General features: G+C 47.8%; 1 protein-coding gene across 1 annotated transcript; it reads left to right on the top strand.

Moving 5' to 3' along the window:
• Nucleotides 1-14,664: 14,664 nt before the first annotated feature.
• On the top strand, nucleotides 14,665-61,806 carry SFRP1 (secreted frizzled related protein 1). The gene is made up of 3 exons (XM_017885331.1): nucleotides 14,665-15,566; nucleotides 20,614-20,691; nucleotides 58,300-61,806. Exons 1-3 carry the CDS (start codon nucleotides 15,023-15,025, stop codon nucleotides 58,617-58,619), a joined length of 942 nt encoding a protein of 313 aa, XP_017740820.1. The 5' UTR covers nucleotides 14,665-15,022; the 3' UTR covers nucleotides 58,620-61,806.
• Nucleotides 61,807-70,843: the final 9,037 nt, after the last annotated feature.

Here is a 70,843-nt window from a genome sequence, read left to right as displayed (position 1 = left end):
ATAGATCTACTAAGAAGAAGCACACTGTCCTGACTGGCTGTGGCATTCCCTCAGTCCAAACTCTTCCTACCTCCACTCTCCCCAGCCATGGGCTCTGTTATCTTCCCTACTATCCTTTATGTTCTCTTTCCTTCCCACTTTTGTGCTTTGTGGGGTTGGGATTCTACCTTTGATGGCCTCTCTTCCTCACTTGACCCAGCACAGAACCTGCAGAGAGCAATTGATTGATAGACACCTGTTGATTCATTGGCTTCTGGAATTGGGAGAACACAGCTCAGACAGTGCCTGCCACTGGCCAAGGCTGTATCGGCAGCAGAGAGAGGATGCAATTAAACTCCAATCTGAAATCCCCATTAATTGTGAGGAGTTGATTTCCTTGGGGTGGGGACAGAAATAAAACTGAAAAGAATCTGGATGAGTTAAAATGTGCAGGATGCAGAGCATTTCATCTTCCAGAAATAATATTTTATTCTCCTGTCAAGAGGCCAATGATAATGGCAATAAAAGAAAACATAAGTGATGGTGGTAAGGATTATGCAGCAATTTAGGAAGCAGCCGGTTATATATATTTATGGACCTAAATGGCTGGAAAACCCTTCATACCCGAGGACTTAATGCAGAACTTGGAAAGCACCCCGAGGCTGAGTGGATCGCTATGGGAAGCTGTTGTTTATGGACTGTCCTACCATGTATTAAGCAATTCGGTGGCCTAGACTGCTGTTAAAAAATAAAGAACAAACGGGTTCGATGGGCAAATTGTGCTTTTCTGGGTGGGGGAGCCATGGCTGTCTTGTAATGCTGTGTTAGAAGAATTTGATAAAAGGCGATGTTTTATAGGGACAGATATTAAATATGATCGAGTGAGAAACTGCTGGAAGATTACAGAAGCCTCCAGATATATAGCTGCTGGTGCCACCACGTGTGGGGAAGAAAGTAGAGTCTGTTCTGCTGCTGTCGTCAGCCTCTGAGGGGCCAGGGGGCAGCGCTTCCTCACTGCCTGCACTTTTACTTTGTGACCTGCCCCCACCCTCCTGGCGCCTGTGTCCTTAAGAGAGTTGCTTTGTCCACTCTTTCTGCCTGAGCACTTGATTTCATTAGAGTGTCTCAATGCTCTGTCCTTGGGGCATCTGAGGAACCTCTCTGTGACTCGGTCTCCTCTTCTGAAAAGTGGGGGCTCATAGGACCCTTCCAGTGGGAGGCTAAACAGAGGGCTACAGAGCAGTGCAGGTGCATGGGTGAGACAGAGCACAAATCGGGACAACTGAAAAAAGGGTGCTCCGCAGCCATAGGAATTGGAACAGGAGGAAGATATGCAAACTTCCAGGCTCATGGAGGAGTTTCTGAAGATGGGGTTTCTCAGTCTTAAACAGGCATCGGGTTCACCTAGGAGTCTCATAAAATGCAAACACTGATTGTTATGCCTGGGGTGGGTGGGGGGAGGGCTGAGTGTCTGCATTTCTGTCAAGGTCCTAGAAGATGCTGATGCTCCTGGTCTGGGGACCACACTTTGAGTAGCAAGTCTTAGGAGACAGTAAAAATTAGAACCTGCAGTCTTTGAGCTTCCTGTGAGAATTACATACCTGTGCCAGTGAGGTTTGGTTTTAGCTGCATGAAAGAGAAAATCCAAATGACTCTGGATTTAAGCGAGTGAGGGAGACAGATTGTAGGTCTTCCCAGTAAGAATCCCAGGGTGGGTGGTGCAGGGCTGGTGCAGGGATTCCCTGAGACCCAGGCTCTTTCCTTCTGCTCCACCATCCTGTCTGCTGGCATTCATCCTCATGGTTGCCAGACAGCTGCTGTACCTCAGGCATCACAGCTAAATTCCAGGCGGGAAGCAGAGGGAAGAGGCGAATAAGGTCTTATGATGCGCTCCAGGGTGCCCCACTTACCAACTTCTACCTCCTTCTCACTGGCCAGAGCTGGCTTGAGATTTGCATTTCTAACAAGTTCCCAGAAGATACTGGTGCTGCTGGTCTGTGGACCATACTTGGAGAAGCAAAGTTGTAGGAGACAGTAAAAATTAGAATCATCTGTCATGGAGGTTCTAATTTTTAGTAGCCCCCATCGGACCTACTCAATCATAATTTGCATTTTAACAAGATTCCTAGGTGAATCCGATGCCTATTTAAGACTGAGGAAACCCATCTTGAGCAACTCTTCCACATACCAGAAAGTTTGACACCTTCCTCCTGTTCCAGTTCCTATGGCTGTGGACACCCTTTCTCCAGGAGGCCCCAATTTGTCTCACCCATGCACCCACATTGCTCTGCATCCCTCTGTTTAGCTTCCCACTGGAAGGGTCCTATGAACCCCCACTTTTTCTATGTATTTTATTTATTTAATTTTTGTTTTAGAGGGAATCTTGCTCTGTTGCCCAGGCTGGAGAGCAATGGTGTGATCTCGGCTCATTGCAACCTATGCGTCCCAGGTTCAAGTGATTCTCCTGCTTCAGCCTTCTGAGTTGGGATTACAGGCGCACCTGGATAATTTTTGTATTTTTAGTAGAGACGGGGTTTTGCCATGTTTCCCAGGCTGGTCTCGAACTCCTGACCTTGGGTGATCCACCTGCCTCAGCCTCCCAAAGTGTTGGGATTACAGGCTTGAGCCACCAAGCCCGGCAGAACTCCTACTTTTTAGAAGAGGAGACAGAGTCACAGAGTGGTTCCTCAGATGCCGTAAGTACAGAGTATTGAGACAATCAAATGAAAAAGATGAATCTTGAAACAGTGGTTTGCTCAGCAATCACATGTCTACTGCACACCTACCATGTGGCAGGCACTGGAGATACAAATACAAAAAGATACAGATTCTGTGTTCAAGAAGCTTCTAGAACTCCTGACATGCAAACAAGCAAAAGAGTGTTTGAAGAGTGGTGCTCTGACAGCCATGATGTACAGGGAGACTGGCGAGAGACCAGGCAGATGAAGCCCGTTAGCTGAACCTGGGATGTGCGCTGGGAAGACGGCCCAGCTTGTAGGGGCAGCATGAGCTCTGCACAGAGGTTGGAGGCTAAGAATTCCCCCACGCTGGGGCCCCACTGGCATGCACCTGTCAGGCTGCAAAGGACGTTGTTTTGTCTGCATGCAATCTGATTGGTAGGTACCATGCCATATTGGGTTTTCTATATACACACATATATTTTATATTAAATATATATAATATAAAATATATATAATATATAATATATATTGTATATAATATATATTATAAAACATATATAATATAAAATACATATCTATTTTATATTAAACAATCTTTATTTGGAAAATAGCACCTTACAGTCCTAATGCTAGCTATCAAACATCAATGACAGCAATTTCAGCGGGAACTAATGAACAGTAGCTAAACTAACAGGGGATCCATCAAAAGTGCTTTAAAGGGAGGAGCACCAGCTGATGTTGTGCCAAGTCTCTGGGCATTCAGGACCTGGCTACAGGAAAACAGAATCAAACTGGCAGGTGCTCTGGTCCCAAACCCTGGCATTGTGACTCGCCTCTCTCCTGGGATCCCTGAACGTCCACAATCCCCCTGGCACTTCCAGGCCCCTGTGGGCTGTGGGTGGAGCCCTAGGGGCCAAAGGGCCACTCAGGAAAGGCTGAAATGGCCTTGGAGGCAGTTGGCTTCTGCCTGTTGTGATCATTTTCTTTCTGGAGTACCTGAAGCCCTCTCTCAGTAGGCTCAGTGGCCATCCAGCCTTCCTGGGCCATTTTCTCATGGAAAAGGATCTCCCTCTCTCTGAAAACTGGAAGTATCTTTTTTCAATTCCTGGGCCAGGTCTCAGGCCACATTCTTGTAGTGGTCACGGGTCTGACATGCGTGGCTCATGTTTTTGTGCACGGTCTCTGGTGGAGGTCCAGGCAGAGAGCTTGGTAGATGAATGGACAGTCAGATGTTGCTGACTGCAAAGCCTCTCCAGATTTCTCTCCCCAGGGACTGGCCTTCAGCAAAGCCAGATCTAGTGCAAAGCCAGCAGGATTTGGAGTCTAAAGATCTTCCTGTGCTTCCTGACCTGCAACTGGTCCCCACCACAGTGCTTTGGTGGCTGGACTGCTAGCCAGGGTCCCACTACTCTGAGTTTCTGTATCTTCTTCTGTCAAATGAAAGTAATGGACTTCTCAGCCAGCTCAGAGGCTTTTGGTGAGGCCCATATGGAATAATGCACATAGAGAGCAATTCGGAAAAGACTGCAGCAAGGCATCTTACTAGGCAACAGGGGATTCTGCCTTTGCCCAGGTGAGTAATGCCCCTTAAATGGCAGATGGCAGATGGCGTTATTCAGGCTGAGAGAAACTGTGGGGAGGAGGCTTCCCTGGATGGAGATTTGGAGGCGAGGCTTCCCCAGCTGAGGTCACCTGATCTTGGGAGCAGGGAAGGCTTTCCTGCGAGGAAGAAGTGAGATGATGGGTGCCCCCCCGTTCCTCTCACCAGCACCTCATTTATATCCAGCTTGTTCCTGGCTCAACCCCCCGAGGAAGGCAATGCACCGTCTGGCTCCACTGCCATGAAGGGTTAGGTAAATAAGCACATGGCTCCTTGGGGAATGTGTCCCGGCATGGGCCACTGCCCTCCCCACAGCCATCCCGGCAGATTTATGGGCTTCAGGTCACCGAAGCATGTGCCACTTCACTTTCACTTCCCTGGGATTTCCAGAGGGGTAGGGGTTTCCTAAAGACCTGTGTCTGGTGCTCTGTGATGTCCCAGCCAAGCCTTGAGCCCCTTCGTCAGGATCCGACCCCAGGTGTCACACTGCGGAGCCCCCTTCTACCTTCTCTTGGTCCCCAGTCCCCACCCCCACTTGGCATACAAGGCTTCCAGAAACTCCAGCCTCCCAGAAGCCAGCCCCTGTTCTTATACAGCATAGCGTGGGGATTTGTGGGAATGGGCCACTGCATCGACCAACCCAGTCGCCTCCCACCCTCCATGGAGCGACCTGCTCGGTGCAGGCCCTGGGCAGAGAGGAGTGAATCGGATGTGGCATTTGTCCACAGGGTCAGCTCTGGGATGGGAAGAGATCCAATAGAGAAGTCCCACACTCTGTTTGCTGTCCTTGTATAAGGAACCGATGATCAATTTCCTTAGGATTCAAATCTAGAAAAGATTTTCCTTTTCCAAAGACAAAGAGAACTATGGGAGCTATTCATGCTGGCGTATGGCCTTTGTTCTCAGAAAACATGGCACAAAATCAATGTGCAAGGGTAGCACCCCTAAGAACCTGAGTATTTCACACGTCTGTCTCCCCTTTGTTTGTTGGGGTGGGGGTAATTACTGAGCATTCTGTATATGCATGGCATTGTACTAGATGGCTGGAGATGTGGAATGGGTGAGACAAAATAAGACAAGGTCCTGGCCTCTAAGAGCTCACTGCACTGTACAAGGTACCCAGAAGGGACCAGTTATAAATGTAGACGGGAGTGTCTGCAGGCACAGAGTGGGGTGAATATGACTAGGAATGGAGGAGGTCAGGCCTGGCTTCCTGGAGGAGGCAACACTACTAGGATAAGCGGGCGGATTTGCCAGATAAAATATAGGATGCCCAGTAAACGGAATTTCAGTTCAACAATGAATAATTTATTGTATATGTATGCCTCATGTAATATTTGAGACAGACTTAATAAGTTTTTTCTTGTTGATCTGGAATTCAAATTTTACTGGATGTTCTATTTTTTAATATTTACATTTAATTTTTATTTTTAAAGACAGGGTACCATTCTGTCACCCAAACTGGAGTCCATTGGTGTGATCATAGCTCACTGCAGCCTCGAACTCCTGGGCTCAAGCGATCCTCCTGCCTCAGCCTCCTAAGTAGTTGGGACTACAGGCATGCACCACTGTGCCTGTAGCTAATTCTTAATCAGCTAATTCTTAAAATTCTTAAAATTGTGCCTAATCAGCTAATTCTTAAAAATTATTATTATTTGTAGAAACAAGGTCTTGCTATGTTGCCCAGGCTGGTCTCAAACTCCTGGCCTCAAGCGATCCTCCTGCCTTACTTTCCCAAAGTTCTGGGATTACAGGTAGGAGCCACGATGCCTGGGCATGGGTGTCCTGTATTTCTATTTGTAAATCTGGGAACCCTATGAGTAGTAGTTTGTACAAAAGTAGTGAAGGGCATTACAGATAGAGAAAACAGCATGTGCACACAGCATGAGCCCAGGATGAGAGGCAAGCGAGAAGCCATTGGGTGAGAAAGTACAAGTACTTCTGGAGACTAGAAACTAGGCTGGTGCGGGGTGCTGGGGAGGTGACGCTGGAGAGGTCATGGGGGTCAGGGCTGGGTCCTGATATTATCCTGGAGCTTGGGCTTTTTCCTATGGACAAAGAGTGTGTGAAAATTTTAATCAGAGAAATAGTCCATTTGATATTTTTATTTCTATTTAAAAAGTCATCTTAAAATACGCCTTTTATTTTTAGTTCTCTTCTTTCTAGGAGGTGGTATGCAAATCTTCATTTATTTATATACATAGGCATATGTATATAAATTATAGGCATAAATATATTTATAATATAAATTATAAATTAATTAATGTAGTAATAAATGAACAAAAATTGTCAAGCCCAGTTTGACAGAGCCTCACCTGGAGAGTGGGCAGTTGTCACCATCTGAACACAGGGGCAGGGACGGTGACCTTGGCCTCCCAGCTTGGGGCCGGCTGAGGGTGTCTTCCTGGCTGCTTATGATAGGAACTCATCCTACGATGGCCTAGTAAGAAATTATAGGGAGCAGAGTTTCCCTTCAAGGAAGGAAGAACATTCTAGTGGACTGTTTGAACTTGGTGACTATATCCCAAACAAGTAAAAGGGATGCTCCATTAGCTTCTGTCAAGAATGGTGCAGAGGACTAGGTGTGGTGGCTCACACCTGTAATCCCAGCACTCTGGGAGGCCGAGGCAGGAGGATTGCTTGGGGCTAGGAGTTCAAACCAGCCTGAATAACAGCAAAATCCCATCGCTCCAAAAAAAAAAAAAATAATAAATAAAAATAAAAATAAAAAAATAGCTGNATATATAATATATATTGTATATAATATATATTATAAAACATATATAATATAAAATACATATCTATTTTATATTAAACAATCTTTATTTGGAAAATAGCACCTTACAGTCCTAATGCTAGCTATCAAACATCAATGACAGCAATTTCAGCGGGAACTAATGAACAGTAGCTAAACTAACAGGGGATCCATCAAAAGTGCTTTAAAGGGAGGAGCACCAGCTGATGTTGTGCCAAGTCTCTGGGCATTCAGGACCTGGCTACAGGAAAACAGAATCAAACTGGCAGGTGCTCTGGTCCCAAACCCTGGCATTGTGACTCGCCTCTCTCCTGGGATCCCTGAACGTCCACAATCCCCTGGCACTTCCAGGCCCCTGTGGGCTGTGGGTGGAGCCCTAGGGGCCAAAGGGCCACTCAGGAAAGGCTGAAATGGCCTTGGAGGCAGTTGGCTTCTGCCTGTTGTGATCATTTTCTTTCTGGAGTACCTGAAGCCCTCTCTCAGTAGGCTCAGTGGCCATCCAGCCTTCCTGGGCCATTTTCTCATGGAAAAGGATCTCCCTCTCTCTGAAAACTGGAAGTATCTTTTTTCAATTCCTGGGCCAGGTCTCAGGCCACATTCTTGTAGTGGTCACGGGTCTGACATGCGTGGCTCATGTTTTGTGCACGGTCTCTGGTGGAGGTCCAGGCAGAGAGCTTGGTAGATGAATGGACAGTCAGATGTTGCTGACTGCAAAGCCTCTCCAGATTTCTCTCCCCAGGGACTGGCCTTCAGCAAAGCCAGATCTAGTGCAAAGCCAGCAGGATTTGGAGTCTAAAGATCTTCCTGTGCTTCCTGACCTGCAACTGGTCCCCACCACAGTGCTTTGGTGGCTGGACTGCTAGCCAGGGTCCCACTACTCTGAGTTTCTGTATCTTCTTCTGTCAAATGAAAGTAATGGACTTCTCAGCCAGCTCAGAGGCTTTTGGTGAGGCCCATATGGAATAATGCACATAGAGAGCAATTCGGAAAAGACTGCAGCAAGGCATCTTACTAGGCAACAGGGGATTCTGCCTTTGCCCAGGTGAGTAATGCCCCTTAAATGGCAGATGGCAGATGGCGTTATTCAGGCTGAGAGAAACTGTGGGGAGGAGGCTTCCCTGGATGGAGATTTGGAGGCGAGGCTTCCCCAGCTGAGGTCACCTGATCTTGGGAGCAGGGAAGGCTTTCCTGCGAGGAAGAAGTGAGATGATGGGTGCCCCCCCGTTCCTCTCACCAGCACCTCATTTATATCCAGCTTGTTCCTGGCTCAACCCCCCGAGGAAGGCAATGCACCGTCTGGCTCCACTGCCATGAAGGGTTAGGTAAATAAGCACATGGCTCCTTGGGGAATGTGTCCCGGCATGGGCCACTGCCCTCCCCACAGCCATCCCGGCAGATTTATGGGCTTCAGGTCACCGAAGCATGTGCCACTTCACTTTCACTTCCCTGGGATTTCCAGAGGGGTAGGGGTTTCCTAAAGACCTGTGTCTGGTGCTCTGTGATGTCCCAGCCAAGCCTTGAGCCCCTTCGTCAGGATCCGACCCCAGGTGTCACACTGCGGAGCCCCTTCTACCTTCTCTTGGTCCCCAGTCCCCACCCCACTTGGCATACAAGGCTTCCAGAAACTCCAGCCTCCCAGAAGCCAGCCCCTGTTCTTATACAGCATAGCGTGGGGATTTGTGGGAATGGGCCACTGCATCGACCAACCCAGTCGCCTCCCACCCTCCATGGAGCGACCTGCTCGGTGCAGGCCCTGGGCAGAGAGGAGTGAATCGGATGTGGCATTTGTCCACAGGGTCAGCTCTGGGATGGGAAGAGATCCAATAGAGAAGTCCCACACTCTGTTTGCTGTCCTTGTATAAGGAACCGATGATCAATTTCCTTAGGATTCAAATCTAGAAAAGATTTTCCTTTTCCAAAGACAAAGAGAACTATGGGAGCTATTCATGCTGGCGTATGGCCTTTGTTCTCAGAAAACATGGCACAAAATCAATGTGCAAGGGTAGCACCCCTAAGAACCTGAGTATTTCACACGTCTGTCTCCCCTTTGTTTGTTGGGGTGGGGTAATTACTGAGCATTCTGTATATGCATGGCATTGTACTAGATGGCTGGAGATGTGGAATGGGTGAGACAAAATAAGACAAGGTCCTGGCCTCTAAGAGCTCACTGCACTGTACAAGGTACCCAGAAGGGACCAGTTATAAATGTAGACGGGAGTGTCTGCAGGCACAGAGTGGGGTGAATATGACTAGGAATGGAGGAGGTCAGGCCTGGCTTCCTGGAGGAGGCAACACTACTAGGATAAGCGGGCGGATTTGCCAGATAAAATATAGGATGCCCAGTAAACGGAATTTCAGTTCAACAATGAATAATTTATTGTATATGTATGCCTCATGTAATATTTGAGACAGACTTAATAAGTTTTTTCTTGTTGATCTGGAATTCAAATTTTACTGGATGTTCTATTTTTTAATATTTACATTTAATTTTATTTTAAAGACAGGGTACCATTCTGTCACCCAAACTGGAGTCCATTGGTGTGATCATAGCTCACTGCAGCCTCGAACTCCTGGGCTCAAGCGATCCTCCTGCCTCAGCCTCCTAAGTAGTTGGGACTACAGGCATGCACCACTGTGCCTGTAGCTAATTCTTAATCAGCTAATTCTTAAAATTCTTAAAATTGTGCCTAATCAGCTAATTCTTAAAATTATTATTATTTGTAGAAACAAGGTCTTGCTATGTTGCCCAGGCTGGTCTCAAACTCCTGGCCTCAAGCGATCCTCCTGCCTTACTTTCCCAAAGTTCTGGGATTACAGGTAGGAGCCACGATGCCTGGGCATGGGTGTCCTGTATTTCTATTTGTAAATCTGGGAACCCTATGAGTAGTAGTTTGTACAAAAGTAGTGAAGGGCATTACAGATAGAGAAAACAGCATGTGCACACAGCATGAGCCCAGGATGAGAGGCAAGCGAGAAGCCATTGGGTGAGAAAGTACAAGTACTTCTGGAGACTAGAAACTAGGCTGGTGCGGGGTGCTGGGGAGGTGACGCTGGAGAGGTCATGGGGTCAGGGCTGGGTCCTGATATTATCCTGGAGCTTGGGCTTTTCCTATGGACAAAGAGTGTGTGAAAATTTTAATCAGAGAAATAGTCCATTTGATATTTTATTTCTATTTAAAAGTCATCTTAAAATACGCCTTTTATTTTAGTTCTCTTCTTTCTAGGAGGTGGTATGCAAATCTTCATTTATTTATATACATAGGCATATGTATATAAATTATAGGCATAAATATATTTATAATATAAATTATAAATTAATTAATGTAGTAATAAATGAACAAAATTGTCAAGCCCAGTTTGACAGAGCCTCACCTGGAGAGTGGGCAGTTGTCACCATCTGAACACAGGGGCAGGGACGGTGACCTTGGCCTCCCAGCTTGGGGCCGGCTGAGGGTGTCTTCCTGGCTGCTTATGATAGGAACTCATCCTACGATGGCCTAGTAAGAAATTATAGGGAGCAGAGTTTCCCTTCAAGGAAGGAAGAACATTCTAGTGGACTGTTTGAACTTGGTGACTATATCCCAAACAAGTAAAAGGGATGCTCCATTAGCTTCTGTCAAGAATGGTGCAGAGGACTAGGTGTGGTGGCTCACACCTGTAATCCCAGCACTCTGGGAGGCCGAGGCAGGAGGATTGCTTGGGGCTAGGAGTTCAAACCAGCCTGAATAACAGCAAAATCCCATCGCTCCAAAAAAAAAAAAATAATAAATAAAAATAAAAATAAAAAAATAGCTGGGTGTGGTGGCCTGCGTCTGTAGTCCCAGCTACTTGGGAGGCTGAGGTGGGAGGATTGCCTGAGCCCAGGAGGTCAAGGCTGCAGTGAGCCAAGGTCCTGCCACTGCACTCCAGCCTGGGGAACAGAGTGAGACCCCGTATCGGAAAAAAAAAAAGATGAAGAGGGAGGGGTGCTTACTCTAAGAAGAGATGGGGCTGGAATTTGCCTTCAACTCTGAATTTTTAAGATGCTTCCCAGACATTCCCAGAGTTCAGGTAGCAGGTCAGGCCAGTTCTTGAAAGAGTTAGAAAGGTTCAGGATTACACATCTACAGAGGCAGAATGCAGAAGCAGCTTGTCCAAGTCAGAGCATGACCAGGTTTCATGGCATCTGACATCAAATACCATTTTGGCCCTTTCAGACTTGCCTGAAAGTCTGAGGATGTGCCTCGAGTGACCCTACATGCTGAGAATTCACACTTGTGAGCTAGCAGGGCAGCTGGGCAGGCATTAATAGCTCCATTTCACAGATGAGAAAACTAAGGCCAGAAAGAGGAAGTGCGATTCCCGTGAGTCAACCCAGCCAGTTAGGAGCAGAGCTGAGGCTGTAGCCTGTGTCCCCTGACTGTGGGCCAGCATGCTTTCCTTGGCATTGCCCCTGACCCACGGACACCCAACTTCAAGCGGAGCTCCCTCCCCAGTGCTGCTGGCTGAGGGAGAGTGAGGTGAGTGTATCTTTGGAGAGGATGGCAGAAATCACTGATGATATGATAGTGGAACACAATGGGAGCTATGGCTGGGAAGGCTCCCTTCCCAGTTTTTCCAGGAGAAGCCAGGAAAAAGCTCTGTGTGTGGGAAGAGGCCACCTGGGAGGCACCTGGGGGGACCCTCTGTGACCCTCTGTGGAGGCTGAAGAACTGAGAATGCCTCCTCAGGCTGGTATTTTGAAGCAACAGAGGACGTACTTCCAGGCTTCATGCATGGGCATCTAGCAGTGTGGGAAAATCAGAACTTTTGGGAAATGAGAAACGTAAGTTAAAGCTGCATTTTGCCTCTATTTATTTAAGCCATTCAAGAAGAAGGGAGGATATGTCTCCTGGACCACAGTTCTCATACTCAGGAACCCTCATATCTGGGAGCTCTGTTATGTCAGTTGCATGTTTAAGGGACCTTTGTTCCAGAATCTTCTCCTGTACACACAGGAGTGCATGCACACACAAACACATACACACTTGCCATTAGGAAACGGGGGACTGAATTTTGAAGTGCAAACATTTGACAATAAGTAAAAGGGCAAAAGTACTGTGTGTACCTCTGCAATACAAAGTCTTCAGGTTGTTCTGCCTGGCGCTGTTATGCAGCATGGGAATTGCCTGGAAGGGTGGGGGGCGGGCGGTCCCTCTCCCACATCCCAGGAATAGATTAAAGTCTCTCGGTGGGACTGAGGTCTAGGGTCTTTCCTCTCCAGCTGGGTCTGGGAGGAGTCAGGAATGCACTGGATATAGGATTCTGGGGTCTTCTCCCATCACTGCCTTTTCCACAGAGAGACAATTGTGTTCCTAGCAGGGGTCAGTAAAGCAGTAGGACCACTAGGGGTGGGTGGGGGATGTGGCAACTGGAGGTGATCAAAGTCTACTCGGAGTGAACAGACACAGGCGAGGTCTTCCCCTGAATGGATTTGTGAGATTTACTCTTGACTTGGGACTTCCAGGGCAGTCACCTGGATGAATTTCCAGCATTTAACGGTGGACAGACACAAGCTCTCCCGCCATTCGGGAAAACTGAAATGTGAGTGAGCGGTTGGCTAAGCCTGGGTTCAGAGGTGAGAGGATGTTATCTGCAAACACCCATCTTTTCAGTGAGCAAACAGACACATTTGGCTTGAGGCAGAGGACCTGGCTCTAGGAGACAAAAAGACCCCCTACCAAACAGCATTTTTCTCTAAATGCCCCTTGAATTGAGACACAGTTGCCGGGTCTCCTACGGTCTATTCTCTGTGAGGAATGTCTTCCTCAGCTCCACAGGCTGGCCTCACCAATTGTCTTGGGATTAACCCTTGGCCATCCAAATCTTGCTTTCTCTTCTCTGTGTCTTCCTCCCAGCCCCCATGTCACCTCTTGGGTGTCAAGGCATCTTCCATTGGCCATGAAATGACAGAGAAGTCAACCCTCTGCAGAAGCCTCCTGTGTGCATGGTGGAATCACTGGTCTGTATGGGCACGATTGCTTTAAGAAAACAGCCCTGCTTCTTCACAAACTCTAGTCATTTCACTTGGAATCTGTCCATCAAGAAATTAGATTGCAGAGTCCAAAGCAAGCTCCCTAGAGCTTCACAAACAAGCTGGCCGGCAAGGCAGCGCCTCCTAAGGTGTCTCTGTGGAGCGCTAAGATGTGTGGCCCCTTTGCCACATGGGGTGTGCGCTCAGATTCGGTTATGAACATATCGGCCTCTCTCCACCCGTACTTAGGGACAGAAGGTGTGGAGACTCCAGGAACTTCATGAACTGTTTGCTGTGGTCTTCTGTCCCGGGATAGTCCGGGTCTCACTCCCAGCTCTCCGGAGCTTAACCCTCCCTCTCAGGGGAATGTTTGAAATCTACGAAGAATTCTCAGGAATTCGAGGTAGAGGGTGGCAGAGAGACTTCCGTTCCTGGGGGCCGAGCTGTTTGTGCTGATGCTGTCCTCTTGGCGTCTGCCCTAGTGGGGACCCTTGGTTCTGACTTGACGTTCCTGGACTGGGTCTGACCTTAGCATATGTGTCTGAGTGATGGACTTGGTATTCACACCAGCCACGCCGATAAGGGCACATGTGTTTTTAATGTTTTGTCTTTCCACACCACAAACACACAGATGTGCTGTCGCCTGGGGTAGGACTTGAGTAGAGTTTTTCTATTTAAATCAATCAATCTATCTATCTATCTATCTATCTATCTATCTATCTATCTATCTATCTATCTAAAAAAGTGTCCTCCCAAAGCTAATACCGTTGCTAGCAGGACTTCCCGCCACACCGGGCAAAGTCCACTCACTGCCCCAGTGTTGAGGGCCACCATGGGCGGCCCCACCTGGAGAGGTGGTGCTCACAGCAAACAACTCCAACTGCGCCCTCGCCTCGCCTTTCAGCGAGTCCAGCCAGGCCCGCTGGAGATTTACAAGCAGACCTCCCTCGCTTCAGCGTTCCTGACCCCCAGTTAGTTGGGAAACGACCTGTCTGCACCGCAGCTAGAGAACCGAGGAGAGGAGCCTCTAGTCTAAAGGGCTGTTGGTTGAAATTAGGAAACAGCGTAAAAAAGAAAAAAAAAAAAAAAAAGTCTGGGAGGCCGAGGGCAGGCGGATCACCTGAGGTCAGGAGTTTCGAGACCAGCCTGGCTAACATGGTGAAACCCCGTCTCTACTAAAAATACAAAAAATGAGCCGGCATGGTGGCGCGCGGCTGTAATCCCAGCTGCTCGGGAGGCTGAGGCAGGAGAATCGCTTGAACCTGGGAGGTTGCAATGAGCCGAGATCGTGCCACTGCACTCCAACTTGGGCAACAACAGCGAAACTCCGTCTCAAAAAAAAAAAAAAAAAAAAGCCTTCATAATGTCATGGGTTTGCAAGTATGATCCAGGCTCCTTGCTTCTCTGCAAGCCAGTGCGAGTTAATTACAGGGTCTGCCCTGGTCTCTCTCCACCCCACGCTGCGATCCATTCCCCTCTTTTTTCCCCTTGTCTCTTTCTTCCTCCCCCTTTTATTTATGTATTTTTGGTTTTGTTTTTTAAGGGATGTTGAGCTGTGCCTGGTTCTAGTAAACCGAACCCGCTCGCGAGGGAGGCGATTGGCTCCCGCGCCGGTGACGGACGTGGTAACCAGTGCGGCTCGCCCCGCCGGGAGCTGATTGGCTGCGCGGGGCGGCTCCGAGGGCTCGGCCGTAGGAGCCCCGCGCACTCCAGCCCTGCAGCCTCGCTAGTCGGTGCCGCACGCCCTCCGCCCCGCGCCTTCCTGCTTGCTGTGCCTCCTGGAGCCTGGGCGCACCCAGCCGCAGGGCCGCCTCCCCGCCCGCGCCGCCTCCGACCGCAGGCCGAGGGCCGCCACCGGCCGGGGGGACCGGGCAGCAGCTTGCGGCCGCACAGCTGGACAGCGCTGGGGACTGCGCCTTTTGTCCCAGGAGGTCCCTGGAAGTTTGCGGCGGGACGCGCGCGGGGAGGCGGCGGAGGCAGCCCCGACGTCGCGGGGGACAGGGAGCAGAGCCGGCATGGGCAGTGGGCGCAGCGCGGGGGGCTGCCGGGGGCCAGCCCTGGGAGTGCTGCTGGCGCTGGGCGCCGCGCTCCTGGCCGTGGGCTTGGCCAGCGAGTACGACTACGTGAGCTTCCAGTCGGACATCGGCCCGTACCAGAGCGGGCGCTTCTACACCAAGCCGCCGCAGTGCGTGGACATCCCCGCGGATCTGCGGCTGTGCCACAACGTAGGCTACAAGAAGATGGTGCTGCCCAACCTGCTGGAGCACGAGACCATGGCGGAGGTGAAGCAGCAGGCCAGCAGCTGGGTACCCCTGCTCAACAAGAACTGCCACGCCGGCACTCAGGTCTTCCTCTGCTCGCTGTTCGCGCCCGTCTGCCTGGATCGGCCCATCTACCCGTGCCGCTGGCTCTGCGAGGCCGTGCGCGACTCGTGCGAGCCGGTCATGCAGTTCTTCGGCTTCTACTGGCCCGAGATGCTCAAGTGTGACAAGTTCCCGGAGGGGGACGTCTGCATCGCCATGACGCCGCCCAATGCCACCGAAGCCTCCAAGCCCCAAGGTAAGGCTGCCCTCTCCCACGTACGCGAGCCGCCCCCGCCTCCCCCCCACTCCCCCGGCCGGGGCTGCAGGAGAACCCGCGCCATCCTACGCCTGCCCGCCGCTGGGTCCAGGCGCTGGGGACTGACGGCCCGAGGTTGCTCGCATGCTGTGCACGTGATTCCTAAGCGCGTCTGGTCTGTCCGAGGTATCGCTCAGCGCCCCTCGCGACCCAGGTGCACGGCGGGGCTGGCCCGGGAGCGGCGGATCTGCGCCTCGGCCTCGCAGGGACTAGCTGTGGTCTCCGGAGCCACTCTTCCTGAGATCCAGCTTCGCCTTTTCCATACCTGAAACAAAGCCTTGCGCTTTAAATAACAGGGAAGCTTCCCTCTCCTCTGGGAGAACTCCGAGACCCTATCGAAGTTTTTAACCTCCTAGACGGGAGGAAAAAACCAAAACCCAAAGTGCAGAAAGTTCAGGAAGGCCGAGAGAATGTTTGGCGCAGCTTTTGTTTATTTTCATAGGTTAGACAAAGATTTAAAAAATAAAACCAAGCCCTTTCCTTCACTGGTCATTCAGTCAAGTAGCTTCGGGATTGCTGCAGAACTGGCTGAGAAAGTTTAGGAACCATGGAGACTTCTGTTTCTCCACCCCTTCCAGGTACCAACTCTGCCCTCGCAGGGCTAGGGGTGGAAAGTCTTTTCTCCCTCCCTCTCGCGTACCCCCTGCTTCTCTCATTTACACAAATCCTCAGCTCATTAGAAAGATAAAAATGTAATTAGCTCATTGTTCATCTCCTCCCGGGGAGAGGAGCTCTGCAAATTGGAGACTTGCCTAACAGCCTGAGGGACCGGCCCAAGGTTCCTCTCAGAACCCACTTATTCTTGAGGGGGAAGAAAACAATTCTGGGAAGTCAAAATGAAATAAATATAAATATAAAATACACACATCACAGACCTGACTTCGATAGCAGTAAATTCAACCCAGAATTCGTTGGAAGCGAAGTTTAGGCTCTGAGGTGTGGAGAGGGTCAGGGATGGGGGAGCTGTACCCCAGCTGCGCTTAGCAACACACAGGCTTCCTGAGGGCTTTTTGAGGAGGGCCTTTAGGGTGGGGGAGAACGGTTGCCTACACTTAGCTCACCTGAAGTGTCTTTAACCTCTGTTATTGATGCTAAAAGAGGGGCGTACAGTCACCTGGCTCCTCAGAGTGAGGATTTGGGCAGGTTGGGGAAAGGGACACCCCAAATTTTGGATGCTTTTGCTTATTCTAAGGAGGGAGGAGATGGGTCCACAGTGACTGACGTTGGATGGCTGGGTGGAAACGGCACTGATTGTCCGCAGTGGCCAGGTCTGGGCACCGCTGCTCTCAGGGTCAACTGGTGGGAGTGGAGTGAGGGTAGCGGATACATCTGCACTTTGCGAGCGAAAACTGAGCAGTTACCTGGAGCAAACAAAGGGCCTTGTGTTCTGTTGGCGTGCACCCATCCCCTGAAGCCTGCGGGAATTTCCTTCTCCCCTTCCTCAGCCAGTGGGGATTAGCCCAGCCCTGCCCCGAGAGGCTGTGCCCAGCCCTGAGCTGGAGTCCATTCCCAATGGCCACCGATGGTCTCTTTCTGGGACTGGCTGCAGACGTGAGTAGACACCTTAGGGGGATCGGCTGCGGAAAAGGTGCTGCAGTCCACAGGGAACATGGGGGGATTGGACGGGTTGCCTGCAGAAGAGAGGAAAGAATCCTCACCCCAGCCCCCAAAAGGCTGTGATGGGATGGGGAAACCCCATAATCGCTGTCTTCCGGACACCTTTTGCCCCTTGGCTGCAGTTCCACCAGTCGGCGCCCTTCTCAGCCTGGCTGGGAACCGTCCTCACTCTCCTCCCAGCAGCGCTCAGGTAGTCACCCTCTCAAGACAGGTCTTTGAGGAACAAAGAGAAAAGCGGAGAGAGGGCCGGTCGGAAGTGGAGCTTGAGACTGGTTTTCCCCTCAGTGGTTTTGGTGGGGGGCTCTGCCCTGAGAGGGCACACCATCCTCCCCAGGACTGCAATCCCTGGTGTAAGGGAGCCCCACGTGATTTCCTCCCAGGTCCCTGTGGAGGGGAGGGTGGGGCGTGTGTGTGTGTAGGTGTGTAGAGGGCAGGTCAAGACAAACCTGACTACTGATCCTCATAACCTTATGGCTTGTGGCTGTGGGGTAATAACTGGTACTTTCCAATGAGAATACGTACGCATGCACTACTCTTTTATTCATTTATTCTTTATGCTTTTATTCTTTAAAATTAAAATGCATTTTCAAAGCAGTGTTGTATCTTTGCATACTGGTTTCTTTTCACACACTTGAGCATATTCAGTTTTGGGGTATTGGCCAGCTCTCCGTGGTCATGTGTTACTAAGGAGAAACCTGATAATGAGAAATGACTTGACATTTTTCCCCCCACAAAGGCCGATACCCAAGCCATAGCAGCTTCTGTTATGGAAGAGGCATTTGTTCTTTTTCTAGGGAAGTTATTTCTAAATTTGGCACTTCCATGAGAACTGTGAACTCCCAGGCTAATGCATTGTTGTCTCCCTCTCTGCCTGGTGTTGCTGGTTGAAGTTGTATGAGCCAGCGCACTGGGTTTGATTTTGTTGTTGTTTGGGCATGTGGTGCATTTAATCAGCCTGGCAGAGGCCACAGAGCCCTCAGTTCCCCAGAAAGCCTTCCTTAGGGCTCCTTTTTGGTCCCCCCAGGAACTGGCCAGGGAAGATTGTGGGGGTTGTATGTGAGAGAGGGAAAGAGAGGAGAGAGAGAGAGAGAGAGAGAGAGAGAGAGAGAGAGAGAGAGAGAGTGCACTTGTGTGTGTGGATTGATATATTACAAAAATCACTTAATCCTGATTCAGTTGTTGGGCTGTCTCCTCCACACCCCCTTAAATATTAATAAACACAAAATATTTTGGTTTTTTTTTTTTGTTCATTTGCTCTAAACATTATTTGAAACACACCTGAAAACAGCTGTTTAGTTCCATCTTTCAGAAAGATGACTGGGTGGATTTCTCCTGCAGATGCAGCCTGTACGGCCCTAAGACGTACCAATGAGGTGCAGATTAATACCACATCACACATTTCTCTTTCTCTCTCTGGATCAGTCTGCTCCAGAGTCAGCCGTTAGAAAAGATGAGATAGGGGAAAGCTGTGATAAAAACACACAGAGCCCACCCCAATGAGCTCCTGCCATTCTGAGAGGCACTGAAGTCAAAACATATTTGACTGGACTGAGGAAAATGTCCCTGAGAAGTGCAGAGCCATCCTTGGCCAGTTGGGTCAGGCAAACTTCAAGTGTCCAGAGGAGATGCAGTGAGTGTGTGGAGTGGGCAGAAATGTGCCCTTTATATTCGGATCACTGTGACTTCGCTATTTGGTCAAGATAGTATTCACAGAACCTTGCAATGTGTGTTTGTGTAAATCCCACTTTTCTTTTTTCAAAATAACCTAAACAAGGAAAACCCAAAAGCACAGTTCACTCTCCTTGTGCAAGTAACCTGGTCTTTTCCATGTTGTCACACTTCCTCTTCCCCAAGTGGAAGCAAAAACCATAATGCAAAATTCTTGTCTCCTTTGTGAGAATTACCACCTCTAGAACCCAATCTCAAGTTCTGGGTGCAAAGCAAATTTCCAGCATCTGGGCTAAGGACAGTCATGCCATCATCTGCTTGGAGCGTGGTTCTTAACTGCACTGAGAATCTGGAAGGTGTTTGCTCCTGGGTGCAGAGTAAAGGTGGGAGAAGAATGTGGCAATAAAAACTAAGGATGGGGTCTCTGCTGGGCCCTGCAGGGACCCTGCTTGGAAGTGGGGAGTGGTCTATGGGCCACCTGTGTCCTGAGGGCAGCCTTGAGCTGGGGGTGCTCTGCAGGTCCACTCTTCTCTTCCACTTGTGGAGCCTTTGCCTATTTCGATGTCTGAGCCATAGCGGGAGCTGATGGGAAGGGAGATGCTGCCACGGAAGCCACGGTGGAGGAGGATGAAGAACAGTGGGCTCCAAGCACACCAAGCCCCACCTGCTCTCCCTGAGCGCAGTGTCAGGTGTGACTTTCCTGTGCTCTTCAGCTCCAGCCTGGCTTGGCCTCCTGTGCTGTGCCTGGGGGTGGGGTGCCCCTAGAATGTGCTCATGATATTTCCTAGACAGTCAGTAAGCTCCAGGCTGCTTGATAGGTGAGGATGATGACAATGATGATAAACCACTTCAGCTCTTGGAGGAAAGCGCTGTCCCGCTCTCCCTCTGTCCTGGGAAGCAGGGGTCCTTTACCTCTTCCGACTTCAGAAGTATATTGGCTTGGAGAAGGCCTCTGCCCTGGCCTCAGATATCTCCTCCCAGGCAGTGGAGCTGCCTCCCAGCGTTATGCACGTCTGCCCCCACACACCTCCTCTTCAAAACACTTCACAGTTGCCCAGGAAAGAGCCTCCGAAGGGCCCCTTCCTATCCAGCCCTGTCCTCCCATTTGGCAGTGCCTGCTAGTGCCCCACCCCGCCTGCCTGCCCTGGCCTCCTGCTGCGGTGGCCCTTTTGGAGAGGAGGTGTTCAGGGGCTGAGGGCTGGAGTTTGTGAGTCTGGCTGAGTTTCTTTCTCTCTTGGCTCCCGGAGATCTGGTCAGAGGGATCAGCAGGCTAGCTGGGAGTGTGGAAATGGGAAGGGGGCAGGAATCAGAGGGTGGTATTGAAAGGAGAAGGGAGACGATGGGAAACAAACACCGGGAAGAGATCTCTGTGAGTTCGTAAGCCAGCTTTTCCCGGCACTCACAGCGTCCCACAAGTCATCATTCACGTGACCTGCCCCCACCCAGCCTCAGGTCATGCTGGCTTAAATAACTGTGTCACATTTAGCAGCTCTGGGCCAAAATGTTTCAAGAAACCTGTGCCTGCTCTGGTTGTAGACCCTGGGCTCAAGGCTTCTTCTTTTCAATTCTCAGGTCCCCTTCATAAGTTCCAGAAGACCTTTAGTCACTTTCAGCCTGGACCCAGGGCGGATCTCTTCCCCAGGGGCTGCTCCCTTCCTGCTCTGTAACTTACAGTTCCATTTCTCCCTACTTCCTTTCCCAGGCACAACGGTATGTCCTCCCTGTGACAATGAGTTGAAATCCGAAGCCATCATTGAACATCTCTGCGCCAGCGAGTTTGGTAAGAAAGCGTTTCTAGCTGCCTCTGGAAGGTTTGGAACCTCCTGGTCTGTGTCCCTGCCGGATGGAGGCCCTGCTGGTGTATCTCGTTGCAGCTTTCTACATTCTCTACCTCATTCCTCTCCAAATAGCTGCTTTTCTCAGGCAGATGGGAGACTAGACAGGGTCCAGAACCAGCCAATTTTTATGAAGGCCATACTTTGCCCTCCTTTGTGGGGGATCGCTGGACAGATTTTTGGGGATCTTCTCTGGGCATGCAGGGAGTCTGAATTGGGGACAGGTCGAGAGGAGCAGGGAAGGAAGCTCCTTCTCGGAAGCTGCAGGAGGTACAAGTTGCCACCTGTTCCTGCATCTGGTTGAGCCCGGCTTTTTCCGGACTGGCTCTTTTTTTTTTTTTTTTTTTTTTTTTTTTTTTAACATCTACCCCTAGGTGTCAGCATGACTCTGTCCAGGATTTAAATGGCTGCCCTCCGGGTGCCTTCCCAGGGAGGGGAGATTTCAATGCTTAGGGGATTCAGAGGAGGGTCCTTACCAGGTTCTGCAAGGCAAAGAAAGTGGACATTCCCATAGTAGTGTGGTTTTTCTCTCTTCTTCCCATCACTCTCCATCAAAAGAGAATTCTGAACCAGCACTCTAAGCTCCAGGAGGAGGAGGAGCTGGTGGGGATCAGGGGGAGGTGGGAGAGATGCCAGGGGCCTTGGGGCCTTTCAGGGATGGTCTGTTATAGTCTGACCTGCAGAAGACCTGAATTCACCACACCCTGAGAGTCTCTCCTCTGAGCCAAGTAAATGTATACGGCATTCCTTTGGAGGGCCAGCTCCCTCTCTTGCATGTCTATCTGACATGGATGCAGAAAAGTGGCTCTGGCCAAGCCACACTTTCAGAAGGATCAGTGTGATGCTGAACAATGTGTTTCTCATAATTCCTGCCTTGTGTCCCTGAGATCGGCTTTCTTGCAGAATTCTTATCTGGAAAAGTGTAAAGATAGGTGATGGGAGTCCATTCGGAGGCATCCCAGGCCATGTTTTCATTAATCAAACATGATAAAGTACATGGAAGGGTCTTGTTCCTGCAAAGAGCCCTGTCAAAGTAAGCTGCACACACGTGGGAGGACACACGCAAGTCGGAGGGAATCATGCCTCATGACAGTCATTCTCAGGGTATTGCAATTGTGGATGAAGATGGAAGCTGGATGTAGATGGCCACCAGAGCTGAACTGGAGACCGTGTATCTTATTTCCAGGCATGGGGAAGATTGATGTGTTCTCTATGATGCAGCAGTGTGAGTTACTTGTCTGTTTCTGCATTAACTCAAATTTGTCAGTGAGGATTCCCTGTATACCTAGTGCTTTTTGAGTTCTATAGATACAGATTGAGGGTGAAACTCTTCCTCTAAGTAAATGTAATACATGAGTATTATTTTTTTAAAAAGACAGAAATTGGAGGATTCAGACCCTTTGCCACATAGGCTGAAGAGGCAAGCCTTGGGAAAGAATTTGAATCTGGCAAGGTTGACCTTAAGGTGTAGGGCAGGGGTCTAGGGGGCACTCAGGTAACTCACTTGGAACAGACATCTTCTTCCCATGGCAGCAGGCACCTGCCAAATCAGCCAGCATCCTGTACACAGAAGAGGATGGAGGATCTCATGTCGATAACTAATCAGGGTTTGTGGAATCTGAGTGATTAGCTGTTTGGGATTGGGTTCCTTTAGCCCTGACAATATTTTCTTCTTGGGTTCACAGAACTTTTGGGTTCCTCCTAGACCTAGATCTTATCCAGTCCTCTTATTTGATAAAGAAGGAATTTGACTTTCCCAACTGGAGTCCTTTTACACTCTGCCACCTGGCCTCCTCACTTAAGAGTCGATGCACAGCCTCTGAGCTTTGCCACGGAGGCGCTGACCTCCTTAGTGTGCATATGGTGTATGGCAGGCTTCTTTGAGCTGGTTGCAGGAGAAACCTTTTTGGTTTTTTGTCTGTAATGTTCTCATAAAACAATATATAGGAATTTTTTTTCTTTCTCTCTCTGCAGGGGCTGAGCTTAGCTCTGCCCTTCTTAGCACCTCAGAGAATGCACCCTTGTCGAGAAACGTGTTTCCTAGCTCAGCTCACTTCAAGTAAGTGAGGCAGTCAGCCACACTGATGGGATTCAGTTAGGAAACAAAGAAATTGAACAATGCAAGCTGACACACAGCAGAGAAGAAAGAGAATGCTTGACTCTCTCCTCCAGGGATCAAACTTTGCATTAAGTGGCCCTGACATCCCCAGTGGGAAGACATCAGGTTGCTGGAAGGCTCTCTGTGAGCTCCGGGAATAAGGGGGTGCATTTCCCTGGGTAAGCAGCACCCTTGTCCCCCTGCCACTGCATCTGTGGTCCCTGGCAGCCTCTGTGGAGCTGGGCATGTCTGATCCATGACCTTCTCCCCATGCAGTGCGCTGTAACCCCTTGGCAGATCTGCTTAGTCACTCGTGTCTCCAGCCCTGCACTGTGCCCCCTCAGTTCAGGGCACATTTTTTCCCCAATAGGAAAAAACATGAGCAGAAAAGCCTGGGTGCTGATGCTCAGGAGTGCAGCTGATCAGCCTGGATCAAGCACCAGATGTGGGAGCCAAGACTTAGACTGGGCAAAGTCACCGCATTGAACATGGCGACCAGCCTGCCTGCTGGCTTCCGTCAGCTCGCAGGGCTCTGTTTTTTGTTCTCTCTCTGCTTTTCCTGCTCTGTGACAACAGGGTGCCACTCTTGCCTCTTAAATAGCCCAATATAGTATTTGCGAGCCGCCACACTAATCATCTTGCTGTTAACAGCTCAGCACTCACAGCCATCTTCCCTTTGGGTTGGTTTATTACAGGGATATGAGGATCTGATTTATTTATAATTGCGGTGAGGTTAATTCCTGCCTCTGGCCACTTTCTCTGGCTTCTTCTGCAGTATCTGTAAACACCCGTAAGCTTTTGTGGGGGAAATTTGCATGGTGATAGACTTCTGCTAGGAGAGTTCAGAGCTTCCACTTGTACTGCTTTCTTCAGTGTTTTGAGCTTGAGAGTTCAGGTGGCAATTTCTTCAGCCCAGTATTTTCTCCTTATGGAAAAGGATTTCTTTGCCCCTAGAAACTTTCCTTGCCGTCTGGAAGGATTCTTTTTTCCATTTATATATTTCCTCATAAAGAGAAAAGCTGTACTATGCAACATTAAGGTTAGTCAAATAGGAAGGAAAAGAACATCAGCTTTCACAGTTAGCATTAGCGAGTATTTCCTAGTAGAAATATTTTCAGAGTTTCCCGCACCTACATACCTCCACTAATCTGTTCTCACTCTGCCTCCAACTTCTTTCAAGGTGTCTTGGCTGTGCTGCTGTTTGGGGGACAGTGTTTTAGTCTGACGGGCAGTTTGAGCTCTTGCAGAAAGTAGGCTCAGCCTTTCCAAAGCAAATCTTGGGTTTCCTCCCAAAGATGAAGCAAACTGGCTGCTAGCACAGTCACTGCAGCACCTGCAGGCTGCCTGAGAGCAGGCTCTGTGTCTGATGCCATATTTTACCTGGTGGGAGATGCCTGTTAATTGTGAGACACACTATTCAGTTTGTACTACTGACAGAAAAAACAGAAAAACAAAAAAATATACTTCTTGCAGAAATGCGCAGAAAACCTGTGTCTTGGAATGAACAAAGTAAGGCCTATTTGCAAGGCCTATTTGCACTCAAATAGTCCCCGGCACAGTGTCTTATACATGGTGGACATAAAATGAAAGTTTGTCAGCTGAGTGTATGAATGACAGGGGATACTGGATGTGGAATGGAATTTTTTTTTTTTTTTTTTTTTTTTGAGACTGAGTCTTGCTCTACCCTGGCTGGAGTGCAATGGCGTGATCTCAGCTCACTGTAATCTCTGCCCCCCCGGGCTCAAGCAATTCTCCTGCCTCAGTCTCCCAAGTAGCTGGGACTACAGGCGCCCACCATCACACCTGGCTAATTTTTGTGTTTTCAGTAGAGATGGGGTTTCACCATGTTGGCCAGGCTGGTCTTGAACTCCTGACCCCAAGTGATCCCCCGACCTTGGCCTCCCAAAATGCTGGCATTACAGGCATGATGGTTTTTTTTTTTTTTTAAAGGAGAAGGCTCTTTTCAAGGTGGGTATCGGCAACTTGTGTATTAAGTTCAGGGAAAACTACATGCCCTGTTTTGGGTGACTGAGCATATAAGCATCCAGAATCTCATTCAGTCAAATAAAATTAGACATGGAAGGAATTGTTACCCCAGGAGTGGAATTCGTAAGTGGAAAACAACTGAGTTTTATTGTTACTGAAAATACATATCCTATCCACAGATCTGTACGAAATGGAGCAGTTAGGATGTTTTATGTGCGTCAAAACCTGAGATTGGTCGATTGCTCAGTGCACTAGAGGGGTGACTCCCAGCTGAGAGCCTGTGTCTCTTTTTGAGCAGCCTTCTTGTGCATGGGAGGTGGGGGGTGGGGTGGGCGGGCAGTGAAGAGATGGAGGCCGAGCCAGTGTTTGTCTTTTTGCATCTGGCTTATTTTACTATGCATCATGTTCTCATCTTTGGATATGATTACAAACTCTCATAAGAAGGGGAGTGGAGAGAAGGATTCGCCCTCAAGTTCATCTTTATTTTCTGAAGCTTTTCTGGAGGTGGGTAGGGAAGGGACAAGGAACGAGTGGGACAAGGGGGCTGTTCACAGCTCATGCGAACTGCCCATTTCTTTGGGCGCTGTGTTGCTCACCTGTACCACTTAAATTTTTTTAATGGATATAAAATAGTTGCACATATTTATGGAGTATGTTTGATATTTTGATAAAAGCATCCAATGTGTAATGATCAAACCTGGGTAATTGGGGCTGGCATGCTGTCTCACATCTGTAATCTCAGTGCTTTGGGAGGGTGAGGCAGAAGGACTGCTTGAGGTCAGGAGTTCCAGACCAGCCTCAAAACCACAGGAAACATACTGAAACCCCATCCCCATTACAAATTAAATATTAACTGGGTATGGTGGCACACACCTGTAGTCCCAGCTACTTGGGAGGCTGAGGTGGGAGGATTGCTTGAACCCAGGAATTTGAGGCTACAGTGAGCCATGATCCACTGTACTCCAGCCTGGGCAACAAAGCAGGACTCTGTCTCAAAAAAAAAAAAAAAAAAAAAATTGAGTAATTGGGATATCTACTACCTGAAATTCTGATCTTTGTGTTGGAAATGTTCCAAATCTACTCTTCTAGGTAATTTGAAATATACAGTAAATGATCATTAGCTATAGTTGCCTAGCTGTACTACTGAAGACTATATCCTACATCTTATCCTTTGAAAATACAGAACGCTTCACGAACTCACGTTTTTCTTACATGGTGGCCATGTGAATCTTCTCTGTATTGTTCCAGTTTTACCATGTGTGCTACTGAAGCGAGCCCCGGTACCACTTTCCCATTGTAAAGCAGTGTTGAGTTGGTTAGGACATCAGAGATCAGCCAGTCCATGCCCTCACCTTACTGACTGAAGGAAATAAGACAAAAAAAATAAAGGAGTTAGGCATTCAATGACCCAGGAGCACTGTACCTGGAACCCTGTTACTGCCCGCCAGCACTTCCCTGGCAGCCAGGCCAGATTGCACACCCTTGCTCCTTCCCAGCCTCTCACACCCATCACGGTGGACAGTAGTTGAGGAGCTTCCTGGGCAGGGGCATCAGGTGCTCCTTTACCCTCAGGGTTTGTAGAATTTAAATGGACTGATGTCTGTGCCCAGCACACAGAAGGAGCTCAGCAATCAGTGGCTCCCTTATTGGTGGGAAAGCCAGCAGTGTAGCAGAATGGAAAGAACACAGGCTCTGGGCCAAACAGACTTGGATTAAATCCCAACCCATTAAGCTAAGCGACCACCAGAAAGTCTCTTAACCTCCCTCAGCCTGGCTCCTCATCAGCCAACTGTGGATGAGAATTCCTACATGACTGTGTTGGGAGAATTGGATTTAATCAAGTGTGGACAGTTCCTGGAATATGGTGGCTGTTCAATCTGTAATAATTATTAAGTCTTCTTATTGGAAAGAATTGTTTTAGGATGAAATTTAGCCCAGGAAGGAAAATTCTAGCACTAATGAAATCAGCTTGTTGGGGAGAAGTTTTGAGGAAGAAGAATGGAATATGCTAGTTAATTCTCTGGTTAACAGAGGATTCAACTGAAGAAGTGTTTTTAAAAACCCATTTGGAAGACCTTTAATAGCTTTAGGCTGCTGGGCGCAGTGGCTCATGCCTGTAATCCCAGCACTTTGGGAGGCCAAGGTGGGTGGATCACCTGAGGTCAGAAGTTCAAGACCAGCCTGGCCAAAATGGCAAAACCCCATCTCTACTAAAAATACAAAAATTAGCCGGGCATGGTGGCAGGCGCCTGTAATCCCAGCTACTCAGGAGGCTGAGGCAGAAGAATCGCTTGAACCTAGAGACCAAGGTTGCAGTGAGTTGAGATTGCGCTGCTGCACTCCAGTCTGGACGACAGTGCGAAACTCTTTCTCAAAAGAAAAAAAAACCCACAAAAAAAACTGCTTTATGCAGCTTCAAGGTGCTGTAGTTAACAATAACAATAACAAACAACTCCCCCTCGGAAAGCCAAACCCTAACTAGAAGTTAGGAGAGCTGGGTTTTAGTGAGATGACATCCTTATGTCAAGGTAAACCTGGAAGCCTCCAGACAGTGATGAGGGCTGAATATGGGAGCTGTGACTGCCTGGTGTTCCAGGATAGGGCCACTGAAGTTTCATTTGTGTGTTTTTTAGAAACCCTGTACCTAACGTGTTCTCCTTCTAATTTAGCAGGACTTATGTACGAGGGACTTCAGAGCCCCTTTGTGCTGTTTTACTTCCCTGTGTCCTCCTTTTTTTTCCAGCAGTATCTCTGGGGCAGTTTTCCCTTCCCCGACCCCAACACCTGCCTTATGATATTCACTTCCTTTAACTAAAAAATAGACTATGCATTATAAGGCGAATGAGCGTTTAAATATTGGTAAGTTTCATCCAGTTTTGCAGAAATGTGCTGGAAGCCCCAATCTCTGTGTGTGTGTGTTTGTGTGTGTGTGTGTGTGTGTGTGTGTGTTTAAGAAGAACAAATGGCCAAGGAAATGTCAGACTATTGCCCTGCCTCGACCTTAGGGCAGCCAATTAAACATGCGTTCGCTTTGGAAGGCTTCTCAAAGGCCTGTAGATTGTGCTTGAAATCTTTGTTTAGTCTTTCAGGAACACTGTCACACGGATGATTTATCAAAGAAAGTTGTTTATCTGGCAGTAAAATAAACTCTGGGCCTGTTCAGACTAAGATTTCCCGTGAATTTTTACCAAGGTAAACACTACTAACTGGCAGGTTGCAAACTCCGTGTGAAAACCAGACACATACAATACATATTTGAACTACAGCTTTGCTGTGTATGGGGTCTGGCCTGCCGCTCGTGCTTGTCACTCCCACCGTGCTCAGAGGACCTGGCACCGCAGTCTGTCTGTCTGGGCGACCAAGAAGAGGGACTTGCCCCATCGTCAGTGTGTGCAGGAGCTGCCCCTGTAGCGTGAGCCTCCCTGGGTTTGAGTGCCTCTTACTGCTGGCACCTGGGGACTTCCTAATTCAGAGGGGGCAGGCTCAGGACAGTTCCCCTTCGCATCCCGCAAATAGTTGGTGATGAGTTATGAGGACAGTGAACCAGAAGCAGCCAGCTTAGGTTTCTTTGAAAATAGACATTTGTTGAACCACCTTGGCAGGGGACTGGACATGTTGACTGATTTGGGAGCCGGGACCAGGGCGTGGTGGTAGGGAGTGAAGTCATCTTCTGGATTCTGCTGAGTGTTAATGACAGTGGCAAAAAAAAAAAAAAAAAAAAGAAATTGCTGCAGATACTCCCCCAGTGTCTCTAGCTTTGCTAGTGGGTGGCTGTGGGAGACCCATTCGGGAATTAGGTAAGTCGAGTTCTGTGAGTGCCGTGCCGCAGCACATATTTAAGTGAGGGGGTGGATGGACACATGAATGGTGATGATGGGGAAGAAATGAAATGAAGTCTTCCAGGTCTTTCCAGGGAAGGTACTGTAGTGATTTTTTTTTTTTTTTTTTTTTTTTTTTTTTTTTACAGCCTCTTGTTCTTGTCGCCCAGGCTGGTAATGCCAGTGTGGATCTCAGCCTCATTGCAACCTCTTGCCTCCTGGGCTCAAGCGTTTCTTCTACCTCAGCCTCTCCCAAGTAGCTGGGATTACAGGACCACCACTATGCTCGGCTAATTTTTTTTCTTTTTCTTTTTTCTTTTCCCTTTTCTTTTTTTTTTTTTTTTTTTTGAGATGGAGTCTCTCTCTCTCGCCTAGGCTGGAATGCAGTGTCGTGATCTCAGCTCACTGAAACCTCTGCCTCCTGGGTTCAAGCAATTCTCCTGCCTCAGCCTCCTGAGTAGCTGGGATTACAGACGTGTGCCACCATGCCTGGCTAATTTTTGTATTTTAGTAGAGACAGGGTTTCACCATGTTGGCCAGGCTGGTCTCGAACTCCTGACCTCATGATCTGCCCACCTTGGCCTCCCAAAGTGCTGGGATTCCAGGCGTGAGCCACTGCACCGGCCTGTAGTGAATGATAGTGGTTTTTTCAGGGAGACTGCTGGATTATAAACTGCTTGTTCTTACAGTCCCAGCCAGCCCCAGATGCTGGAGTTTCCGTGTCCCACTAGCCTTGGGGTTCTTCCTGCAGGGCTGAGTTTAAAGATGGTTGTGGGTAGCTCCCATAACTCATGCTGCACCCTGGGTCCTTCTCATCCCAACTCCTCAAAGGGGCAGGAGCAGGAACTGGGGACTCCTGAGAGAAGGTGACATTTGTGTCTGTTTGGGCTTTTGGGGTTGGGATCTCGGTGCATGTGCAGAGCTTCCATATAGATGTTTGAGTCTTAAATGTAAAAGGTGTTGGTCTGTTAGGTTTGGGGGGCTGTGAGCTTGAGAGCTGAGGTTATTTGACAGCTCTTAGGGACTGATGTGCAGGTAGTAGATGCTTACTGACTTGCATTTATTTGAAGGCATAAAAGAGGTATTTTCTGTAGGGCAGGAATTAAGGGAAATCATTTACAAATTCTGAAAGGATGTCTGTGAGTTGTAAAGAGATGCCAAAATAGTACTTTGGCAGTGGGGAGAAAACGAGAAACCAGCTTCCCTAAATGATGTTCTTTCTCATTCAGGCAGGATTATGAGGGGGATTTTCTCTCTCTTGTTTTCTCTAGCCCTTCCATCAGCTTTCTCCGCAGGACATTTCCTTTTGGGACTACCTCAGATGTGTTCTCTTCTCTTTGTGAGCTCTTTGAAAATTATTTCACACTGGTGTCTTCCGCAACGGGTGCATTCAGCTTTGGGGAATGGCTTATGGCTGAAGGAAATCCCCAACTGTATGTCGGTGGCACCAGAGCTAGAAACAAGCCTGGATAAGCACTTTAAACCCTGAGAACAGCTGGTGCCTGGAGAGCACATTCCCTCCTGCGGTACTCCATAGGGTGGCCGTGCCAGCCCGCTGTGCTTGCCTCTCAGGCTCATAGATAGCCTGGGCACCCTCCACTTTTCCTTTGGTCTCAGCACCATATGGAGGACCCTGTTCTTGCCCTCGACATATTTAAGAATCTGGAGGCCAGGTGTGGTGGCTCACGCCCGTAATCCCAGTGCTTTGGGAGGCCGAGGCAGGAAGATTGAGCCCAGGAGTTCAAGACCTTGTCTCTACAAAAAATAAAAAAAAAGCCAGATGTGGTGGCACATTGTGGTCCCAGCTACTTGGTGGGACATGCATTTGAGCCTGCAAGGTCGGGGTTGCAGTGTGCTGTGTTCAGGACACTGCACTCTAGCCTGGGTCTGAGAGAGGGCGAGACCTTGTCTCAAAACAGAAAGAAAAACAAACCCCCCCACAAAACCCCCAAGAATCTGGTGGGTGAGACAGGCCTTTGCCACGCTTGTTTGTCTCTGTTCTTTGGTATCTTCAGATGCCTTTGTGTGTAGTTCTAGCTCTCAGACCTGAAGGAGGGAGGGGTCTTCGGTGGGGCCTGGAGAAATTCAGGGAAGTTTCCTGGAGGAGACGAGGATCTAACTGTCAGGCTGAAGATTAATGGAAAAAGTAGAGGAGGGCATTCCTGGTGTCAGGAGATGAGGACAGGGAAAGGGAGTTAAGACTCAAAGCAAGTAGTAATTCTTCAATTGATGAAACCTAAGCTGGTAAATAAATACAGAGGAGAATGTTGGTTTGTCATTTGTCAGTTACAACAACTCACTTCCCATTCTGTGTTCTGGTTAGCCCTGGCCCACAGCGTGGGGACTCAAAGGCTGGATCGAGGTATGGGAGGGGGAGTTGCTTCTTCCGATTTGCAGCTGTCTGTGTACCCAGCTCAAAGGGTGACGAGGTCCCAGCAAGACTGCACCTGCTCCTGTGATGCAGCAGTTGGAATGAATGGCCCATGTGTTTCAGGGGTTCCTCGTGGTTGTGGCCATGAGCTCGAGTCAGAGATGACACCCAGGGAGTGCATAGCTGCGAGGGGAAGGAGTTCAGTCAGGTAGGTACTTGTTGTCAGCCCTGGGCAAGGTGCTGAGAAGTGCACAGGCAAGATTTGAGCCTTGAGAGTGGCCTCTCATCTCCACGTAACTCGCAGCCACTGCTTCCACTCACAGGATGCAGGGCTGGCTGGAAAGAGTCCTGACCTTTGTTCTGAGATGTAGAGGCACTAAAAACCAAGATGTCCGCACAATGCCAAATGCCAGCCGGCACCCAAACTCTCCAGTTACAGGGTCTTTACTCTTAACACACATTCATTTAAAAATAGGCTCATGATGTGTGTTTTTGCATGTGTTTTCTTTTGAAAATCTAACCACCTGCAGAACGTGTGCACTCTTGCAGAGATAATTCAACAATCATTGGGCTTTTACTGAGTCCTGCTTAGTCTATACCACATCTGTTGACTAGAATCCACATCCAAAAAGATTTTAGCTATGTAGACAGAAGTGTTGATATCATTTCTTCCCAGGGCTTGGGAAGAGGGAAGTCTCCATAATTGTATTAGTTTGTTCTCATACGGCTATAAAGTTACTACACCATTCTGGATACTTTATAAAGAAAAGAGGCTTAATTGACTCACAGGTCCACATGGCTGGGGAGACCTCAGGAAACTTACAGCCATGGCATAAGGGGGAGCAGGCACGTCTTACATGGTGGCAGGTGAGAGTGTGTGAAGGAAGTGAAGGGGGAAGAGCCCCTTATAAAACCATCAGCTCTTGTGAGAACTCACTCACTATCATGAGAACAGCATGGGGGAAACTGTCCCTGTGATCCAGTCACCTCCCACCAAGTCTCTCCCTCAACACCTGGGGATTATAGTTCAAGAAGAGATTTGGGTGGACACAAATCCTAACCATATCAATAATCAAAGCCAAAAAGGGCTGCTATGGGGTCCTTGCTGCAAAGAATTCTGCAGCGTCTCCTCCCTCCAAGTGCTCTGAACCCGAGTTAAGCCCTGGGTAAGGAAGGTGAAAACTCTGTTGGCCATAGATAGCTTTTACCTGCACACCTGAGTCCAGGAGTGGAGGTTTTTAATGGTGTAATTCTGCCTGGGGTGTGTTGCCTTTGAAGTGTGTTATGAGTGTGAAGCCCTGCAGTGAGCCTCGGGCTGGCCAGACAGGGGCTGGTGAGTTTTGGAGGAGAGGTTGAGGGTGTCTGTATTGAGGGTCCCTTGGCCACACTGGGGTACCTCGCTGTCCGCACTCCTGGGGCCTGTTTGAGGCAGAAGCTTTGGGTTTGTCACAGGCTTCGCCAAGGTGCCTCTGTCCATGCTCCCGCCCTGGTTCACAGTGCCTTTGTGCTGCTCCTCATGGTGTTTCCTGCCTCAGGGAGGAAACGCCTGGATTAACCTAATCTCATGTTAGTGTCAGAGACCCAGTCAAGGCTAATTGCATGGTGTGCGTGCTGGGCTCCACGCTGGTGAGTGTCCAGAAAATGGTCATGGGGTGTGACTGGGAAGTAGTTCTGCTCTGCCAGGACTTACCATCTAGAGGAGGTCAGGAGATGCAGAGATGCCTGTGATAGAGAAGAGCTGGGAGCCACGGGAGCATAGAGCAGGGAGCTGGTCTTCAAGGAAATGATAAAGGGGAGCTGCAGAGATGAGAGACCCTGTGCTGTCCTCCATGGACCTGGTAGGCATTTGTCAGGCAGCAAAGGTGGGCCTAGGAAGATAATCCCAGCGGAGATCAGACCAGGAGCTGCGACGCTGCACTGGGGAGTGGTGAATCTCTTTGTGGTTAGCTTATCAGGCTGTGGTGGTGAGTGTCCAGAAATGATGACAAAACAGGCAAAAGACAGCTTGTGCAGCTATCTGACTGCTTTCTTACAGAATGGAGATTTGGCCTTGTTGGCAACACAGAGACACTGGGAACCTATTTTAAAACATGACTGTCTTATATCTTTAAAAAATACCTAAAAAAAAAAAAAAAAAAAAAAAAGGAGGAGGAAGAGGAGGACAAGAAGAGGAAGACCTCATTAATCAAATAATAAAGTCCTAATGGCAGAACTGCAGACACCAGTGGTGAGACGTTTTGGACAGGGAGCCTCTGAGTGAGGGTGGGAGGGAGAGAGGAGCCCTGGAGCCATGTCCCTGAGGAGAGGGCTCGGGGTGGTGCCTGTTGGGTCTGGGCCTGCTCAGGGCCACCCACTTGAAGGAGCCCTCGGGAGGTGGCTGATGAGGTCAGCATAGCTGCCCTGGCTGTCAGGGAAGGGGCCATCTGCAGCGGTCAGTGCCCCGGGACACCTGCGTTCTGCGTGTGCAGTGTGGGAGCCAGAACCTGTAATCAACTCATATATGGGTCACTGCAGAACTGGCCGTTACCAAGAGCAGTTGGTCATTAGGATCCATAAATGGCCCGGACTTTTCTCTCCAGACCTTGTTATTGACCAGGGGCAGGAGGCACAGTGCCTCCGGAGCCAGCCCTAAAGCATTGCACTGGGAATGGCATCCATGAGGGCCTGTGGGGCTGGGTTAGCCCAGGTGTCTGGAGCTTCCCTGAAAGAGGGAGGCAGGAGAGGCTGCAGTGACAATAAGGGACAAGGGGAGGTGCGTGTGTGGTATGTGTTTATGCCTCTGTGCACATGGGGCTATGTCTGCGAGATGTGGGTGCCTGTTGATGCCTGTGTGTAGCCGGGGGACACAAGGGATCACCTACTGTGCACACATGTGTGTTTGTGTCTGTGTTTGCCTGTGTATGGGTCAGTCTGTGAAGTGTGGGTGTAGACAGATGTGGGTAGTGTGTGGTGTGATGGGCTGTGTACATGTACCCTCCTGCACGTCTGTCTGTGTGTGCATAGCACATCTGCCTGGTGAGCCTGGCTGTGCCGAGCAGCTGCCTTTTCCAGCTGACCTGACCTTCCCAGGGACTTGGTCTCCACTGGTGAGACCCGAGGCTCACTTCGTCCCCCAGCACTTGAGAGAGACACTGTCTAGAACATGCTGCTAATCCACCATCCTCCAGAAGAGTTTCTGACAAGCCCAGAAGGGATTTCTTTACAGTGATGCCATTATACAAACTGAGTGCCATCTTTGTAAGTTTAGGGAACACTCCTATGGTCTTGGTATTTTGTTTATTACTTTGAGTGCCAAATAGACCTCTTTTATTTAGGTTTCAGTGTTTGCAGCAAGTCCATTTAGAACTGCTGGTTCTCTGGGCAGGAGTCACTTCCTTAGCTGATTCCAGCGGTTAGCAGGGATTGGCATAAAGGCTGTGCTGTAATCCCTAGGATTTAAAGAGTGCATTGGAAAGAACACGTATAGCCTTAGGAGTTGTACAGGTATGAGCCCAGTGCCTGGTTCTACCACCTACTGTGTCAGCACCCGCAAGTCACCAAAGCACTCTGTGGCTCAGTTTACCCACTAGTTAAAAAACAAAAACAAAGACTTCTGCAGATAAAATATGGAGTAAGAAAAAAATTAACACAAGTTCTGGAGTCCTGGCACCTAGTTTCTGCACTGCTACTGAACTGTTTATGACTTTGGGCAGTCAGCTCAAATCTCCAAGCCTGTTTCCTTAAGCGCATTGCAGGGGTCACCATAGGTGATCTGTGAGTCTCCTCCAGCTCTGCAGTTGGGTGGTTTTGTTCTGTGGCAAAAACTCTGTGACTTGCTCTCTAGGTGTAAAATCTTGGTTGGCACCTCCTGCTCCCCAGGCAAGGACCCTGGGAACACCGGCCTTCACCTTGAGTGCATGGGGAAGAGAAGCCTCTATGTGCCTGAGAGGGTGGAGCAGATGAAAACTGAGTTGGACGCATTCATTGAAGGGTAAAGTTGGGGTTGCAGTGGAGGGCGTAGGACCACTGCAAAGGGCAGTGCATTGTATAAACTGTGAATCAGTGGTCTCTGACCAGAGCTGGGAGCTACTGGACATCGTGGTCCTAGCGCCATCTTCTTGAGCTGGTCCCTGCATTTGCATCCTCTCTCCTGAATGTGTCTCTGTGCTGCTGCTTCTTCCCGTGTTCTCAGAAACCCAGCGACAGACGTCATAGGAGCCCCTTCCCTTGCATAGGGTAGGAGAGAGCCTCCTTTGGGGAAGCAGTTTGGAAGCGGTTACTTTCTAAAACTCAGAACTGAGTTTTCATTCCTGCCCACAATTTACTAGTCACATGGCTTTGGCCAAAGGCAGTGCTTGGAACCACAGTTTTCTCATTTGCCGAATGATGGCCATCATGCATCCCCCACAGAGCTGGTGTGTAGACCCCATGAGTGTATGGAAGAGTCTTGGAAACTACAAAGTGCAATGTAGTTTTTATTTATTGGACAGGGTCTCTGTTGCCCAGGCTGGACTGCAGTGGCACAATCACGGCTCAGTGCAGCCTCGAACTCCTGGGCTCAAACGATCTTTCTGCCTCTGCCTCCCAAGTACAGGGACTACAGGTGCATACCACAACGCGTGGCTAATTTTTATTTTTGTTTTATGTTTTTGGAGACAGAGTCTCATTCTGTCATCCAGGCTGGAGTGCGATGGTACAATCTTGGCTCACTGCAACCTCTGCCTCCCGGGTTCAAGTGATTCTCCTGCCTCAGCCTCCTGAGTAGCTGGGATTACAGGCACCCGCCACCACACCTGGCTAGTTTTTGTATTTTTAGTAGAGACAGGGTTTCATCATGTTGGCCAGGCTGGTCTTGAACTCCTGACCTCAGGTGATCCACCTGCCTCAGCCTCCCAAAGTGCTGAGATTACAGGCATAAGCCTCTGTGCCCTGCCAAATTTTTAATTTTTTAAAAATAGAAACGGGGTCTCGCTAGTTGCCCAGGCTGGTCTTGAACTCCTGGCCTCAAGTTATCCTCCTGCCTATAGGCATGAGCTACCATGTCCAGTGTACAAAGTGCAGTTCTCCTCTAACTCGTCATTCACCCCGTGGCGGCCAGTCCCAGCTGCCCTCTCACAGCTCCGTGTGGCATCCCTGGAAGGGCTTCCTGGTTATGAGAAGGCTGTCAGGATGCCCTGGGGCCCCTTCCCTTAAAGCATTTGTGACACATGCTGCACTTTCCTTAAACCATAACAGGTGAATGCATTTTATAGATATACCAAATTGAAGCCAGGATAGTAAAGGTAATGTATTTCTCAGAGAAGTTTAAAAAGAACTTCAGAGGTTATTATAATACACACCGATCTATCCCCTCACCTTCTCTGTGGACTCACAGGGAGAGCACATATTAGCTGAAGACCCCAAGATTGAAAGCATTAAATCAGAGAGGATGCTTGAAAAATCCAGGCTTGAGATGTAGAGCCAGGCTCACCCCCAAAGAGGGAACGGAGCCCAGAGCAGGCCCTGGTACAGGTGGGATGGATGCATCGGGGCCACCAGCCTGCCGTGGTACGTGACCTGGTGCTCTTACCTACCCTCCATGCTGTTCCTGTGAGCCGATGCCAGCATCTAGAATGAGCACTCAGCATCGCTTCGGCCATGGCGGCCGATGGCAGAGATTTTGTGTAAGAGGAACTGTGAGCTGAGAGAAAATGAGCTGGCACGCCTGTCATTCCTACACATTTCCCACTTTCTCAGGGCCTGGCCATTCTCTTCTCCATGTTCCCCCTTCAAATGGACAAGCCCATGTGTTTCAGGATGTCCACCTCTTAGGACTGCAGGTGTTAGGAGGAAAACAGATGTGAGGGCCAAGGCTGTGCAGTCCCACAAAGGGAACACTCCTGTGTGGCACCGGCAGAACTGGGCTTGAGGAAATGAAACTTTGTTCAGTAGAGGGGCGGACTGCCTTGTTCCGTGGTAGGGTCCCACTGTGGAAGTTATTCAGAGACCTGGCGGCCTTTTAGCTGTGATACCTGGAGGCCTGCACTGGACAGGAAGCCAGAGGCATGACCCACAGGACTCTTTTTCAGCCCTTCAGATGCCACACTTAGGGCACTCACTATGTGCTTTCTGGCTAGTGACTTCTCCCCAGAAGTTGGCTGTGTTGGTGGGTGAACCTTTCTTCTGGTGGAGTGTAAGATTATCTTCCTGAGGAGGGTAGAGGAGCCAACTAGGGACCCCATCTTTTTAGGCCACCAGCAGTGTACGAATCCCACCCTTGAAATTAGCTCCTAGCTGCCCCCGACCTCGTGTGTAGACCCACTCTTCAGTGAAGAAAGAGATGACACCAGGGTATGTAAAGACAGAATCCTGGAGTCATTCCATGTTGCGTGTCTTGGAGAGGAAGGCCAGATGGCCTGGAGCATTCTAGTGGCCGTGACTCTTTGGGAACGGACCTCCAGTTGCCAGCAAGGAGGCCCCGTGGACATGGAATGAAGTCCAGGCCCGGGGCTGAACCCCCTCCCCCTGCCGCTATTTCTTTCATCCAAGGAGGAGCCACTGGCCCCACACTCCCTCTGCCTCCTTTGGTGTCGATTTTCCTGATGACTTTGGAAAACAAATCCTTTTTTGCCTTCACAGTTGTGTCCGCGTGTGTGTGCAGCGGGGGAGGCGGTGGGAAGGTTGAGCTGGAACCGCCCCTGCCTCGGAACAGGAGTAGAATCCATGTATTGTGTTGGGTTTTCCCTGTGACTGACAGCTCTTTGCCCGGAGCCTTCTTCGCTTACAGACTTAATGTATCTCCTGGCAGGTTTCCTTGTTTTGGATGATTACTCGAAGTCGGGAACAGGCAAGCCCAGGGAGGAACACAGAGTGTTTCTCTCTCTCGGGTTCATCGTCCCCATCCCTGTCCCCCCATTCCCGATGCTCTTTGGGAGTGGGGTGGTGCCAGGAATCAGGTCTGGGCCAGCTGGAAACTCTGCGCTTCTGCCTTACCCACCCACGCCCTCCCCCTGCCTGGTTCCATAGAATGAGGACCCTGAGTTGGACTGGAAACGTTACCTGTGCCTCCTCTGGAGCCCTCAGCCTAAGAGTTCCTGGGGACTCACACCCCAAAACTCCACACAGAACACCAAAGGGTGGCCACTTCCGAGGTGGCTGGGAGGGATCATTGGCACCCCCGACCCCAGCCTGGACCTGGCCATCCCATCCGGTAGAGCCTCCATCCTGCTTTGAGCTAACGGAGCACGCCTGTCTGTCCTAGGTCCCTGCCTCACCCCAGAATGCTCTTCAGAGGAGGCAGGGCAGGGGCACTCCCTGGCACTCGCAGGGGTTCAGTGCTTCCTGATTTGGAAGGGCTGGAGGGCTGGGCCACAGCTTGGCTGCTGTATCTGACTGTGGTCCTGGGATGAGTGCGGCCAGGCGGGCTGACCTCAGGGTCCGTGGCTCCCGGCTTTCCTGCCTCACTGCAGCTGCATTTCTGTCAGGAAATAACTTATCTGATAGTAAGCTGGGGCTGCACTTCTTCAGCCTGGAGTGGGGCTTAGTTCTCTGGTTTTTGGCATTTTGTTCTGGCAGGGAAGTGGGGAGCGGCTTGCTTGCATTTGTGGAAGAAAGGAGGGAGGCTGATTGAGCCTGTGGGGCTGGAACCCGAGGGGCTGGGGCGTCACCCTTCCAGAAATGTGTGCCTGAAGGGAATAGTGTGTGGGGAACGAGGGGCAGGGGTCAGCAGTGGCTCCAGGGAGTCGGGAGTCCTGGTTCTGGTGCAAGCTCAGATGGTGACGGCTGAGGGGCTGGGGGCCTCATTTTCTCTCTGGGCCTTCGTTTTCTAATCGGTAAAATGAGACTTTGGTTAGGTGGCCTCTTAAATCCCGTTGTGCTTTAATATTCTGTGCATCTATATGTGAGGCTCGTGTTCCTTAAACACTCATGTGCCACAAAGCACAATTTTTCTTCAGAGGAAATCTCACCTGGAACTCCATTGTGGAAAACCAGGCAGCATAGGCCACCAGGTTGGAAGCAGAGGGGACTAAGTGTCAGGCTGGCTTGGCCTCCACTTACTCTTGGGGTACATCTGTGGGACATGGGGAAGAGTGAGTGTCTGACCTCAGGGAAGAAGGGCAGAGTGAACTCAATGAGACACTGAATCTGTACTTTCTCCCTGGACTGGGGCATCGGCCCTGGCCTCACAGCCTGGGGGTACGCATGATGGCAGGCCATGTCAGCCTGCCAGCCTGCACTTGCCTGCACTTTCTAGCTGCTCCCAGAGGCTTTGCCTCTGCCTCACCCCAGAATGCTCTTCAGAGGAGGCAGGGGAGACCCCTCCCCCTATGCCACCCTCCCTAGGCTCTGTAGAGTGAGCAGGTGTGGTCCTGCAGGCTGGGCTCTGTGGAGTGAGCAGGTGCAGTCCCTGCAGGTCACTTCATTTGCTGCTGTCCTGAATGGCTGTCCTGGCTGCTGTCAGCCATTCTGGAGGTCCCTGGGTATTTGCAGCCCAGCATCTCCTGAGCGGTAGTTCCATTGCCAGCGTGAGGGTCCCTGTAGCACTCTCAGCCATCACAGTGCCGCCAGAGCACTGTGTCCAGCGCATGAATGGGGTTCACTGAGGGTGGGGCCCTCCAGCAATGTTCTCCGGGCCCTGGTGTGTCCCAGCCTCTCGTGAAAGAGCCCTTCAGTGTGATTACCCAGCACTTTCTTCCTGCAGTTGTGGCTGGTTTCCATAGTAGCCACTGTGCTGCACCTGGAGCTGCTGTTCTCCTCCTCTTCTTCCATTTGAGTCTGGGCTAATGAACCAGACTCTTTCTTACTATTCTTGGATTATCTAGCTTCCCATCCTCATTCAGTGATGAGGCTCCGGTCAGCCACTCTAGATGTGCCTGCCTAGGTTTGGATCCTACTTGCTGACAGTCTTTAAGTTTGCCATGGCAAACAGGTAATGCTGGTGGGGCTGTAGGCAATCCCCCAGAGGGTCCCCTGGCCCAGCTAGGATACCTTGTGTACAGCAGTAGGTTGGATGTAACAGTCAGGCCGAGCAAAGTAACAAGCTCTAATCAACTCTTTGTGTTAGCCCAACTCATCAATAGATACAAGAAAATTGGAGGAGTTTGGCCGGGCGTGGTGGCTTACACCTGTAATCCCAGCACTTTGGGAGGCCGAGGCGGATGGATCACCTGAGGTCAGGAGTTAGAGACCAGCCTGACCAACATGGCGAAACCCTGTCTCTACTGAAAATACAAAAATTAGGCAGATGTGGTGGCGGGTGCCTGTAATCCCAGCTACTCTCGGGAGGCTGAGGCAGGAGAATCACTTGAACCTGCGAGGCAGAGGTTACAGTGAGCCGATATTGTGCCACTGCACTCCAGCCTGGATGACAGAGTGAAACTCTGTCTCAAAAAAAAAAAAAAACAAAAGAAAGTTGGAGGAGTTTAATTTTTTTTAGTTTCTGTAAAAATAGCGTTGATCTGAATGATTTTTACAAGTTCAGCTGCTGACTTTGGCCTGATCTTCTGATCACTTCATTGAATTGTCTTTAAGTAAATCTTGAGCATGGCTGAAACAGCATTCGGGGGCTTGCACGTTTTCTGTCTAGATGGTCTCATGGGGTTTCTTATCCGGCCAGCAGGTCTGTCTAATGCAGATAACGTGACCTATTCGCAGGACAAGGCCTAACGATCACCCTTCTCCCATTCTGTGGGAGGCACACACACTCTGAAGGAGACTCGGGGGAGGAGATAGATGTGACACCTACCTGGTGGTCTAATTCCGACACCTGTCAGGGAAAAGTGCTTTTTACTGTAGCAAAGGGAAGGAAAACAAAGACATGACTGACTTGAAACTTAATAAAGAAAGATATTGAAATCTACATCTAGAAAGAAAGGAAGAAACAGGATGGAGACTCATGTCGTCCAAGGTCATGTAATAAAAGCAAGAATCTAAATTCAGCAGTGCTCTTACCGGTGAGATATGTTGGAATCTTCGTTCTTTTGGAGTGGAATGAAGAAGAATGAGATCATAGATCGCCACAGAGAGCTTCTTGAAAGAACATAGGGAAATGAATCAAAATTTCTAAAGCTGGAGTTATTTTGGCCCGATCAGTGTAAAAAAACGTTATTTGCATGTCTCTGGCTTTTCCTGAAAGCAGGGCAGTACTTTAAAATTGGACAGAAAGCTAGGAAAATAAAATAAATGAATGGATGAATAAAGTATAGATAAACATGTATATAACTCTGTACATATATTTGTGTGTATAATTTAGTTTTGAATATGTAGTTTCAAAAAGGCAATGTATTCACATTGTATAAAATAAAAAATGTCCAAATAATGCAGAATTAAAAGTAAGAGGAACATGTTGCCATGTTCAAAATGCTTTCCCATGCTTGACCTTATTTTTATTTTATTTTAAAATTTATTTATTTATTTCTATTTCAGATTTCCAAACAAGCATTTTTTTTTTCTTTCGTGTTTTTGGAGGCAGGGTCTTGCTCTGCCTCCCAGGTTGGAGTGCAGTGGCACAATCATAGCCTGACTTCCTGGGCTCAAGCAGTCCTCCCACCTCAGCCTTCTGAGTAGCTGGGACTACAGACCCACACGACTAAACCCGACTAGTTAAAAAAAAAAATGTAGAGACTGAGTCTTGCTATGTTGCCCAGGCTGGTCTCAAACTCCTGGACTCAAGCCATCCCCCTACCTTGGCCTCCCAGAGTGTTGGGATTATAGGCCTGTGTCACCCTGCATGGCCAAAACCTAATTTTTAACATTACAAAACACAGAGTTACAAGGTGCACACATCTGAACACCTTCGGTGAGAGTCCCTTTGCCATGCAGGCAAACCAGGGACAGTGAGAGGCAGATGTGGGAGGCAACCAACCAGCTACCCAAAAGGCCCTTAGCAACCCAGTCCTACAGGGTGATGAGAGGAATGGAGGGGCCACCTCTTGTGCCCCTGGCCCTGAGTCTCTGAAGGTCTCCAGCAGTCTTGTGAATTGTCCTAGCAGTTAATTTCAAGCTCTACATACAAATGAGGACCCTTTAAAAGCTGTTTATTTGTTGACCATGAGGCACGACATATGCATTTGCCAGAGGTGCTCTGGGCGAATCATGGTCACGGTAGGTGAGAACACCAGAGAGCGGTCAGCAAGGTTGGAAGGGGATCCTAGAGTTTGAGACTGTGCCTTTCCCAGTTGGCCATGTATATGAAATTTATCACCCCGTAGGCTGTGGGGGTTTCCCCTGTGCACAGCACGCACCTCCTCAGGTTACTGATCGTGCTCAGCCAGGGTGTGTGCGGTATGCGAGGGATGGCTTCACAGTGAGCCCTCAGTCAATGACTGATTGACCCTGTGACTGTTGTTTATATTATGCCCCTTTAGACACATCCATCCACAAGAGATAGGAGCCACAACGGTGCCTGGATAGCTCCTGAGGACTGACTAGCTGCCTCCACATCCTTAATGTGTCTGAACTCTTTGGATGGCAGCCGTGGGCTGAACCCTTCTGTACTCTGAAGGGACTTTGCCTCTAGCTATGGGTGTGTGCGAGCTGACATTTGTCTTTTATTTTCCCCTGTCTGTGGCTGCAACATCAATCCCCCAATGCTGAGGGAGTGAGGGGCACTGCACTCCCACTCCATTGGCAAATCCTTGAAGGGCCTGCCTGGCCCCCTGGATGTGTCCAGCTGCGTAACAGGGCAAAGCTTGCTGGTGAAGGCTGGTGAGGTGGGCTGTGATAGCAGCCCTGATGCACACTGGAGGCTTTGGGGAGGAGGTGCAGTAGAGAGGACTCCCACTCCCTCCCTGCACAGGGTGGAAGGCCACGAATGAGGTAGGAGCACTTGGCAGGCGGCAAGAGAGGCTGGAAAAGGAAATAGAGGAGAGGGAGCTGTATACATTAGAGGTGGTCATGCCTGCTGGGAGCTCATGGGCCTGTCCCATGGGACTCAGCCTTGGCCCCCAAACCTGGATGCTGACTGTCTTCAGTAGGAAGAGAAGCATGGTCCCTGGAGAGTACTTGGAACATTGAAAGAATCTGTCCGTTGTGAAGCCACTTGGTAGAGATACTTAGAAAGCACTTGCCTTCTGCATGCTAGGGGCGCATCTGGGAGTTGGGGAAGGTGTTCCAGATTGCGGGCTGAGCACTCGTTCCTGCAAAGCTCTGTCTCTGTGTGCCCTGAGTCTTGGCCCATCCAGTAGCCTTCTGTGGTCTCCTGTAGGGCTGGGGCTGTTTGTCCCTCTGTGGGTGCTAATTTGACCCCGTGGGTCAGCAGCCCCTGCCGCCATGGGAAAGTTTTTCATTTGTTTCTTCTCAAGAAATGGCTTCCTGAAGAAGCAGAAAGGGTGTGCAGAGTTGGGGTCTTATGGGATTTTATTGCCGCTTGCTCCCTTCAGCTCTCAGAACCTCTGCCCTGTGACTTGTGTGTAGGGTCCAGATGGGTTGAGAGAAAGGAAAGACCCAGGGAGGGTCCGAGGACCTGGAAGCAGGAGTCAGGGCATTCAGCTTGAGGTTGATGCCACCTGGCTGCCCTGAATGCATGCCAGCAGAGTAGGGCAGGGAGTGCAAATTCTAGAAAATAGAGGTAAGGCCGGCTTTGAGATAGGACTGGGTGCCGATTCCTCTTAACTTTTTAGATTCTTGGCTTCAGCCAGACCTGTCTCAGGCCAAGACACTTTTCAGTTTTGAGAGGCCAGCGTTCCTCTGCATCCTGTTTGGTGTACGTTGCCATCTCACTGGATGATTGTGTGCCTCTGGCAGGGCTTTACTGCACCGCCCCCCGACCCTCCACCCCACAAAGAAAAACTGTATGAGCTCTGTCAGCCCTCCCCCTGCACCCCCCTGACTTGGGAGGGAAGCCCGGTGCTGCCCATCTTATGCTGGGGAAGGTGTGCAACTTGGGCCCAGGCTCAGACTGGACCTCGTGCCCACCAAGGGCTGGAGTCGGAGCAGGCCGCCAGGGTGCCTCTGTCTTCAAGCCTTCCTGCTGTTGACATAAAGCCTAGAAAGATGAAAAAAAGAAAGAGACTATTCAGGTATAGAAAGTTGGATAAATAGGTGGGGTCAGAAATGGGAATAAGCAAGAACCTTGAACTGTGATTGTGACACTATCAGGTCCAGAGAGACGAGGCCTCTATTTTTGCTTTGGAGAGAATCGTGTGATGGCGAGGATGAAGGATTTTGGACATAGGTATTTTTTGTGCTTTCTTAGCTTTGTATTTTGGAGCTGTCTCTGATGGATCAGAGGGATGTTTCCCTCTCTAAATCCCTTTGTACCTAGAAAGCTCTTGGAGGGAAAAGGGGCCAGTGAGACACTTCTCTGCCCCTAGGCCTGAAAAGCAGCTATCCCCAGTAGAAAGGGGACCCCAAGACAGAGGCCTCCTGTTCTGCTTATGTGGTTCATTTTGCTTCTGATAGTATTTATATGTTGTGAGTCAGGCTTCTGGGATCAAAGTCCAGCTCTGCCATGGACTAGTTGTGGGATTTGAACCTTTCTGTCCTAGTTTCTTCATCTAGAAACTGGATGTCATTATTGGAGTATCTGCCTTCTAGGCTGTTAGAGGTGTCCCGGAGTGCGTCTGCTGATAGGTGCATAGACCAGACCCCGGCCTGGGCGAGCACTCAGTGACCACTGGCTCTTGCTGTTGTTGTTAGTGCTGAAGTGGAGGTCTGTGCAGAGAGTTCCAGTCTCATGAGTGAGTCTATGAACATCCAGGCAGTGGCTGAGCTCTTTCCATCTCTCTGTTCATTTGTGTGCCCCATGAGTGTTTAGCTGAGCCGCCTGATGCATCGGGCATTGCACTAGTCATTGAACAGAGAGTGGATGAGTTGTGGGCCATGTCCTACATGAGCTCGCAGAGGGGAGGAGGAGAGGTGGGAGCACTCCTGGGTCGTTCTCCTGCAGAGCTCTGCTGCATCAATGTTGAGGCAAGGAGAGCCAGGAAGACCAAGGCTAGACTGGGCTGGGGAGGCATCAGGGAGAAGATGGTCTGTAGCTTAGCCTGAAGCACAGGTGACCTGCACCCCTTTCCTTCAGAGGGAACAAACCGAGAACATGATAAAGGGAGAAGAGTGAGGAGCACCTGCTGTCATTTTGCAGAGGCATTGGACTAACTTTGTCAGAGGTCTCTCAGTGAAGGGGTCAGCAGTCCCCTAGGTCTCTGCTCCCCATCTGTCACATGGGATGGCACGAAGACCTGCTGATTATTATGTGTGGAGTGTGTCAGGTGTTTTTCGGGAGCTGTCTTTGAGTTTAGACAACTTTGTGACCAAAATGGTGCTCTTGTGCTGCTGTGTGCCCTGGAGGGCTGGCCGCAGGCATATACAAGCAAGGCCTCTGGGGGTGGAGCGGCTTGGGCATTGTTGCCATCTGAGATGTGGGATGTTCCCATTGTGTGGTCTGGGATTCTCTACCGGATTTCAAAGACAGGGAAAGGAAATAGGAAGATGCAGCTGTAAATCGCCATTTCAGGCAGGGAGACTGAGATGAATGGGTCCATTTCAATGAATGAATATATTCATTTTGCAAATGGCTACGCTGGGAGCCAGAGAAGTAAAATGATTTTACCCAAGTTTATGCTAAAGGTTAATGGTGGAGTCTAATCCACTAAAACGTGGGTGGTGGGGTTGGTCAGCTGGGGTCTGCTGACTCTCCACGTGGGGTCCTTTCCTCTGAAATGTCCTGCTTCTTGCTATCCAAGCTCTTGTTTTCTTGACTTTGCAAGTACCCACAGCTCTGGAATAGACCTCAGCAATTCTGTAAGTAGTGCTGACCACCTTGCCCTAGCTCCGCTGTGTCTTGGACAGGCCTGTGCCAATTTTGCTGGCTTCCACCTGAGCTCCAGTGGGTTTGGGGGGCTGTCCTGGGCCTCTAGGATATTTAGACATCATCCAAGAAAGAGTCCTTAAAATAAGGACTGTGTCACTGTGAATAACCAAAGTGACAAATCAAACAACGCACCCTGTCCCAACCCTCAGACTCTTTAAACCAGTGGTTCTCCAGTGTGATCCCCAGACTAGCACATTAACATCACTTGGGGACTTGTTAGAAATGCACATTCCTGGCCAGGCACAGTGGCTCATGCCTGTAATTCCAGCACTTTGAGAGGCCAAGGTGAGGATCTCTTGAGGCCAGAAGTTTGAGACCGGCCTTGGAAACATAGTGAGACACCATCTGTACAAAACTAAAGTTTTTTTTTAATTAGGTGGTGTGGTGGCTCATGCCTATAGTCCCAGTTACTCAGGAGGATCCCTTGAGCCCTGGAGCTCAAGGCTGCAGTGAGCTGTGATCGCACCACTGTACTCTGACCTGGGCGATAGAGTGAGACTCGGTCTCTAAAAATAAAAAGCAATGCAGATTCCTGGGCTCCGTCTCATGGCTGCTGACTCAGAAGCTCCAGGGGTGGAGCCCAGCGGTCTGCATTTTTAACAATCCTCCAGGTGATTCTGATGATGCTCACTCCAGCATCTCTCAGAGCGAGGGATAGTTTGTGGCTTTTCTGAAGCCCACTCCCTATCTTTTCCCTCCCAGGAGACCATCCCACATTTCAACTTGCAGTTTGGGCAAACACCAGGGGGTAGATTGGAGAGGAATGAAAAGCCAGTGACCCCATGGTAGGAAAAGCTGTTTGCCTTGGCAGGTTTGCTGGACTCAGAGCCAAGATTCTATCAATCCTAGTGATGGACTTTATTTACATGATTCTCCTATTCTTCTCTCTCTCCCTTCAGCGCAGGGTGGTGGCGGGGTGGGGAGTGGGGTGGAAGAGGCTAAGGTGCACACTGGGAAGGGGAGGGGCCCCATTTCTTCTCTGATCCACTCTGAGGCCCAAGCCCTTGCTCCCCAAGATGCGTGGTTTCCCAGATGAAACCACATCAGGCAACATTTTGCTCTCAAAATGGGGTTTTCATTTTGCACCATTAGCTGAACTCAGTGGGGATTTAACACAATCCAGGAAATCAAGCAGTTAGGAGCAGGATTCTGGATGACTGACGCTGATTCTGCTGGTGTGTATACATTGATGATGCCGGCGTGTGTGTGCGCATCTGTACACGAGCTTACGTGTGTGTGTTCATATGTGAGTATTGGGGAAAGGGCTCTGCAAAGTTGCAATCTCTACTCTGCTGCCTGGCCACCTTCCCAAGGTGTCTGGGGTCCAGAAAACAGGACAACTTCAATTAAATAATTTGTCCCAAATGAGCCACTCAGGAGCATTTTCCACATCTGCTATTTTTTGTTTGTTTGTTTGTTTGTTGGAGATGAGAGAAAAAAAAATCTGCTTTGGATCTTGTTTTTTTAGTTTAGTTTTTTTGTTTTCTTGTGTGTAACGTATGTCTTGTAGTCAGCAAATGCATCTAAGTATGCAGCATGTGGCTTGTGGTCAGGGGAAAGACGCTGAGTTATTGTGACAAAGCACAAGCCCCTTTCTCTGCTAAACGAATTAATGATGCCAGACATCAGCTCCTGCTGGGAACAGAGGGGTCTGTTAAGCTGCCATTGCAAGGCCATTGTCAGTAGGACTTATCTGGGCCCTAGTGCTGCAAAGCCAGCTCGCCATGGTGCCCAGACCTCTGCTGAGTGTTGGAAGGAGGTTGTGGTTGCTTTCAGCCAAACGCTGTTACTGAATCTCATTTGCACAATTGGACTTGGGGAGGGTGCTTTCTGCCTCAGGCCTCAGGGTTACTTACCCAAGACATGTGTGATCTGGGGCTGGGAGGCAGAAACCAGTGCTCTGTCTTCACGGTTTAGTGAGGCTTTGGTATATGAACAGACTTTTCCACCTGGAGGCTCTGTGGGTTAGGAGGGGTGGAGCAGTCCCACGGGACTGGTGCATTGGGGTGCCTGTCTATGGGCCCTTCCCAATCAACCAAGCTGGGCTAAGCCACTCTGTAGCGTTTACAGAATGGTATGGTGGCTCACATCTTTGAGAGCACTTTGAGAGGCTGAGGTGGGAGGATCACTTGAGCTCAGGAGTTCGAGATCACCCTGGGAAAGATGGCAAGAACCTGTTTCTACACAAAAATTAAAAAATTAGCCGGGTGTGGTGCTGGATGTTTGTAGTCACAGCTACTCAGGAGGCTGATGTTGAAAGATCACTTGAGCCCAGAAGATCAAGGCTGCAGTGAGCTGTGATGGCGCCACTGCACTCCAGCCTGGGCGACAGAGCGAGATCCTGTCTCTTAAAGAGTTTGCGTCTCGGATCACGAGGTCAGGAGATCAAGACCATCGTAGCTAACATGGTGAAACCCCATCTCTACTAAAAATACAAAAAATTAGCTGGGCATGGCAGTGTGCACCTGTCGTCCCAGTTACTCAGGAGGCTGAGGCAGGAGAATTGCTTGAACCCAGGAGACGGAGGTTGCAGTGAGCCGAAATTCTGCCACCACACTCCAGCCTGGGCGAAAGAGCAAAACTCTGTCTAAAAAAAAAAAAAAAAAAGAGTTTGCCAGCCTCACTGTGACTAACTTGCCCTCTACTTCTCAGGTCATCTGTCTCTTTGGGAACTTTAGGCCCCTCTGAAAGAGAAGGCATTTAGGGAAAAAGCAAGTCTCTTAGGAATCAGAGTGTGTGGTCTGGTATCTGCCTCTGGGTGATTTTTTATTATCAGCACCTTTCGGAAAAAATTGATCCAACTGCTTGCCCTGTCATCCCAGATGGCTAGGCCCCGATTCATCCCCTCTTGCTCTCCTACTGGAGGAACTGCCGTATAAAACACAAAGCTCTGGGCAGAGAGGCAGGGAGCAGGTTCCAGGCAAAGCTAACAAATGACTTCACTTTTGAGCATCGGTTGAACCAGATTTAATGTATCTTCCAGTTCTAAGTAAATAATTCGCATTCTAACCCAGTTGATTTTGTTATCTGAAAAATGATGGGGATTGACTAAATCAGTGGACTGCCTCCCTCCTCCTTCTCAAAAAAGAAAAAAAAAGGAAACAAAAAGCTGGTTGAGAAAGCAGAATTCTTACTCAAAACCCTTAAGAAGTCCTAACTATAGCCAAGTTGCTCCAGCTGAATGGAGGGTGAAGGGTCTGGAGATGTAAAATCTCTGTATTTCCTTCATGATCTGACATTTTGTGGTTCATTTACGTTTTATATATACTGACATTCTTTATTAGAGAGTAAGTTTTTTAAATTTTAAATTTTTGATTCAAAATAAATATAGTTTAAAAGGTTAAATTGGAACCAAAGGTTTTTAACAAAAGCTGCAGTTCCCTTCCCACCTCTAGTTCCTATGACCTAGAAGTAATAATTTTCAAGGATTTTAGTGATTTCTTCATATTCAGCAAACTGGAGCAAATAAATAACATGTTTATAATTTGATTTCTTATTTTTAATATTTAGACATTCTTTATTGATTTTCTGTTATTGAAGTTAAAGATTTCTCTCTCTTACACTGTCTTTCCAGTATAGTTATATCACATTTTTGGTTAATATTCAGTGTTTAATTTATTATAATTATGTAAATATTATTTGCAGCTGAGCCGTGTAGTGTACTGCATATTTATTTCCTTTCTTTTACATCGTTTTGTTTTTCCTGGAGATAGTAACTGCCCCATTTTATTCGCCCACTTACTTATGTTTATCTTATGAATTCAGCCCCAACCTTTCTGGCAGATATGCATCAGGAAATCGGCCTGAGTTCTCTTTCCTGCCATTGGTCTGGGCTGATGGAGCTTTATGCCTGTTTGTTAGACAGGATTCTTCAGAGAAACAGAACCAACAGAAGATGGGAGAGGGAGTTAATTAGGGGCATTGGTTCACAGGATCGGAAGAGTCTCACGATAGGCTGTCTGCAAGCTGGAGAACCAGAGAAGCCTCAGAACAATGCAGCCCCCAGTCTGAGGCTGAAAGCCTGAGAGCCCCCAGGAGGCCACTGGTGCAAGCTCCAAAGTCCCAGAGCCGAAAAACATGGAGTCTGATGTGCAAGGGCAGGAGGAGAGAAACAGCCATTATTGGGAAGGGAGGGACAGCGGAAACTCCACAAGCTGAATACCCATCTTCTTCTCCCTTCTTTGTTCTGACTGCCCTCACAGCTGATTGGGTGGTGCCAGCCCACATTGAGGTCTGAATCTTACTCTTCCAGCCCACTGACTCACGTGTCAGTCTCCTCTGAAACATCCTCTCAGACACACACATGTCTCCAGCCTTCTCAGCATCCCTCAATCTAAGCACATCACAGCCTGCCACACAGTTGTTCTGGAAAAACCATCCTAAGCCTTCCTTTTCCTTTCTTAGGTTAGACCTTTGGTTTCCTGAATCCTGTGCCTTGTTTAATTCTGCATTTTTAAAAATAGGGAAGTGAGATGATGGACATGCTAATTAGCTTGATTTAATCATTCCTTCTTATATACAAAACATCACATTGTAACCCATAAGTGTATACAATTATTGCTTTTCAATCAAAAGTAACATTAATAATGCTTTTTTTTTTTTTTTTTTTTTTTTTTTTGAGACAGAGTCTTACTCTGTTGCCTAGGCTGGAGTGGCATGATCTCAGCTCACTGCAGCCTCTGCCTCCCGAGTTTAAGCAATTCTCCTGCCTCAGCCTCCTGAGTAGATGGGCCTGCAGGTGCACACCACCATGCCTGGCTAAGTTTTTGTATTTTTAGTAGACAGAGTTTTGCTATGTTGCCCAGGCTGGTCTTGAACTCCTGAACTCAGGCAATCTGCCTGCCTCGGCCTCCCAAAGTGCTAAGATTACAGGTGTGAGCCACTGTGCCTGGTTAATAATACATCTTATAAATTAAAAAATTCTGCATTTTTGTAGAGCACATCATTGAGTAGTTTCCTAAGAAAAGACACATGGGAGATGATGTTTTAAAACTTTTAATGCCTGAAGATGTTTTTATTCTACTCTTGCATGCTGATTGATAGCTTGTCCCAGTATAAACTTTGGCAATTTTAAAGACATTGATTCATTATCCTTCAGCTTCTAGTGTCTGTATTGATAAATCCAGTGCAACTGGGATACTGATCCTTTGTATTAGATGTCTACTCTTTTCTCTTGAAGATTTTAAGAGTTCTTTTTGTCCTTCATATTTCTAAATGTCATGATTCTTTGAGCTGGGTGTTGTTTAACCTGAGGACTCATGTTCTTCATTTCTGGAAAGTTTTCTTGCATTATTTCTTTGGTATTTTCTCCCATTTGTTTCTTGGTTCTCTCTTGCTATATAATACCCTTTTCTCAGATGTTGAAACTCTTGGATTGATTCTCTGTCTTTTTCTTTCCTCTATTTCCCATCTCTTTGTCGTTTCGTTCATCTTTTCAGGAAATTTCTTCAACCTTATCTTTTAAAAAACGTTTTAAAAATATTCTTGAAAAATTTTTTTTTAGACAGTTGGGCTCTGTGACCTAGCCTGGAGTGCAGTGGTGTGATCTCAGCTCACTGCAATGTCCGCCTCCTGAGTTCAAGCGATTTTCCTACCTCAGCCTCCCAATTAGCAGGAATTATAGGCACATGCCACCACACAGGCTAATTTTTGTATTTTCAGTAGAGATGGGGTTTTGCCATGTTGGCTGGTCTGGTCTGGTCTTGAACTCTTGGCTCCAAGTGATCGACCTGCCTTGGCCTCCCAGAGTGCTCGGATTATAGGCATGAGCCACTATGCCTGGCCTCTTCAACCTTATCTTAAAACCTTTATTTATTGATTTTCTGTTATTGAAGTTAAAGATTTATCTCTTTTATACTATCTTTCCAATATAGTTATATCACACTTTTGGTTAATATTGAATGTTTAATTTATTAGAATTGTGTAAATATTATTTGCAGCTGAGCCATGTAGTGTACTGCATATTTATTTCCTTTCTTTTACATCTTTTTACTTGTCTTGAATTATACATTTCTTCTTATATTTTAAATTTCCGAGTAATCTTTCCTAGTCTCTGAACATTCCTTTTAATAGATTTCTGTTCTTGTTTTAGGAATACAAAAGTCTTATCTAATTTATTATCATTTAAAAGAATTTTTTTGAGGGAGGGTCTCACTCTCTCACCCAGGCTAGAGTGCAGGGGTGCAATTATAGCTCACTGCAGCCTCAATCTCCCCAGACTCAGGTGATCTTCTCACCTTGGCTTCCTTAGTAGCTGGGACTACAGGCATGCAACACCATGCCTGGCTAATGGTTTTTTTTTTTTTTTTTTGGTAGAGATGGGGTCTCACTATGTTGCCCAGGCTGGTCTCTAACTCTTGGGTTCAAGTGATCTGCTTGCCTCAGCCTCCTTAAGTACTGAGATTACAGGTGTGGGCCACCATGCCTGGCCATATTATCAATTTTTTAAGTTTTTTTTAATTTTAATTTTTATTTTATGTACAGAGAGCTACTATGGTTTCTTTCCTTTGGTGGATGTGCTGGATAATCCATTCAAGGAAGCTCACTTAGTCTAACTTAATGAAGCCTACCTCCTCTGCATACTGATGGAAACACTGGCAGCACATGTTGAGGCCGTAATGATAAGAGCGAGAACCCTGGCCTGATTTTTTTGGGTGACTCCAGGAGAGCCACTGGTGACCCATCTTGCTTTTAGGAGTGCAACAAGGCAAAAAGCGATTTTTTTTTTTTAATACTCCCTGCGTTGTCTCTGTTATCTCTGAATTCCTTTTCTTCCTTTTCTGTTTTGAATGTTCGGTCTTTGCCATTCACATTTGGAGGCTTTCCTCAAATACCTGCCAGACCTTGACTGTCCATTTGAATTTAACAGCAAGACACGAAGTTGGAAGCTCTTTGTGTACATGCAGGGCCTGTGATTTGTTGGGCCTCACTGGAGAATTTTGCGGAGGGCCCATAGGCCTTTTCTTTTGAACTACTCTTAGGTTGATGCAGAAGTAACTATGGTTTTTGCAATTGAAAGTAATGGCAAAGACCGCGACTACTTTTGCAACAGCCTAATAATTTCTTTAGAGAAAATCCACCCAATCCTCTGACACAGGCATATAAATGTAGTGTTCTAAGACCCGAGTGTCTCATTCTTCACTTTGCAGACGTTCATGTAACTCTTTGGTGTTCACACAGCAGCACCCTGTCCTGTCCTCCTCTGTGTCTAGTATACCCCAGCCGCAGGCTGTCTGCAGGTTCAGGCCTCCTTTGAGATGGAGTCTTGCTCTGTCACCCAGGCTGGAGTGCAGTGGTGCAATCTCAGCTCACTGCAACCTCCACCTCCTGGGTTCAAGCGATTCTCCTACCTCAGCCTCCCGAGTAGCTGGGATTACAGGCCTTCTGTATGGAATGAAGCCTGTGGCTATTGCTGGAGTTGGTGAGGGCAGCCACCTGGACTCAAGGCCCAGGGGAGTGGGTCTGAGTGTCCCTATGTGAACTTGCTGCCAATCCCAGGAGTGTCCAGGGGCCCCAGTTCAGGAGCATTTGTGGGACCTGCTGTGCAGATGGGCTTGTTTCTTACTGGCGTCCCTGTCTGTCCCTCTTTTTCTTCTTTTCTCTGTACTTTACTGGCATCTCTGTCTGCATTTTAGCTTTTCTTCTCCCTTTTAAGCTAGATTCTACCATCCATTTACTTTCTATCATACAAAATGTTGTTGATACGATCTTGTTTCCTTTACCACTTTCTTGCATGTGTTTGTAACTTGTTTTTTTGACTATAATTTTAAACTGAGTTCAAGAAGAGTGGGAACGATTGCATGTGCTCAGTCTAATCCATGTGGCTAGTGTGCCTGGGAATGCTCCTTCACACTCAGTCCGGAAGCTTGGTGGGATGGCTTCTGTCTTCTTTTCCCTTCCCGTTGGATTTTTGCTCTCTGGAATTTGCCCTCACCACTCTGGATCCTGGCCTCCTATGGGTTGCCATAGCCCCCTAGTCACCCAGTTAAGTGGTCTAGTTTCAGACTCATTCTTAAGCTCTTCGGCCCTTAGGGTTGACGGGTGTTTCCTCCATTTAAATGGACCCTGTGGTTTTCATGACACTGGGCTGCCTGGTTTCCCAGCGGGGCCTTTCATTGCATTTACATTAACTCTTCTTCCTTTCACCTGATGAAGGTGCTCCCTGGTGTCCCTCTTTCTCTCTGTACTTTACCCTTCATTACTACTATCATCTGCACTCAGATGAGTTATAGATTGATTCCTAATGCAACCCCATGCCATCTTTCCCCACAGACCCTTCCTGGATTCCTACAGCCATTCCACAGGACTGGTTATGAAATGACTGGCTCTGGGCCAATGGTTGCCTTACGTTCAAAGTCATCAATAGGATGTCTCAGGCTTGGGAGGGTTGGAGGCACCATTTGTAGAAGCAGGGAGTCAGGAGGAAGAGACGGCTTTGAAGAATGTGAGGGTTTGGGATGGTGTGTGATGACTTCCTCATTCTCATTTCAGCTTCCCAAATAGTGCCAGGCTTCTTAGGGGAGGCTACCAAGGAAGTATAAGTTGTGAGCAAAAATGGTTTGTGTGACTGCAAGCGGAATGAAAGCATAATGGCTTACTCAAATGTAATGGATTTCCTGAGAAAGACCCAGACAGGCCCTTGTTGCAGCCTCAGATTTTGAGTTTTCAAAGTTTCTGGGTCTCTGAATTCTTGCTGGCAGCGATGCCTAGGTGGGAGTCATGTCTTACCCTTGGAGGATGTTGAAATTTTGCTTAAGAAAAAAAACACATAATTTTTAAATTTTGTTGTTTGGTTTTAGATCAGGGTCTAACTGTTACAGGGAACTGAGATCCAGGGCCCAAGGTGGTAGTTTAGCCCAATGAGGGAAGCATGGAGGGAGCACAGGGTGGGGATAGTGCTGTAGATAAGCCTTGCCGTCTCCCGGAAGTACCCAGCAGGGGCTCCTCAGATGGTTGATCCACCAGGCCTGCAGTCGTATGGTGCCCTGCACTTTACAGAGAACTGAGACTTAAAGAAGAACCCAGGACCTAGGACTGTATCCAGTGGTTGCCCCAGCTGCTACCTTCTGGGCTTCTGTTTGTCCACTACCACCATTTACATTGCAAATTCAGCCCATGGGCAACATCACTGGGGCCCTGTGAGCAAGATGGGATGGGGTGGTGGTGATCAGTTCCGGGCTGCTCCTGAGCCAGCACCTGCCCTCGCCCCAGCAGCCGTGGGATGCAGCATGGTGGGAGTCTGCACACACACCCACGAGGAAAAATCCACCTGGGACAGCTCATGATCTTTTCAACATTGTTGGTAATCTGCACCCCTAAGACAAACTCTTGAAAGACAGAAAGATGTTAGTAATTTCTGGCCATATGTGCCTTCTTCCCTGCTCTCCCCACCTCAAAAAAGAAAGGGGCCAAGTGGCAAGACAAGAAGTAAAATCTAATGTGTAACACATTCCCATACTCTGATTTCTCCTCCCTCACTGCTCCCCCACCTATGTAAACTACATTCCTTTACATGGTCATGGCAAAGGAACATTAATTTTTGATTTGAATTGTGATTGAAAGCAACACAATCAGAAGAGTGAAATAGTTTCCACTGAAGCAATATCATTTCTAACTGGGTTGTGGTATGTATGGCAGGAGAGAGTGGTTTTGGGGTTAGGTGTGGCTTCTGATCCTGATTCTGTCTCTTACAAACTGTGGCCTCATGCTGTTGTTACTTAACCTGAGTCCTTGTCCTTGATTGTAATAAAGTACTATTGATGCCTTCTTAACGTGGTTGCTGGGAGTATTAAACAAGGAATCATAGATAGACATATCCCATTCTCATCTTCAGAGCCCAGCACGTGGTGGGTACTGTACTATGATGGCTCACTTCTCTGCAGAAAAGAGGGCGCCTGCCTTGTCAGCTGGAGTGTGTATTGATTTGTCCCATCTCTAATAAATAAAATAAATTAAAATATTAAATAATAAAGCTTTCACAAGTGCAGTTTCTCCTTTGCCAGAGAAGTCTCTTTCAACCAGGAAGCACTCTTTTGCCATTTCATAAGTGAAGTTATTTTGAAATGTAGGTGAAACTGGGAAGAGGGTCTGAACTCCTCTCCATGATCTTCTTGGTCTATTTAATCAGTACTCCAAGTTTGCCATTCATTCTAAAGAATTTTGGAACCATAGAGTCAGCATGGACAACATCCAGATTAAAAGTGCACATTTAGACATGGGTTTCAACTTAGGATTAGTGACTTTAGGCAAGCCAACTTAACCCCCTATGCCTCAGTTTTCTCATCTATTAGATGGGAAAATAATTATGCCTTCCTCCTGGAATTGTTAGAATTGACTTGAGGAAATGCACGGAAAATACTTAGCATGTGTTCTGGCAGGTCACATGCTTTCATAATTCTTAGCCACTGTGATTTAGTTCAGGTTCAAGACTTTCCACAGGGTGTGTGGGTGGAAGCCTTGCGTCATTAAAAGAGGGGCTTGGTAATTTTCTATTAAAAGAATTCAGAGGATATGCAAATTACCTGGTGACTGGCACCTAGAAAGTGATTTCCAACTCTTTTGGGAATATCTGGGGTTGGCCAGTCTTAAAGGGGAGTTGATTGTACCAGCGACACTGTGTGTTCAGTCTGCTTTGTTTATAGAGCGCGTCCACGCTCATTTATCTTCATCAGTAGCCCCTGTGGAGCCACTGCTACAGGATGTGGCTCACAGGTTAACACTGTTAATTCAGTGTCCATTGGGACAGAGAAAAGAGAAAGCAGAGCTGGTGAATGGACCGGTTTCCCATTCTCCTGGGAGTTGAGAACAGAAGCAGCCCTGGTACCATATTGGATTTGAAGAGAGCTCATCACCTGGATTTATCAATTAGGACTTCACCAGGACTTGCTCTAATCAGCCAGGAAGTCAAAGTAGATCTGGATTTTGTGTAGGTCTTCTCAGTTGGCAGAAGATTAGTACTGCCTGTCAGTGGGGATTAGTGGTTGATTAGCGATTGACTGATACTAGCAGTACCTGCTATCTTACCATCATAGAGACCCAGTAGTAGAAACTGATTTCTCCCATGTTGTGGTTGGACGTTGATGTTTAATGCAGGAAGCATGACCATTTGAAGCAATCTTTAACTTTCCCTTGCTGAGTGCACACACATAGTTCTGCCTGTCATTTTATAGGACTCAATTTTCAAGGAATTGTAGGTCTTTCAGTGTTAAAATACTAAACCAGTAACTTGCTCTTTAAAACAAAACCAAACAAAAAGAAACCCTCATGGTCAGGCATGGTGGCTCATACCTGTAATCCCAACACTTTGGGAGACTGAGGAGGGAGGATTTCTTGAGTCCAGAAGTTCTGGGCAACATAGTGAGACCCATCTCAAAAAAAAAAAAAAAAAAAAAAGCCAGACATGATGGTGCATGCCTGTAATCCCAGCTACTTGGGAGGCTGAGGTGGAAGAATTGCTTGAGCCCGGGAGTTTGGGGCTGCAGTGAGCTAAGATCAAGACACTGCACTCCAGCCTGGGTGATAGAGTGAGACCCTGCCTCCACAAAGACAACAATAAAAGCAAAACACTCAGGGTTTTTTGTTTTGAATGTTGAGATCAATAGCATCAGATTGTGTGGATTAAATTGGGTTATAGGACCCTTTTTTCTCTTAAAGCAGTGCATGATATTCTGAGTCACTGTATTTTTAAAAAGAGCAATGTGATTTAGTTTTGAAGTTTATTTGAGGATCTCCTGGTACCGATGGCCATTACAGAGAGATACCACTGGATATCACAGAATAGGGGGTGGAGGCAGTGGCAGAATGGGTAACTGAGACCTTTATTGTTATTTTTATTTTTGAGATGGAGTCTTGCTCTGTCCCTCAGGCTGGAGTGCAGTGGCGCAGTCTCGGCTCACTGCAATCTCTGCCCCCCAGGTTCAAACAATTCAACTGCTTCAGCCTCCTTAGTAGCTGGGATTATGGACACCTGCCACCGTGCCTGGCTAATTTTTGTATGTTTAGTAGAGATGGGGTTTCACCATGCTGGCCAGGCTGGTCTTGAACTCCTGCCCTCAGGTGATACACCCGCTTTGGCCTCCCAAAGTGCTGGGATTACAGACCTTAGTTTTTATGGATAAAACTGCTGGTTTCTTGACTTGCTACTTGCCTTTCATTTTCTCCTCCACCTCAGCTGTACACTTGGGTCATTGTTCTAGATGAAAAGCTTTGTTCTACAGTAAACACTGGAGAGTCCAAAAGACGTGAGGGGGGATGACCGACACCGTAATTGCTGCTTGGGCGATGGGATTATTAGAAGCCCAAACCTTAGCATCATGCAATATCCCCATGAAACCAACTCTGCACGTGTGCCCCTGAATCTAAAATTAAATATATATATATTTGAAGGAAGAAAGTATAAGCAAAAAATAAAATAAAATGATAAAACGCAATCACTTGGAGGCTCAAAAAAAGAAAAGCTGTGTTCTAAATGCTTTCTCTTCCCCTCTTTTCTTCTGTCCTCTCTATCTCTAGCACTGAGGATGAAAATAAAAGAAGTGAAAAAAGAAAATGGTGACAAGAAGATTGTCCCCAAGAAGAAGAAGCCTCTGAAGTTGGGGCCCATCAAGAAGAAGGACCTGAAGAAGCTCGTGCTGTACCTGAAAAATGGGGCCGACTGTCCCTGCCACCAGCTGGACAACCTCAGCCACCACTTCCTCATCATGGGCCGCAAGGTGAAGAGCCAGTACTTGCTGACAGCCATCCACAAGTGGGACAAGAAAACAAAGAGTTCAAAACTTCATGAAGAAGATGAAAACCACGAGTGCCCCACCTTTCAGTCCGTGTTTAAGTGATTCTCACGGGGGCAGGGCGGGGAGGGAACCTCGGGTGGGGTGGGGGCAGGGGAATCCTGTGGGCCACACACACGCACTGCGCCTGTCAGTAGTGGACATTGTAATCCAGTCGGCTTGTTCTTGCAGCATTCCCACTCCCTTCCCTCCATAGCCATGCTCCAAACCCCAGGGTAGCCATGGCCAGGTAAGGCAAGGGTCATTTAGATTAGGAAGGTTTTTAAGATCCACAGTATGGGGCAGCAGCCACTGCACAGGAGGAGGTGACAAACCATTTCCACCAGCGATGCAGTCACTAAAATACAAAAAGGGGGATTGGGCAGAAAGTGAGAGCCAGCAGCAAAAACTGCATTTTGCAACTTGTTGGTGTGGATCTACTGGCTGATCTATGCCTTTCAACTAGAAAATTCTAATAATTGGCAAGTCACGTTGCTTTCAGGTCCAGAGTAGTTTCTTTCTGTCTGCTTTAAATGGAAACAGACCCATACCACACTTACAATTAAGGTCAAGCCCAGAAAGTGGTAAGTGCAGGGAGGAAAAGTGCAAGTCCATTATGTAATACTGACAGCAAAGGGACTGGGGGAGAGACATCTCCGGCTTTGCCCACAGTCTCTCCGTGTGATTGCCTTTGGATCTGAATCAGCCAGTCTCAGATGCCCCAAAGTTTTGGTTCCTATGAGCCCAGGGTATGATCTTATCCCCAAGACATGTGGAGGGGCAGCCTGTACCTGCCTTCGTGTCAGAAAAAGGAAACCACAGTGAGCCTGAGAGAGACGACGATTTTCGGGCTGAGAAGGCTGTAGTTTTGAAAACACATAGTTAAAAAAGAAACAAATGAAAAAAATTTTTAGAACAGTCCAGCAAATTGCTAGTCAGGGTGAATTGTGAAATTGGGTGAAGAGCTTAGGATTCTAATCTCATGTTTTTTCCTTTTCGCATTTTAAAAGAACAATGAAAACATCCACTTATTTTCAAGGTTTTAAAACAGTCTCCATTGAGCATTTAGAAGGTGTGCTAGAGCAAGGTCTCCTGATCCGTCGGAGGCTGCTTCCCAGAGGAGCAGCTCTCCCTAGGCATTTGCCAAGGGAGGTGGATTTCCCTGGTAGTGTAGCCGTGCGGCTCTCCTTCCTGAAGAGTCCTTGTTTGCCCTAGAACCTAACACCCCGTAGCAAAACTCACAGAGCTTTCCGTTCTTTTCTTTCCTGTAAAGAAACAGTTCCTTTGAACTTGATTGCCTATAGATCAAAGAAATTCAGAACAGTCTGCCTGTCTGTCCCCCTGCACTTTTTACATATATTTTTTTCATTTCTGCAGACAGAAAGTTGACATGGGTGGGGTGTCCCCATCCAGTGAGAGAGTTTCAAAAGCAAAACATCTCTGCAGTTTTTCGCAAGTGCCCTATTTCTTAAAGCCCTTATGTTTAATCAGTGATGTATATAAGCCAGTTCACTTAGACAACTTACCTCTTTTGTCCAATGTACAGGAAGTAGTTCTAAAAAGTGCATATTAATTTCTTCCCCCAAAGCCGGATTCTCAATTCTCTGCAATACTTTGAGGACTTTTATGATTGTCCCTCTGGGCCAATGCTTATACCCAGTGAGGATGCTGCAGTCAGGCTGTAAATGGCCCCCTGTGGCCCTAGCCTTACCCAGAGGAAAGGATGGTAGATTCTGTTAACTCTTGAAGATTCCAGTATGAAAATCAGCATGCCCGCCTAGTTACCTACCTGAGAGTTATCCTGATATAATTAACCTGTCACACTTAGTGATCCTATTCTTTTAACACCTTTTTTTGTGGGGTTCTCTCTGACCTTTCGTTGTAAAGTGTTGGGGACCTTAAGTGATTTGCCTGTAATTTTGGATGATTAAACAATGTGTATATATATTAGCTAATTAGAAATATTCTACTTTTCTGTTGTCAAACTGAAATTCAGAGCAAGTTCCTGAGTGCATGGATATGGGTCTTAGTTCTGTTTGATTCACTCGAGAGTTCAGTGCTCATATGTATCTGCTCATTTTGACAAAGTGCCTCATGCAACCAGGCCCTCTCTCTACAGCAGTGTCCTTAGTGGAGGGGTTTACCTGGAACATTAGCAGTTACCACAGAATACAGAAGAGCAGGTGACTGTGCTGGGCAGCTCTCTAAATGGGAATTCTCAGGTAGGAAGCAACAGCTTCAGAAATAGCTCAAAATGAATTGGAAATGTGAATTGCAGCTGCAGGTTTTACCACCTCCTCAGAGTCCTAGGACCTTGAGTGTCGTTAGTTACTTTATTGAAGGTTTTAGACCCATAGCAGCTTTGTCTCTATCACATCAGCAATTTCAGAACCAAAAGGGAGGCTATCTGTAGGTCCAGAGCTGCACTCGCACGAACCTTTGTTTTTCTCCACAAAGTATCTAACAAAACCAATGTGTAGACTGATTGGCCTGATCATTGGTTTCCGAGAGAGGAGGTCTGCATGTGATTTGCTAATTATCACTAAGGCCAAGGTGGGATTTGTAAAGCTTTACAATAATCATTCTGGATAGAGTCCTGGGAGGTCCTTGGCAGAACTCAGTTAAATCTTTGAAGAATATTTGTAGTTATCTTAGAAGATAGCATGGAGGGTGAGGATTCCAAAAACATTTTATTTTTAAAATATCTTGTGTAACACTTGGCTCTTGGTGCCTGTGGGTTAGCACCAAGTTCTCCCCAGGGCAGAATTCAATCAGAGCTCCAGTTTGCATTTGGATGTGTGAATTACAGCAATCCCATTTCCCAAACCTAAAATCTGTTTTTCTCATCAGACTCCGAGTAGCCGGTTGCTGTGTCATACATAACTTCATAGCTGCAGGAGGCTCAGGCGATCTGTTTCAGGAGAGCACCCTAGGCAGCCTGCAGGGAATAACATACTGGCCGTTCTGACCTGTCACCAGCAGATACACAGGACATGGATGAAATTCCTGTTTCCTCTAGTTTCTTCCTGTAGTACTCCTCTTTTAGAGCCTAAGTCTCTACAAAAGCTTTGAATACTGTGAAAATGTTTTACATTCCATTTCATTTGTGTTGTTTTTTTAACTGCATTTTACCAGATGTTTTGATGTTATCGCTTATGTTAATAGTAATTCCTGTACGTGTTCATTTTATTTTCATGCTTTTTCAGCCATGTATCAATATTCACTTGACTAAAATCACTCAATTAATCAATGATACTGTGAGCTGTGACTTTTTTTTTCCCACTCAGCCATACACTTCTCACCTTCTCCAGTGAAGCACATGTATCTTTCTCCTCTTGAGTTTCTTCAGTGATGCTTTCTGGTCCCAGTTCAACAGCTTGCAAATGGTAACTGGGTGTGGGTGGGCTGAAGGAGAACTTGGGAGGCACCACAGGCTACCCACGCGCCCCCCCCACCCCCCATTTACCATCTGCTCCTAGAAATAACTTCCAGAAGTGTTTCTCCTGGCTGTGTGTGTTTCAGATCAGAGAGAAGGTTAAATGCTTGCTCTACAAGAATGTAGCTTTCGGCCCTGCCTGAATTTCTTTTCCATGTTTCTCATGGAAACATGCTGTTTCCCCTCCGGCTCAACTCAATGTTAGAATTACCAACTAGAATTGGAAAACTTGTTCGTATCTGGGTTCTTAGACACATAGGAGGCCTTGGAGAGGAACATATGCACCCTTTTAACATAAGATGGGGTTATAGCTGGGATTTCCCAACTAGTTTGGGACTCCCAGGTCACTCTCCTGGTTGGAATTATAACCCAGGGCTCCTGCATCCCACTTGCGTAGGCGTGATGTCTGCGCTCCCTGCCGAGCTTCCCTTTGGACTCAGAGTGCTGCACCACACCCAGCCCAAGCTGTTTCATGTTAGGTTATGTGCTTCTTGACTGAGGAATTCTTCCATGTGACTTCTAATTCTGCAAGCAATTACAGTGACAACTTCAATGGACGTAGTTCTCTGATCAATAAGTCACCTCCAAACCACAGACAATGGGCAGTTTTACCCAGAAGTGATAAAATATTCCCAAGTTACCCAAATCCATGCCCAAGCACAGAAACACAACTTTTTTTTAAGATGTGGTGTGAGGACTTGTAAACATTCTATCAAAGTCATGCTCTAGTCCAGAAAGATTCTCACATACTAATGTATCTGACTGGTGAAATAGTGAGATACTAGCCCAGCTATGAAAAATGTCCATATTTCCTTTTAGTTCCCCTGTGGTTAATAAGAAAGAAAATTTATTCAGGCTGGGTGAAGATGTCATTGCCAGCCCCCGCCCCCACACCCTGAAGCTCACCACCATGACCCACCATTTCCATTTTTTTTTAATCTGCAAAAGGATGATGAAGTGTGTGCAAAGGTATCTCAGCTCCAGCTGCTGGAGTCACTGTGGTGGAGTTTGGGGTACCCAAGGGTCAGGACTGCTTGAGGCTTGTGCCTCAGAGACACTGGCAGCACTTGGAGCCACAGGCTTGTCCTCAAGCTGCATGGCACCTGCACCTCTTTAATGAACAATTTCGGCACTCCCCTAGGCAGGAGGTATAAAAGACCAAGGGACACAGAGGTAGGCTGGTCTTAACTTCAAAAGCTGTCTCCCCACCTTGGGTCCAGAAATGCTAGCAATTCACTTTTGCTCCTGACGGAGGGACATTGTACTAATCATCCAATAGCAATTGAAGGGCAGAGGGAGAATTGTTTTTAAATTTCAGCCTATGTGAGTATAACCAAGGAGAGCTTGCTAATATGCGGGTCTTGGCTCCTACCACCGGACATTCTGATGGGAAAGTTTGGGAAGGTTGGCAAAGGGGCTCTAGAACCAAGGTGCTAGGTTTCTCTGATGGCAGCAGTCCACGGGATCTTTGCAAAACATTCTCATAGGACCTGCGTGGCCTGGGGATGAGAGGCAGGAGATTATTTTGTAATCTCCCTCTCCTCACATCCACACTTCATATTGCTGCAGTCCCTTCTGAAGCTCTGTGAGTTCATCTTACCTGGCATCAGCTAATAGAGGGAAGTTAAATGCAAGGGGAAACGAGCCCTCTTTCCTTAAAGCTGGGTACATTTGGCTGTCCAAGGAGTGCTTCTCATATTTTAATATGTATGTGAGTCACTTGAGCACCAGTGTTAAAATGCCAATTCTGAAGGGTAGGTCTGAGGCAGGCTTGAATTCTGCATTTCTTTCTTTTTTTTTTTCCTCATTTTTTCCCAGTTTTATTTGTGTAAAGACATACATGGCCTATCCAGTGGAGTTCTGTCAAATAATCCGTAAGTACCTAAAGCACACATGACTCGTAATGCTTTTAATATCAAAAGAGGTTATTTTTCTCTTTTTTCTTTTTTTATTTTATTTTATTTTATTTTATTATACTTTAAGTTCTAGGGTACATGTGCATAACATGCAGGTTTGTTACATATGTATATTTGTGCCATGTTGGTGTGCTGCACCCATCAACTCGTCAGAGGTTATTTTTCTTAATCCAAAGATTACTTCATATAATTATTCTTTTTTTTTGCAAACTACTAGTTGGCCATATTAACAATTGAATAATCTTTAAAAAATTTAAATATAAATTTTGGATTTGGAGGCACATGTGCAGCTTTGTTACAAGGGTATATTGCCTGATGCTGAGGTTTGGGCTTCTATTGACTCTATTACTCAGATAATGGACATAGTACCCAACAGGAAATTTCCCAATTCTTACCCCTGCCCTTCCTCCTTTTGGAGTCCTCAGAGTTAATTCTCTCTATCCTAATGTCCATGTGGACTCATTGTTTAGCTCCCTCTTATAAGTAAGAACATGTGGCATTTGGATGTGACTGCAAAGGACATGATTTTGTTATTTTCTATGGCTGTGTAGTATTCCATAGTGTATATGTACCATGTTTCCTTGAGTACCTGGGTGAGGCTGAAGCTGTGAAGCTGTCAGTGTGCAGAGTGTACTTTGTGTAGGGAAGCTCTAACAGGTTGATGGTTTCAGGCGCGTCCTCACCCCCTGTTACAGTATCACCATCTCTATAATCAGCACAGCCCATCTCCTAGGGACTCAAAATATTAACCATGCTTTGGAATGGGAAGAAAATCAAACCAGAGAGTCACGCTTTGAGAATCACCCAAAGTTGGGGCTTATCTTTTCAACCCACTCATTAGATTTCATTCTTGTCCCAGACCTTAAGAGTTAATTCTTTTCCTTCAGACTCGGCTCATTATGGAAACTCAACAGGTCCCTTCCTATTTTCCCCCCCATTAGCATTCTGGACTGTGCCCTTTACCAAACTTCCCAGTCCCCAAACCCCATCCCCAGACCCACCAGGGATTGGTGGAGTTAACCAACTGGTGGTATTTACCTGGACAGCTAAAGTTATATAGGAATTTGACAACAGAATTGGGACTTTTCCTGTTCCATTTGATCATGTCCGGGCAGTTTCAACCTCAGGTTATGGGAGGAGCCAATAAAGAGGGGGGAAATTGAAGTCTTTGGAGGGAAAATCCCACCCCTGATACATTGAGGACAGCCTGCCTCCTGGGCTGACTTATTAGGGGAGCAGGCGGTAGGAATTGCTGTCGGCAGGGTCTAAGGGAGGCCTCTTGTTGTAGGTTTGGAGAAGACCGGCACCAAAACAAGCTCCGAACAGGAACAGAAAGCACCTGTGTCTTCATATATCTGCAGACTATTTAGATAAGAAGGGGCTGTCCGCTGTCCCTAATCATGGAGAGTTGTTTGCTTAAATAAAGGAAAGGAAAGCTGCATGTGTGTGTGCTTAAGGGGAGAAGGAGGAGGTGATAAGAAGGAGAAAGGGGCCAGGAATTTTCCACAGCTGAAATCCACCACATGGTTATCATTAGGATGACCTTCCTATCACCTGAGCAACAGGACTGGTGGATGGGGACTGGTGAGGAAGGATTCAGGATCCGATCCCTGGGATTTCAGCTAAGTTCTATGTGGCAATTGTAAGCACTAAGGAGAAGTTCTTATCTCCTGCTTCCCTGGAGTGCCTGAGTCCACAGTCCTACAGCTGTGAACCCTCAGGAAGCCTGCCCATTGGCTGGCCAGGTAGGATCCAGGGATCCAGCTTCTCTGAGACCCCTGGGTGTCAGGCTTAAATATAAATAAAGCAATCAGAACCCAGAGCTTGTTGGCACGGATGCAGTGAAAAGGGAATGCTTATACACTGTTGATGGGAATGTTAGTATAACCTCTGTGGAAAACACTATGGAGATTTCTCAAAGAACTAAAAATAGAGATACCATTAGCTCTAGCAATCTTACTGCTGGGTATCTACCTAAAGGAAGAAAAGTCATTATATCAAAAAACACCTACACTTGTATGTTTGTTACAGCACAATTCACAGTTGCAAAGATAGGGAATCAACCTAAGTGTCCATCAACCAATGGGTGAATATTGGAAATGTGGTATACATACACCATGGAATACTACTCAGCCATAGAAAATGAAATAATGTCTTTTGCAGCAACTTGCATGGAGCTAGTGGCCACTATCCTAAGTGAAGTAACTCAGGAATGGAAAACCAAATATTGGCATATTCTCACTTTTAAGTGGAAGCTATGCTGTGGGTATACAGGGGCACCAGAGTGGTATAATGGATATTGGAGACACAGAAGAGCAGAGGGTGGGAGTGGGGTGAGGAATGAGAAATTACCTATTGGGACAGGTACACTGTTTAGGTGATGGTTACACTAAAAGCCCAGACTTCACTATAAAATTCATCCATGTAATAAAAAGCAATCTGTACCCCTAAATTTATTGAAATAGAAAAAAAAAAAAACCAGAACTGCACAGTAAATTTCCTTATAAGGAAGAGAATTAGAAAGAAAACAGGAGATTCTGCTAAAATGCTTTGCACATGATCCCCATCTCTATTCCACTTTTTATTTTATTCTAGTTTTATTTTTTTATTTTGAGACAGGGTTTTGCTCTGTCGCCCAGGCTGGAGTTCAGTGGTGTGATCTTGGCTTACTGCAGCCTTAACCTTCCAGGCTCAGACAATCCTTCCATTTCAGCCTTCTGATTAACTGGTACTACAGGCATAAGCCACCAAGCCGTGCTAATTTTCAAAATGTTTTGTAGAGACAAGTCTCACTATGTTGCTCAGGCTGGTCTTGAAATCCTGGATGCAAGCAATCCTCCTGCCTCCACCTCCCAAAGTGTTGGGATTACAGGCATGAGCCACCGTGCTCGGCCATCTATTGCACCTCTTAATGATTTACACTAGCACCTGCTGTTATTGTTTGTACCTGGGAATGGGTTGAGGGTAGAAGGGTGGTTTAGGGGCCTCAGTTTCCATTTTTGCTGCCTAGTTCTCTGGGGGGGCTTATGTAGATCTAGGTAATCTCGTCCCATCACCTAGATGAGTAGGCCCGTCATCTGAAGGAATGAAGAGATCACACACCACAACCCAACCCACAACCCAAGTGCCTGTTTCACAGTGTGGCCCAAGGACAACTAGGGTGGGTTCCACAGATTTAGCTGGATTCCTCTGGGGTCAGTGCTCCCTCCCAAGGCCAGCAGTTAAGGCCATGGGAATCCAAACTTGGCTGCTAGTCTTGACAGGTTGCTCAATGATTCCTAGCTGCACAAATCAAGCCCTGAACTGGGCCAGGCTTGAGGGAGGCCCCAAGGGCCCTACAGAAGAAGAGGAGCAGGAGGCAGCCAGTAGTTGCCTAGAGAAAAAAATAAGCACCAGCCTGTAAATTGTAATGTATGTCATTGTGAGGCCTTGCTAGCTCTGCTCACCCCTTGCCAACCACTGCCACGCAGAAACTCCCTGCATTCTCTCCAGACTTCCCCAGGCTGCCGCCTTATTTTCAGATGCCTCCTCCCTGCAGTGCCAGAACCAACAGCTGTGAATGAGAAACACAGGCTGGAGCTGGACAAGGAAGTCATCCCATAATGGAGACTGAGTAGATGTGCACGAGGACCCAGAGACTTGCACCGATTTTCACTCAACTGATGGAAGAAAATAATTTACCTTTCTAACCTTAGGAACTAGCTTGACTGTTCTGTGGATCTTGATGAAGAAAACAAGGAAAGCTGGTGTGTCCTGGTACGTTTGGCTCCACGCAAAATATTTCTTTCCTAGGCCCTCTTCATTGAAAACCTGCCTCTGCCCTGAGTTGGAGAAGACAGGCCTTTTCCCCTGCTGTGCATGTTTTCCCACAGTGAGAAAATCCTCTCCAGTTTTCTCACTGTTTCCTCCCTGCCTGGTGGATGGAAACCAGTTTGCGCAGGAGAAGTGGTTTCTAATGCAGGGATAAAAGATCCAGCCTCTAAGTCAAGTCAAATAAAATTCATGTGTTAGACACACACACACACACACACACACACACAGTCACACAGTTGCCCAGGGAGAGGGTCGTAGCTCTGCCCCAGAGGACAATTTGTTTTAAGGTGCAAGCTGCCCCAGCTTTCAATTTGTTGCTCTCATTTTTATAATCACTGTTGTGTTCCAATTGTTGTAAGTGGCACTGGGAATGTTTGTTCTCATGTAATTGCTTGTTTCCTACTGAAATTTCCATGTCAGACCCCTTCATTGTTCTCAGTATCGCTTGCCTCCCGTTCTGTGGGGTTGGCATGGATTATCCTAGTGGTGTGGCTGGCAGGGCATGTAAACACCATTCTGCTCAGTCCTGACCCAGCTGAGGACGGCTGGGTGTACTGGTCCCGGCAGCTGGGCCAAACGCTGGGATGAGAGAATCTTGACAAGGGCCTGGCCTGCGTCTTGATTCTGGACTAGGCCAAATTCGGAGTGCATTTTGCACCCCCACCCCCAAGTATTTCAGAGGAAATGTGACCCTGTGTTTCTGATTCATGTGCACTTAACTCGTTAAAATGTTGATTTACAAAGGGTGGGTGGTGTCCAAATAAACCTCTGGAGCCTCAATTCCAAGCCAGCTTTTTTTTTTTTTCTTGGTGACTTTTTGTGGGGAGGGTAGGTGGGAAGAAGGAATCAAAGATTTTGTCTTTGATCGGGAAGTTACATTCCAGAATGAAACTTGGACCCAGCAGGCAGGAACAGGGACCCAGACCTTTGCAATTGATTGGGTTCTCTATTGGACGAGTTATGTGCTTCCAGACCTAATCAGAACCACCTGGACTTCCTCAAGGCTCATCACTGTCCACGCTGCATGAAGCATTTGAACTTGACCTGTGCTGAAATTGAGCCAGGGTACATAAAACAAAAGCCCAGCATCCACTTACAAGAATAAATGAACATCTGCAGAGAGGACTTGGAATTCTGCAAAAAACACTCTGAGCTTGGTGCTTCTCTTCTTCACCTGGAATTCTAGCAGCTACCTCCCATGAACACTAATCTACTCCTTTAAAAACCCCACCCCTTCCAGGAACTTGCGGTGTACATTTTATAAGGTGCATATGAAACCTGTCTAGAGTGGGGCAAAAGACGGTGATATGTTATAAATTCAGCCGTGCTGTCTTCTTGGGCCTCCAAACTGCTTTAGGAAGCCCAGGGCTTTTGTCCATTTATCATTTCTTATTTATTTATTGACTTATTTTAGATACAGGTCTTGCCCTGTTGCCCCGGGCTAGAGTGCAGTGGCATGATCATAGCTCACTACAGCCTCAAACTCCTGGGCTCAAGCAGTCCTCGCAGCTCAGCCTCCTGAATAGCTGAGGCTACAGGAGTGCATCACCATGCCTGGCTAATTTTTGTATTTTTTGTAGAGATGGCATCTTGCTATGTTGCCCAGGCTGGTCTCCAACTCAAGCAATCTTCCTGCCTTGGCCTCCCAAAGCACTGCAATTTCAGTTACGAGCCACCATGCCCAACCCATTTATCGTTTCTTTTAGGAGAGGAATGTTAAAAAAAAAAAAATGTATCCCTGCACTGGTGTGGGAAGAGCACATCCCTGTTTTAGGGTGCGTGTTTATGCGTGTGGGTGCATATCAGTGTCAGCGTGTGTGGGTGCTGGCATTGCGATGTGTGCTTGTGTTTACATTGGTGTCTGTGTGTACAATGTAGCTCTAACGCCAGACCACTGGGACTGCCCCTCCTCACTGGCCCCTCTGCTGGAAGCCCCTACCATACTTGGGGTCGAGTGGAATGTTAAACTGTGGTACCAAGTCTGCATTGTATTGATCACCTTTGTTTTTTTTTTTTTTTTTTTTTTGAGATGGAGTCTCACTATGTTGCCCAGGCTGGAGTGCAGTGGTGTGATCTCGGCTCACTGCAACCTCTGCCTCCCAGGTTCAAGCGATTCTCCTGCCTCAGCCTCCTGAGAGTAGCTGGGATTACAGGCACCCGCCACCACACCCGTCTAAGTTTTTGTATTTTTAGTAGAGACGAGTTTTCACCATGTTGCCCAGGCTGGTCTCAAACTCCTGACCTCAGGTGAGGCCTGCCTCAGCCTCCCAAAGTGCTGGGATTACAGATGTAAACCACCCCCTGCCCGGCTTGTATTGATAACTCTTTTTCTTGAACGTCCCTTCATTGCTTCCACTTGTCTGTCAGCACCATGAGGGCAGCTGCCATGTGTAATATGAGCTCTGTGTCTCCCTCCCCACTGCCATTGCCCTCAGTACAGTGCCTTGCACTTGCCTTAAATTCAAGAAACTTGTACGGGGTGGTTAAGAAAGAAGAGGAATGAATTGAACCAATTGGACTTCAGAGTGTGGCAGAGCAAGGCCTGGTGGGGCTCTCTGGGGAAAAGCAAGTGACTTTAAAGTGGGGAGAGTTGGGCAGCACTCCAGGACTTTTCCTGTCCCTGCCTGGGAGCCTCTACCCCACCCCCTGTTGGCACTATTGGGTTGACGTCGTCTTCCATTAAACTAGCTTTGCTTTTCCATTACGAAAGGAAAATGATGCACTCATTCCAGTATATTTGGATGTTTTAAAGGTTGGTCTGGCTTCACAGACGATGTCCATCAGTGGCTGACATACCAATGAAACTGAAGAAAAGCTGGTTTTCCAGTATTTCTTTGGCAGAGAATCCAGTGGCTGACACTGGATCAGAATTAGGGCTCATAAAACTTAGAGCCAGGACCTTGAATGCTGAGCACTCACTTATAAGATGCTTCCAAGTCCTTATCTTGCAGAACAGTTAAATGTCTGCATCTGGCTCACTCCCCTTGGGATCACTTTTTAGAATGATCCCTGCCAGTGCAAAGTGTGGAGAGCTGAGCTGGCCAGCAAACCTGGGATGTTTTCTTCTGAATACGTTGTTCATTTGAATCTTTTATGTGAAGTTAATTCTGCAAGAGTCCTTGCTG

This window comes from Rhinopithecus bieti, unplaced genomic scaffold, assembly GCF_001698545.2.
Source record: "Rhinopithecus bieti isolate Rb0 unplaced genomic scaffold, ASM169854v2 scaffold_13689, whole genome shotgun sequence".
Taxonomy (NCBI): Eukaryota; Metazoa; Chordata; class Mammalia; order Primates; family Cercopithecidae; genus Rhinopithecus; species Rhinopithecus bieti.
This window is presented reverse-complemented; position numbering and strand designations above follow the sequence as displayed.

Bases quoted from the DNA above. Each gene is read 5' to 3' on its own strand.
- SFRP1 (XM_017885331.1), top strand. From the start codon at position 15,023: ATGGGCAGTGGGCGCAGCGCGGGGGGCTGCCGGGGGCCAGCCCTGGGA. The intron at 15,567-20,613 runs GTAAGGCTGCCC...TTCCTTTCCCAG, and splicing joins CGAAGCCTCCAAGCCCCAAG to GCACAACGGTATGTCCTCCC. The intron at 20,692-58,299 runs GTAAGAAAGCGT...CTCTATCTCTAG, and splicing joins TCTCTGCGCCAGCGAGTTTG to CACTGAGGATGAAAATAAAA.